This window comes from Salvelinus fontinalis, chromosome 26 (assembly GCF_029448725.1).
Source record: "Salvelinus fontinalis isolate EN_2023a chromosome 26, ASM2944872v1, whole genome shotgun sequence".
NCBI lineage: Eukaryota > Metazoa > Chordata > Actinopteri > Salmoniformes > Salmonidae > Salvelinus > Salvelinus fontinalis.
Window position 1 is genome coordinate 29,775,869 of NC_074690.1, and position 68,530 is coordinate 29,844,398.

The following is a 68,530-nucleotide window of genomic DNA, read 5'->3' on the forward strand; positions in this document are numbered from 1 at the left end:
GAGGGCAAGTCAATTAAAGGAAGCTTTTTTACATTTCACTGGATCCGCTGTGACTCAGGCATACCAGTATCATTGACTGTAACAAAGGCACTTCTCCCTATTGTGTTCTTATGGTCAAACTGTCAACCAGTTTGTCTAAATGTGGAAATGTCCAGCCACTTGTAACCGAACTAGACATACTCTTACATTTTTTAAATCTTGTTTTCACTGGTTCTCCCAGTTGAGGCTCAGATGCTTTGTGTGTTATAATTATCTTAGGTAGGGCAAAGATGTACGTTCCCTTCATAATAGCCCTTACAGCAGTTGTGACGTCATACAGTACATTGTGAGTGGGAGTGATATTGGATGTGCTTTCTATTAAAAATACCAAGTTGTCAGTAGTAATCCCCAGAAAAGGATTTTCTGGATGTTTCTGACCAGTAGGGATTGGCTGGAAGTGCGTGACCACAAGAGGAGTTGTTGGCACGATTTTCAAAAGCTTGATTGCTTCTACTACTGTTTCAGTTTTTTTTCATACCACCCCCAGAGGTCTTTTACCACAGCTATGCATTCATTGTGTGTGCCTGCCACCGTGCGTGTGTGTGTGCTCATGTCTGTGTGTGCTTGCGTGTGTGTTTGTGGGTCTCTCCATGAACTCGCTCCTAAAAGTGGAAATAATCAAATTGATGGAGTGCATTTCCATGTTATCCATGCTGTTACCAATGCATTTGTCATGGCATTCAGTAAAGACGGTTGATGCAATAAGGTATATCAACGTAAGGACATCATTTTTATACAATTCTATTGGGAATAGTGCCCTGGATATCACACAGTCATAGTTATTACCTTGACAATCTATGTTTGTATGTAATACTATGCAGATGTACTCTATATATATTGTTTCAATTGCATTGTGGGCCTAATGTTCAGGGAGAGAATTCTGTGTTGGCCAGCAGTCATCAATATGTAACAGCTGTTATTATGAAATTCTTTACAGGCTAATGTAGCTTGCCATCCTGCACGCAATGGATTGAACAGACGCCAGGCCACTGTTAGGGATATGGAGGAGATTGACAGATGGTTTAGTTGCGTGACAGTGTCGCCTCAGCCAGCCAACTCTTACTCCCTCTCTCTCCTTCTCCATCCCTGCTTCCCTCTGGTAATCCTGACATGGATTTCCTTGTTTAGTCATGTAGGGGGTGGCCAGGAAGCCGCTGGTGAATATAATTTGTGCTGTGAACACGCAAAGGCTGTCAGACATCAGGGACCGGGCACAGTCCCTTCTGCTCTGTGCTCTCGCTCCCTGGCCAACCAGGTGATACCACAACACAGGGAAGCAGTGGGGTAGGAGCAGCCTAGTACTGTACTGTCTCTCTTTCGTCTGTGGTTCCCAGGGAGACGAGTGTAAACACGGCCTCTCTCCAGACACAGAATGTAGGGTCTATACCATTTAATAATAGCTTGAAGAAAAAGGTAGATTGGAAATACTGTAAAAAAATTGGAAATGCTTAATAAACTGAAAATATGAGCCCTTTAGGAACATGTCACCACAGTGTCTACACAGGCTGGTCTCATAGACTAGACGTAACAGTAAATAAAAAATATGGGAAACTCCAATGAGTATGATATGTTATGTTTGGTATAGTTACATTAGACAGAAGGTTATTTAAGGCAAAAGGAGGGTGGATGGGTGTGCGTATAACGGGAACGTCTAACAACCCAAAGGTGTCGTGTTCAAATCTCATCACGGAAAATGTAGCATTTTAGTTCATTAGCAACTTTGCAACTACTTACTACTTTTTAGATACTTTGCAACTACTTTCCATTTTAGCTAACCCTTCCCCTAACCCTAACATTAATGAACCCTTTAACCTAACTCTTAACCCTAACCTTAACTCTAACCGTAACCCCTAGTCTAGCTAACGTTAGCCACCTAGCCACCTAGCTAACGTTAGCCACAACAAAAAGGAATTCCTATTGTTAGTGTCATATTGTATCATATTGTATTGTATTGTATTGTATGAATTGCAGTTCGTAACATACCATACGAAATAGATGACATGTACAAATGAATACATACCATATGTAACATATCATACTAATTTGAGTGTCCCAGATTTACTATGTAACGTCTACCTGTGAGTCCAGGTTGGTGTACAACACTGTTTGTCTCTCTCTCTATCCCTCTCGCTCTCTGTGTGTGAGAGAAAGAGAGAGCGCTCCAGGACATGTTGTGGCATGTAATGAGAAATGAGTTCATGTTAGTGTGCATAGTATGAGACAACTGTGAGAATTTGTATTATTATTGTGCACCCTAATCGACTGATTACTCATCATACATCTAATAAACCTGTTAGTCCCCTCACTGAGAAAGTTTTGTCATTTTTCCTCTTATCCAGCCATCCAGGAGAAGCCATGCAGAAGGCACATCATGAAGCCGCCTTTGAACCACCAGGATACCAGGAAAGAGAGCCTGCCCATTGGAACCCAGAGGACCAGCATCAGCGTGGTAGAGAGTGACCTCTTACTGGAGGTGAGACAGACTGGAGCAGAAGGGTCAGGCTGTGGTTTGTCCTCCCAAGAGAGCACTGATGAGCGATGACTGGGTCATCAGTCTACCATGCCGTGATTGTGTTATTTCTTTCAAATTAAGGAGTGCAAAAATGGCAAATAAAAGCTTGAATTAAATAAATCCACAAAGTTGAACTTAGCCGCATTTAGTATTTGAGGTTTAGAATATGTATTGATGATATCGTGGCACAGCGGAGCTGCTGGGAGGATGGGTGTAGGAACAGAACATTGCGTCCCCTAAACCCCACCTTCTCCATCCCAGAACCCTGCCCTCCCCTCGCCACAAACGGCTAGAAAATCTCCCTCCCTCAGTAGCGTGAGACTAAACAACCGATCATGATGCTGCTCAATGAAGATCGTGACACTGTTAAGTCAGTATTACACCAGAGAGTGGGAAAAGGGGGCCCAGCTGACCTGGGCTGACTCGAATTAGACCAGAGGTGACAAGGCCTAGCAAGGAGCATGCCAGAGTCACGCAAATGTCAAGCACAACAGCTCCAGCCAACACAGGAAGTTAATGAGGAACCCTGCATGGTGTTTCCTCCACTTTTCTCCCTGTTTTACTCTTCATATCAGGAGGCACGAAAACACAATTTTTTGTAATGTTTTGTTCTAACGTCCACTCATTATCAGAAATAGAGATGTTGTATGAAAAGCATTTACCTGTGAATTACTCATCAATCAAGTGCAATTGAAGATGGTCCCCTGTGCTCTTAGCACATTCAGGTCCAAAATGATTGTAACCCTTGATAAAGAAATGCAAAAAAGACTGAATAAATGGAAAAAGTATTTGAAAATTACAATACAATTGCTCAGAGAAAGTTTTATTTAACAAGTAATAAAATACAATTTAGTAATAAAATACATTCTTAAACAATAGGTGTAAAATATTATTGGCACCCCTTTTTTCAAAACCTTTCAATACCTCACCTTGCGAGGATAACAACACTGAGTCTTTTTCTAAAATGTTTTATGAGATTGGGGAACACTCTGGGAGGGATCTTAAACCATTCCTCCATACATAATCTTTCCAGATCCTTGATATCGTTCATCTGCGCTTATCGACTGCCCTTTTTTTTAACGTGTTTTTAGATAATGGCATAATTTATGATATTTTTTTGTAAGAAATTATAAAATGGTTTGGTAACCCTGTTTGTAAGCTTTTAAATTATATCAAACTTAATCGTTAATTTTTTCCAGTGATTAAGACGGGATGTCTCATAGTAGGGTGGGGTATGCAAAATTGATCAAATTTGATTACCTCTATCTCCTAAATGTTTTGGAATTCCGGTCAAAAAAGTTACTTTCTGATCAATTCTACCATGGGCAAATATGTTTAGACATTTTAGTTCAAATCAAAAGGGGTGCGGTCAAAAAGTTATTAAAATCAAATGGAACGACCCTATGCTGTTTCCGTGTATAACAATGTATCCATGTCTCTTGTCTCCTAGTCCTTGACTGGTTTAGCCTTGGTGGTGAGCACAGATGGGTTGATATTCTACGTCTCCACCTCCATTGTTGACTACCTGGGCTTTCATCAGGTATGTTATAATCACAACACCTTGTATTCTCAAATTGTGTATTATTACTCATAAAATGGTCCTAGTTATTGAGGGTAAAAGATAAATAATTAAAGTAAATTAGTTGAAATACAGTGCCATTGTACAAGCCTTTAATAAAAAATTACATTCTGAGGAAAAATTGTACAGCATTGTAAAACGGGTTTAAAGTAAAACCACCAACGATAGAAACGTAACAAAATGTATTCATTGTTTTTAGTGCAAAACCAAACCCTTTTAGTCATTAAACTAAACAAAACAGAAATCTAAATATGGTTATATAAAACAGATGACCAACCATGTCAATAGTTGAAAATAGCCAGTTGTGTAATTCACAGGATTTTAATGATAGTATGAGTTGTAAGTAAACAGAGCTTACTTTGTTACCTTCACACATTTGTAACTGTCCTTTTTGAGTGAATAGCTTTGTATTGGGCCTCATTAAACTTTGGGTTTTAACATGGGAAGGAGACAAAAGAGACTGTTGATCGCTTCTCTGATGGGGATTGAGATGGTGTTGCTGTGTGTTCAACAATAGTGGCGTTTCAGAAGGCAAGCGTTGCGTGCAACAGAAGCAGATATATTTGGGACGGTTGAATACTTTAGTTGGGAGTCTGTCGTTTTATGAACAGTGGGTATAGCTGGAGATGAAAGAAAACAAGAGGAGTTACGAGTGTGGGCTGGGATTTCATCGGGGTAGCGTTGCATCTGTCCTCATGCAAGCAGCTCTGGTGTCACGCAAAGCACAAACAAGGCAGCGAGGAGGGCTTCCCACTATCCCACCGACCGAGGAGACTGCATGTTATAAATGCAAACTGTATGGAGTCATAACTCATTACTCACTGTTTCAACTGTTGTCACCAATTACCCATCTGTGTTACAAATTGTAGAGAAGTCATTAGTAATTACTCAACAGTTTCACTATCTACTTCTCAGTTTTACTGATTTAAGTTACTATTTATAGATCTTTGACTGGCAAACAGTCAAACAAAGCAGTTTGATATTACTGGATGCACTCAGTAATGATCCAACAGTTAAACTCTTCATACATTCAGACTTTTTTCCCCCAGTTGTAAGCTTTTCTGTTACAAAAAAAATATCTTAATAAGATGGAAAACGTGTACAGAACCCAGATCTCCCGTGTAGATCTAACTGGTGGGGAGGAATGGCGAGTGAACTCCGTCAGTCACAGAAGGCCCTCCAGAGGCTTCCTCCTGGTCAGTGGGGGGGAAACAGAAAAACAGAAGCGTTAAGTTCTCAGTGGGCTCACGGCAGGCTGACACTTACGGTGTCTGTCCAGATACCACCATGGCGTGTAACCATAGACTCGCTTCACTCGACCGTGACACAGGTTAAGTGGGGAGGTCACTGTGTTGGCCAAACACAATCAACAGTCCTAATGTGGGGGTTAATTGGTTGTTTGGTGACTTGTTCCCTCTTCTCCTCCCCTCCCATAGACGGATGTGATGCACCAGAATGTATTTGATTATGTACATGTGGAGGAGCGGCAGGAGTTCAGAAGACAGCTCCACTGGGCCATGAACCCCGGGCCACAGGGGGCATCCCTGAACCAGCACTCGGCCACAGTAACTGGTGTGTAGATAATTACCTCTGTCACTCTGTGGAGCCGATAAACACTGCAGGAAAGCCCCTCATCTTCACATGCAACTTGTCATTTAGATTAGTTTCCATGTATTACCCTTTTGAAGAGGAACACAAGGGTTAGTACATTAGTTATTGTATACAAGACACAGACAGAAAGAAAAGATACTGTATGTAATTTGTACTTTGTAATACTATCCTAAAACCTCTCACAGTAATATTGGTGGTTAGAAGACCAAAACAAATATAATGGATTGTATTTGTTACATGGGTTGTACTAACAGAAATGCTGTGGCTGTCCTGTAGATGATGATTTTGTGATGAGCAATCTCTTTAACGCCCTGGAGCCTGACGGTGTTCCTCTAGAGCTCACCTCTTTCCTGACTCGCTGTTTCATCGCCCGGGTCCGCTGCCTATTGGACAGCACCTCAGGCTTTCTGGTGAGTGAGTACCGCGGCTCACACAAGTATCTGGCAATATCAACTCTTACTATCGTCATTTACCATTGTGCTCAACACAGTATAAAGTCAGTTCTGTTTTGTGGGAGATATCTTGAATGTGTCGGTGCTTTACAGTAACACTAACCTTGCCTCAACACCCAAAGAGCAGGTGCACATACATAACTGAATATATTGTCATTTACCATTGTGCACAACACAGTATGAAGTCAGTTCTGTTTTGTGGGAGTTCTATTCAGTTATGTACGAGCACCTGCTCTTTGAGTGTCGAGGGAAGGTTACAGTTACTGTAAAGCACCGACACATTCAAGATATCTATTCATGTAAAAAGTGTTTTATAGATAACTTTGATTGATTGATTGATGGATGTTTTGGCAGAGCATGCAGTTCCAGGGCAGCCTGAAGTTCCTGCAGGGCCAGAAGAAGAAGACAGAGTCCGGGGCACTGCTGCCCCCCCAGCTGGCCCTGTTCTGTGTGGCCGTGCCCCTCATGATACCCTCCATCACAGAGCTGAAGATGAAGAACATGACGGCCAGGAGCAAGAACAAGGGCCCCGCCATCACCACACCGGATAAGCACAGGTAAGCACTGTGGGAGTGGTGTGCATGGGGAGAGCTGAGTAGTGAGCACTTTTCCTCAAATAATGTGTGTCTATATCAGGGTTTCCCAAACTCGGTCCTCGGGACCCCAACGGGTGCACGTTTTGGTTTTTGCCCTAGCACTACACAGCTGAATTCAAATAATCAACTAATCATCAAGCATTGCTCATTTGAATCAGCTGTGTAGTGTTAGAGCGAAACCCAAAACGTGCACCCGTTGGGGTCCCAAGGACTAAGTTTGGGAAACGCTGGTCTATATCATGTTTTAACTAAACTTGATAAAGGAGCCAGGCATGGACACCATTTCGTTTACTATCAATTTACAATTCAAGACATGTTTATTACACCATCAATTTCAGAATCAAATCACTGGGTATGCTGAATTTGGTCAAATGAGTACTTCATACTGTACACAACTAGCAGATTATATAATGCATACATGACCATTTATACATTTTGTCCCGGTTCCCAGTGACAAGAGGCATTGCTCCTCCAGAGGCTCATATGACAGCAGTGACTTACTGTTTCTGAATGGGTCCAGCAGCACTACCAGAGAACCCTGCCACTACACCTCATGGACACCCCTCTCCAAAGACGGCACCAGGTACAAGAACGACAGCTACTACACCCAGGAGGAGCCCCTGAACTTCTGCCTATCCTCCATGAATGGTGGTCCCAAAGCTCAGAGCATGGATCATCCATGGGACATTCGCACAGGGTCCGCCATGCGAAAGGGCCCAAGCGGCACCTACACACCAGGCAGACAAAGCAAGTACAATCCCCTGGGGAAGATTAGATCCTACAGGATGTCTCCAGGATATCACGCTAACAGACAGGACGCATCTCAGAACAAGCTGTACGGAGGCCTCCACAGCCCTGAGGTGGAGAGCTACAGCGAAGATGGCATGAAGACAGACAACAGGTACATGGGCAACCATCTTGACTGTTACAATGGCATGGTGTTGCCTGAGACGGCCATAAAAACAGAGCAGGACTCTGACTCAGAAAACGGTTGCAATATCTACGGCATGACCCAAAATAGAGCCTGGGTGGGGAACGAAAAGCGCTACATGGGCTACTCAGAAGAACCACAGGTGAAGTCAGAGGCTGACTACTATGAACAATACACCACCTGCCAAAAGAACAAGACCAACATGAGCCCAACGCTCAATGGACACCATAAATACTTATATACAGCGGGGAACAGGGCTCAGAAGGATCATAGGATACCACACTCAGACACTCTGTGTAGCAGTCAGGGAGAAAACTGTACGGACATCAGTGTATATGGCTACATGCAGCAAGACAACAAACTGAACTACGAGTTCAGGAATCACCTGGTCCACGCTATAAAGAGGGAACCCATGGACTCACCTCCATGGTCTGACAATGGCCATGACATTAGCCAAATACCCTTGCAGAGAAGTATGATTCCCAACTCATCAATGAATGCTATTGTATACAAACCAAACCCATATATCTACATGCCATGAGCTCAAGGGACAATCTTAAAAACCATCTGGACTCCACCTTGCTTCTTTATTGTATTGATTCTTAAAATAGCAGGGTGGGTGGTTATTTATACTCAACTCAGGTAATCAACAGTGTTACAAAGCAGAAAGATATGGAAGCAATGGAGAGATGTTTTTATATGACATGAATATGACATGCAGAACCTACTGCAATTCACATGAGTTCTACATTTGTTTTTAAACACATTTCATAACTTCTCGTTTTTAAACCAAGCCATGTCACCTGTCATGTCAAATTAACTGTATTTCTATTCAATGCATTTTACCGCAAATGGAACAGAAAATACATGCATTGATTAATTAAATTGTGGGCTCCTGAGTTGCGCAGCGGTCTATGGCACTGCATCGCAGTTCTAGAGGCATCACTACAGACCCTGGTTCGATCCCGGGCTGTATCACAACCGGCTGAGATTGAGAGTCCCATAGGGCGGCGCACAATTGGCACAGGGTCGTCCGGGTTAGGGGAGGGTTTGGCCAGGGTAGGCTGTCATTGTAAATAAGAATTTGTTCTTAACTGACTTGCCTAGTTAAATAAAGGATTAAAAATAAAACATGTAATGTAGTTTATTTTTCATTGATTATTCAGATGAACATATTGATTATATGATTTATAATGTGATTGATTGTTCAATGTCCATTGAGTCATGAACCTTTATGAATGAGATACTGTATCTTCATTGTTTTTATTCATGACAGGTTGAATTAATGTATTATTTTAACAGTGAGTTTGGCAGTTTTGTCTTATAAAACAGTGTTACAAATGTAAATTAAACAAAGCTTCACCTAACAGCCATTTACAAACATTAATGTCTAAGATGGTCTCTGAGCATAATAATGTAAAAATGTATTACACAGAAATACTGTTAATTTAAGTTTGTGGTCCAATGTAATATTATTTGCCAATGTTTGTAAAATTGTAGTACATTCAAAAGAAATGTTAGAAACTGTAACTCTGTTTTATGAAGCCAATTTGTTATTATATTTTGAAAAGGAAAAAATATTTGAAACTATGACATGTCCCCTTATGCATTCCATAGCTGCATGCAGCAGTCTCTACGGCATTCTTTTATGGCGTTCGTTTTTTAAAACAAAGCTTTCCGAGCTCTTTCGCTTGCATTTGTCTTTATTTAAAACTATTATGCAAATGTAAATAATGGAATTCCAGCTCTTTTTTTTAACAACTGTTGGTAATGCTTTTTATTGTGTATTTATTGTAAGTACTTTACACTGAACAAGAGAGAAACATAAGGTTTATCGTAATATATTGAAACAATAAATAAATAGAACAACCTGCGTGTTGCACTATAGCACATTTTACAGGAAGGACTACAGGCATACTAGTTTGAATTGAATTGAATTCAATAGGCATCTAACATGTTTTGTTATTTAGCACAATAAAATCATAAAACAAGTGCAGATTATTATCTTATTTATTTGAACACTGAAAATAGTAATAAAATGCTGGATACAGACCTCCAAACAAAAAGAAAGCTATGATATTTATGAGGATTTATTCTCAAATAAACACTACATTTAGTGCTCAGTACATTTAGGGAATTAAAACCAAATTGTTACGTTCCTACACATTTTAGCCAAAGACGTTACAGTATGAAGATAGGCTAAAACTGCTTCTCCAATAGAAATCCCTGATCACGCGATGTCATGGCTATGCTCATGCGTAGGACTAGGTCGTCGTTTGGTCGCCCAAACTGCGCATATGCAGACCGTAAAATCAAAGCCACTCCTTCGATATAAAGTTGTTTTGGACGAAAATTAAAATGTATCAGTTTCTCACTCTCACGAGTTTGTAGTTATAACAAGGTCAACTACTTAAGACATTGTCTCGAATCTAGATTGGGCATTCAGATTTTGAGAAAATTAACAACTAAGGTCTCATTGACTTCTTATACCCCAAACCCCGACCCGGTCTCTTTCCCCAGCGTTCCCGGAAGTCTTGCGATGTTATGCCTCTGGATTTAGAAACTGTGTTGTAGCTAATGACTTGTATTTATAGAAATCAACGGTAACATAAAATACAGTTGTGAGAAATTGCATACTCTTTCAAAAGTCGCGCACACATGATCATCTAAAGCGCGCTGTGCTGTCAGCTGCTACTGGGGCGGCGCATGAGAAAGGTCAACCAGGAACTGAACCAGGAGAAGTAGTGTTGGATTTGAAATTAGATAATTTGAACGACAGTTTACCTATTCAAACGTATTATTAGAGTTGGTAAGATATTGGATTTGTTCATATTACATTTCAAATGAGTCTTGTACACGGGCTAGCGTTGTGTTCACTGATTGGGCTGTGTGTGTGTCCTTCCTCTCGCCAACCTAGGCTGCTAGCTGTCTAGCTTACCATTAACACGGGCTGCTTTCTAGTTAGTCAATATGGGAGAGACTTTAAGCACACAGATGACACTTAAACCGACTAGCAAAAACCTAAAACTGACTCTAACCAAATGTTTATAGATTATGAAATAAATTAAAGATCGGTTTGGGCATCAGGCTTGTCCTTATAAGGTTAGTCTTTTCCAGTCCATATAGCTAGCTACTGTACTCCAGTAAAATGCATTTGAGAGACATTTGAGTTTGCTTGCCAGATAGTAGTAGTAGTAGCAGCAAGCTAGCTAGCTAACGTTATGCCAGCAAGTAGCATTAGCCAAGGCAGCTAAACGTTAACGTTACCCAATGCAGTGGGCACTCACCTCACACAGGCACTGTCAGTATTAATGGTTTAATAACGCAATCGACCTGATATAGTGCCTTGCAACATTTTCGTCGTAATCACGTGTAACGTTCAGTTTCGTGAGCATCTTGATCTTTGACAGACCCAGCTTGGCGTTATTGTCATGGAGGAGACGAACAGGGAGGCTGTTGCTACCGCCGTGCAGAGGGTGGCAGGGATGCTGCAGCGCTCGGACCAGTTGGACAAAGTAGAGCAGTACCGCCGGCGAGAGGCTCGCAAGAAAGCTTCAGTAGAAGCCCGACTGAAGGTAGAAAATGATGACGCTAAGAAGACATGAGATGCATTCTGTACTTCCCTATTGTTCATAGAGCTTTCGTCTGAACGAGAGCTGTAACGTTATATATATTGTAAATACATGGCCCAGGCCTGAAACACCTTACCTGGTCTCTTTCCCTCTCCCCAGGCTGCCATCCAGTCCCAGTTGGACGGTGTCCGCACAGGGCTCAGTCAGCTGCATAATGCCCTGCGCGATGTCAAGGACATCCAGAGCTCCCTGGCAGACGTCAGTAAGGACTGGAGGCAGAGTATCAACACTATTGAGAACCTCAAAGATGTGAAAGACGCCGTTGTCCAACACAGTCAGCTTGCCTCAGCCGTCGAGAATTTAAAGAATATCTTCTCAGGTACACTGCACAACTACTACATGTGCCTCAGAGATCAATTGGGAACTGTTATTGTTGTCTCTCTTTGCATTTGTGTACATGGAATGTACTGTTAAAAAGTATTAATGCGTTAATATACAGTCAGGTACATAATTATTGGCACTGTGATAAAGATGAGCAAAACATACTGTATAAAATAAAGAATATAAATTCTGAGCTATATTGTGTGCTAAAAACAAAAGGGAAATTATATTATTTAGTATAGTAATAGTAATACAATTGCTTAGAGAAAGAACATTTGTTTAACAAGTAATAAAAAACTATCTCAAAGATGGAGGCCAAATTTATTTGCACCCCTGTTTTCAATACTCTAGCATCCTCCCTTTGAACATGAACACATTGGGAGGACCATTCTTCCATAGAGAATCTTTCCAGATCCTTGATATCCTTCGTCTGCCCTTATGGACTGCCCTCTTCAATTCAAACCACAGGTTTTCAATGGGGTTCAAGTTCTGAGACTGAGATGGCAATTTCTTTGTGGATTTTGATTAGCGCTCTGGGTTATTGTCTTGCTGGAAGATCCAGTTGCGGCCAAGAGGCAACCAGGTTTGGTACTTGGTAAAGTTCATGATGGCGTTGACCCCAGGACCAGTGGAAGTAAAATAGACCAATAACATAAAAGATGTGCCACCATAATTTACCGTAGGTATGAGGTACGTTACTGCATATGCTTCTGTTTTTCATGGCCAAACCATGACCATCTGACCATAGCACCAGATTCAATCCAAGTGCCAATGCTGTTTTACAAACTCTAGGCAGTGCTATGGTCAGATGACATGAAAATAGATAGAGCTCTTTTGCCCTGCACACAATTGGTGGGTTTGGCGTAGAAAAGTACCTCATACTTAACATTAACATTTGGTGGTGCATCATTAACAATATCAAATACCATGACATTTTAGCCCAAAACCTGATTGGCTCTGCCAGAAGGCTGACACTTGGCCGCAAGTGGATCTTTCAGCAAGACAACCCCAAGCACGCATCAAAATCCACAAAGAAATGGTTAATTGGCCACAAAATCTGTCTCCGGACTTGAACCACTCCAATCTCATAAAATATTTTAGAAAAAGGCTGTGTCGTCATCTTCACGAAGGAGCTGGAGTACTGAAAATAGAAGCCAATCATTTTGACCCCTGTCTTTTTAGATGTTTTTAATTATTTGTTAAACTAACTCTCCTTCTCTGAGCAATTTTATTAGTATAATATCATTAGCACATTCTTTAGAGCATGCAATATAGCTCAGTACTTGTACTATCTATTTTATACAGTTTTTTTTGCTCATTTTTATCAAGGGTGCCAATAATGATCTACTTTGCTGTATACCATTCCCCTTCTGTGCAGTGCCTGAGATAGTGGCAGACACCCAGGTGCTGATTGAGCAGGCTGAGCTGCTGGAGGCCCACCGTAAACTCATGGATCTGGAATGCTCGCGGGACGACCTCATGTATGAGCAGTACCGAATGGACAGCAAAAACACTCACGACATGAACCTGATCCGCAACTACTTTGGCGCGGTGCAGGGCCTGTCTGACGATCTGGCCAAGCAGCTGTGGATGGTGCTGCAGCGCGCCATGGGAACGGTGCGCCGCGACCCCACCATGCTGGTCTCAGTGGTGCGCATCATTGAGCGCGAGGAGAAGATTGACCGGCGCATGCTGGACCGCAAGAAGCAGACGGGCTTTATCCCCCCAAGTCGGCCCAAGCGCTGGAAAGAGAAGATGTTTGAGGTGCTGGAGGGCACGGTCACCACGCGCATCGAGGGCAGCCAGTCAGTGACGCGCGAGGCAGACAAGATGTGGATGGTGAGGCTCCTGGAGATCACCAGGAAGTACGTGCTGGACGACCTGATTGTGGTGAAGAACCTGATGGTGCAGTGCTTCCCGCCACACTACAACACCTTTGACAGGTTTTTTAAGCTGTACCACAACGCCACGTCCATGCGGGTGCAGGAGCTGGCTGCAGAAGACCTGGAGGCCAACGAGATTGTGTCCCTCCTCACCTGGGTTCTCAACACATACAAAAGGTATCTTTTCTCAGCCCGTATTCACAAAAGAGGCTCAAAGTAGGAGGGCTGATATAGGATCAGTTTTGTCTTTAGATAATATTGATTATGATTAGGCTATGGACATGGAGGACCTGAGCCTAGATTGTCTCTCCTACTTTGAGACACTTTTTGAATACCAGGTCAGGCTCTGATCTGCTCTCTCTGTGGCTCATGTAGCATCAGTGATAACTGGGCACCAGTTCAATCAAAGCTCAGTGGAATATGCAGGAGTTTCCTTACCCTGCAAGCAGTTATTGACAAGGTATGACAGAAATCCATGCTTTGGTGTGTAGTTTCCCTGACACTATTTCCAAATACTAACGTTTTAGCATTTGTGGCACAAATCCCATTAAAGTCATGAATCCAATATATTCATATTTTAGTGACTTTGCTGAGCTTAGCATTTAATGTTAGATATTTTCAGATGAATAATGCTAATATCGGTACCATGACTTGAATGGGATTTGTGCCGCAAATGCTAAAACATTAGCATTTGGAAACATTTCCAGGGAAATAAAACCAATGCATGGATTGCTGTCATGCCTTGTCCATAGACTGCTTACAGGGTTTGGAGACCAATGTAATTTGGGTGAACTATCCCTTTAACCTCTCCTCATTTGTGTGTGGAGTGTTTCTCAATATCATTAAATTGATGTAGGAAGAACATAGGCACGGAAATACTTTTGTACTCTCCATATATGGGACGGACTTGTAAGTGCTGCAAAGAGCAATTAACTCAATATTTAAAGCTAAACAGTCCCTAGGCACGAGAGGGAGGGCATAGCATGCAATCTAAGCAAAATTGGTGTGGATAATCCAATGACAGGATTGAACGGAGAAAGATGAATTTACTAATGCATTCAAAACACAAAGAACTTTATATCCAATTCAGACACAAGCATCAGCCAACAGCTACCGTGGAAACCACAACCACTGATTGGATGAGGCTGTGTAATTATAGAATTATAGATCACTTATATTCACAATGATTTTCTGAGTGTTTGTGTGTTTACGTGCGACTGCTTGTGAGAAGCCTGTGTTTATAGGTATCTGTGTGTATAATATGGATTCAGGCATTGCTGTGTGGGCAGGTGGGTGAGCATGCCATATTGTGTGTCTCTCTGTAGCTGTCTGTTTGTTACGTTCAAATACATGAAATATATAAATTCCCACAGACAGTATAGTACAGGCTGGGCTGTGTTGCCATGTTCTCACGCCCTACTGTGTTTACGTGTTCCAGTGTGGAGATGATGGGTCACCAAGAGCTGGTGACAGAGTATGACATCCACCTGATGGATCCTCTGCTGCCTCAGAAGGTGGTGGATGAGCTTCTCAGCAAATACGTCCAGACCTTCACGGTGAGTCCAGCCAACACACACTCTGTGATAGCAGCGACATACTCTATGGCGTCTCTTGTCAGATATACAACTCTCTCTCTGCATCAGTAGACAAAGATGAAGCCCCCACTAATTAAATGTTTCATGAATTATTAAAGACAAAGGTCACATGGCTCTGGCTGACTCTCTCTCTCACCCTTCCACAGTCTAACATCACTGGCTGGCTTCGCAAGGCTCTGGAGACAGACAAGAAGGACTGGGTTAAAGAGACTGAACCAGAGGCGGATCAAGACGGATATTACCAGACCACCCTCCCCGCCATCGTCTTCCAGGTATAACCAGTCACCTCTGGCATCAGTCAGAATCTCTTTAACCCACTGGACTAAGTGGACTAGTTGCTACTACAGTAGCGTTACTATACTAGACAATGTGTATGTGATAAAATTAGGATCTGAGAATTACAATGAGTCACTAGTGTGTACTGTAAGTCTATTGGAAGGGGGACCATCATCTGACATGTTTGTTTTTCTCTCATCAGATGTTTGAGCAGAATCTCCAAGTGGCAGCTCAGATCGACGAGATCTTCAAAGAGGAGGTCCTGAAGCTCTGTTTAAAACAGATGAATTCATTCCTCATCAGGTAACATGAATTTCATTATGTTGTGTTAATAATTGTGTAGTGATTAGTCGTTTACATTGATGGCAGTAAAGGTGTGTTACAGAATATCAGGGATGGATTGCTATGTATATGACATCTACAATTGTCTTCTATTGCTGTTCAGGTACAGGGAAGAGGCGATCGCCTACAAGGAGGACCACTTGAGAGACCGGCAGCTCCCTCAGTGCTACGTCCAATACATGATCGCCATTATAAACAACTGTCATACATTCAAGTGATTCCCATTTGACAATTCCCTGTAAATAAGAATGTCTTCTCTAACCTAATGCGGCTAATGTATATCTAACCGTACCTCTACTCCTAGGGAGTCTATTAACAGTCTAAAGAAGAAATACTTAAAATCTACGCAGCCCACCCAGAATGATGCTGCCATTGAGAGGACCCTGAACGACGTGGCCAAAGATGGATGCCAGTTTCTACTGGATGAAGTATTCCTGGATTTGGAGGTTAGAACAAAGTGTTTGTGGACATATATTTTAAGCTCATTCGTTACTGTTCTAGTGTAATATTTGACAGAATGTTGCCATGAACACGGTTCTGTTGTATTTGATTGGTGATTTTGCTCTCCACAGCATCATCTCAGTGAGTTGCTGACCAGGAAGTGGTTGACGGGGACCCATGCAGTGGACACTATCTGTGTGACCGTCGAGGATTACTTCAATGACTTCGCCAAGATCAAGAAGCCTTTCAATACGGTACATGGAGAAATCAATCAATTGATATAATCATATCAAATGAAAGGCTTTGATTGATTGATCTGGAGAAATCCACACATTTTGCATGTACAAATTGATAGTGGTCATCCTGTGTGTGTGACTGAGTATGTTGTATGTGATGTGTTTAGGAGATGACCAGCGAGGCCCATCGCAGGGTGGTGGTGGAGTATATCAAGGCAGTGATGCAGAAACGGATCACCTTCAAGAATGCAGATGAGAGGAGGGAGGGAGCGGACAGGATGATTAAAGAGGCTGAGCAGTTCAAGTTCCTCTTCAGGAAACTCACTGCTGTGAGTGTTTATTTCCTGTTACAGGAGTGGTCTCTTTTCCAAGGAGATGCTCAGTAGAAACTTCATGCATCTTGATCTAGTCTTTCAGCAAATAGTTAGTCACGATTCATCATTTTTGATGTAAGGAAGACTGCCTTTCTCTGATAAGTCCATACGCTGATACTGTTGCTGATTTTTACAGTTTGTTCTGTCTCTGTTCTGCTCCAGGGTGAGGAGACTGACCGGCTGTGTGATGCCATCGCTGCTATAGCTGAGGTGTTTAAACTTACAGACCCCACCCTGCTGTACCTGGAGGTCTCCACGCTGGTGTCCAAATACCCTGACATCAGGTCAGATCATACACCACTTAACACATAGGCTACACAGAGAATGAATGTTAGTGGGGTGTCATGGTTTTCAATAGAATAACCTTGGCTGTAGGAGAAGTTACTTCAGATGTACTGTATAAGACACTACATAACCAAAAGTATATGTGGACACCTGCTCGTTGAACATCTCATTCCAAAATCATGGGCATTAATATGGAGTTGGTCCCCCCTTTGCTGTTATAACAGCCTCTCCACTCTTCTGGGAAGGCTTTCTACTAGATGTTGGAACATTGCTGCGGGGACTTGCTTCCATTCAGCCACAAGAGCATTAGTGAGATCGGGCGCTGATGTTGGGTTGTTAGGCCTGGCTCGCAGTCGGTGTTCTAATTCACCGATCTCAACAAACCATTTCTGTGTAGACCTAGCTTTGCACGGGGGAGTTGTCATGCTGAAACAGGAAAGGACCTTCCACAAACTGTTGTCACAAAGATGGAAGCACAGAATCATCTAGAATGTCATTGTATGCTGTAGCGTTTAGGATTTCCTTTTACTGAAACTAAGGGGCCTCGCCCGAACCATGAAAAATAGCCCCAGACCATTATTCCTCCTCCACCAAACTTGACAGTTGGCACTATGCATTGGGGCAGGTCGCTTTCTCCTTGCATCCGCCTGCGAGCCCAGATTCGTCCGTCTGACTACCAGATGGAGAAGCATGATTCAACACTCCAGAGAACTTGTTTCCATGGCTCCAGAGTCCAATGGTAGCAAGCATTACAACCACTCCAGCTAATGCTTGGCATTACGCATGGTGATCTTAGGCTTGTGTGCGGCTGCTTGACCATGGAAACCTATTTCATGAAGCTCCCGATGAACAGTTCTTGTGCTGACGTTGCTTCCAGAGGCAGTTTGCAACTTGGTAGTGAGTGTTGCAACCGAGGACTGATGATTTTTATGCGCATACAGCACTCGGCGGTCCCGATCTGTGTGCTTGTGTGGCCTACCACTTCACGGCTGAGCCGTTGTTGCTCCTACACATTTCCACTTCACAATAACAGCACTTACAGTTGACCAGGGCAGCTCTAGCAGGGCAGACATTTGACAAACTGACTTGTTGGAAAGGTGGCATCCTATGACAATTCCATGTTGAAAGTCACTGAGCTCTTCAGTACGGGCCATTCTACTGCCAATGTTTGTCTATTGAGGTTGCATGGCTGTGTGCTCTATTTTATACACCTGTCAGCAACAGGTGTGGCTGAAATAGCCAAATCCACTAATTTGAAGGGGTGTCCACATACTTGTGTGTGTATATATAGTGTATGTGCTATCTACTCAAATTATTATGTGATGGCCATTGAATTTACCATTGTAGGCTTGATTGATTGTCCTTCAGTAAAAAGGTGTCTGTCCTCTGTCCCCATAGGGAAGAGCACATCGTGGCCTTACTAGCGGTGAGAGGGGACGCTAGCCGAGAAATGAAGCAGATGATCATTGAGACGCTGAACCAGAACAAGCCTTCCTACGCCGGCAACACCCAGCCCATCTTCAAGGACATCACCGTCCCCACCGTGACCATGTCCTCCTCTATGGCCGCCACTGCCAACAAACTGCTAAAATAACTAGATTCTGGAGAGAGATGGAGACACCTGGGTCGTATTCATTAATGCATAAGGTAGCAAATCAATTCAATGGAAAATAAAAAACAAGCGTTCATTATTGCAGGGTTTCCCAAGCACTATCCAAACGTTCCCAAACTCGGTCCTGGGAAACCCTGCCTTATTGGACAAGTTTGGATAGTCCCTCCCTGTCTTAGTGCCTAGTGATTACGACCCTGTCACAAAAAAAAACCTATTGCCAAAAATCATCACGAATCATGATTTTTCTTTTCTTTTGCACTTTTGAAACATATTCCACGACCTCCGATGAAAGGCTTGGACTGTAGTCCTTGAGGATCTGAAGGCGTATGATACTTGATGAATGAACCGTCGAACACTACCAAGTGGTTTTGTTACTGAAATGAGACCTTGCTCACACCACCCACCCCTCTATGCTTGCCTTATACAATTAACAGTTTGAAATTGTTTCAGTAAAACTTTTTCAGTGTGTGATGCTGAATGTCTGTCAGAAAATCCATTAAAGAAATCCTTTCCCCTGTCAGTGTACATCTGTTTTCCTAATTTACTCTGCTGTCAGGGAGAGGTGTTGACACGCTGAAACATGCCAAACTACTGCAAAGTGGTACCCACACTCGCATGGAATCATTTCATTGGTTGGCTCATTTGGTGGTTGCTGCGAAAGTTGACATTAATTTGCAGAAGCCGTCCGCTTACTGCATCTTTCCTCAACAATACCATCAAGATCTCTCCATGATCTCCCTCTGTCTGTGACTCCACTGCAGCATGCTGCCTTTTGACTTAAAGCAATGGGTACTATGCTCTCCTACTGCTCTGTGTAATACCTCTAAATGTTTAATCTGGCTGCACGCTATTTGTTATGTGATTACCCGAGCAGCTGAAGGGGTAGGAAGGCACAAACAGCCAGAGGGGACAGTTATCACCCTGGGTAGGGTAGCACAGCCTAGTGGAAGGAGAGGAACCAATGATGCAGTGACAGCTGCAGGGGAGGTGTGGGGCCAGCATTCCCATGGTGAAAGTAATCCCTTTTCCAGGAAGTTGTGTGACCATAATTGTTATGGGGCATTTTACCATTGGCTCTCTGCGACCTTAGAAACACCCACTCCAAGCTGTGATTGGTGTCCGTTTTGAAACGGGGTAGTTCTGTGATATTGATATTTAATTGCAATTTGTATACTTTCATCAAAGCTATGAAATTAGGTATGATGGGGGTACTAAACATGTCTTTCCAAGTTTTCCACATGCTTCAGTGTGGTCCAATGAGAGGGCTGCATTTGCCATGCTGTGACTGAAAACAAGGCCATGCAGGGCTGTAGCGGACTAGAGCACACAAGCCTGTGCTCTTGCATGGCACACACACGTCAGCAGCTCAAAACCCTGGATTACACACACGCCACGGGGCGGGGCCTAGGTATTAGACTCAAATGAGACTTCTGGCAGCTCCATCACAGAATTATCAGTCACTCAACAACTGATCCTCCACTCCTCCTGGTCTTACACACAGCTCTAATGGCTGGCTACTAAAAACTTGCTTTGACTGGAGTATTCCAAGAAAACCTAGTGTTAACAGTGACATACTGTCTGTGTTCAACATGATTTCACTGGCTTCAGTGGCCACTAAAATGTACAGTTTTGTCACACAACAGAATGCCACAGATGTCTCAGGTTTTGAGGGAGTGTGCAATTGGCATGCTGACTGCAGGTATGTCCACAAGAGCTGTTGCCAGAGGATTAAATGTTCATTTCTCTACCATAAGCCGCCTCCTTTTTAGGGAATTTGGCACACAGCCATTGGAGAGTGGGACAACATTCCACAGGTCACAATGAACAGCCTGATCAACTCTATGCAAAGGAGATGTGTCGAGCTTTGAGGCAAATAGTGGTCACATTTCAATTGACTGATTTTATTTTAAGCTATAGCATGCTTCCTCTGTGGCTTGAGTTAATCTACACTGAATAAAAATATAAACGCAACGTCAACAATTAAAAAAATGTACTCAGTAAAAAAAAAAAAAAAAATGTACTCAGTAAAAAAGTTAAATGTTGAAGGTTGCATTTATATTTTTATTCAGTGTAGATGAACTCAAGCCACAGAGGAAGTATGCTCAATGCATTTGGTATGTACATTTTCAATGGGTGGCAGGTTGATTCCCTTTTCTGATATCTTATTGTTGCAAATGAAGTGAAAGAGGTAATAGGCCTACATTTAGAGGTCTCTGGCATACACATTTTACTATGCTTCATAAACCTGCACAGAATACTGAACATATAAGATCGTGGATAACACTTTACTTGACACCCAGCGTCATAACATTATGGACACATAACAGCTGACATAACTTGTCATAATATGGCCATAACACTGTCAGGACAAGTATATTTAGACGTAACATATATTACACTATTTTATGGCTGTTATGACACCTACATAAGAATGTCAAAACCCACAAAACCTACCACACAAGGCAAAACATTCCATTACACTATAAACAAACTGTTGACAATTTGGCTATGTTTAATAACATTTTCTGAAATAACTCATTCAATTATCATTGTAATTGTACCCAAATTTGCATCAGACATTCAGCTACCCCAATGTTCTGTTGCTGATGACTGGGATGAATGCAGGAGCAGATTTAAGGAGCAGGACAAGACACCCTCTTTTTGACTGATGTTTGACATAAGGGCATGCACGTGACATCTAATCTGGCTTATATTATTATGATTGTCATAATGCTTCTTGAGTGTCAAAGTGCATTTTCTTAGTCCAAGTTAAGTAGCACAGGATGGTTATAATGCTTCATAACAGTGTCATAGCGTACTTTCTGCAAGTTATTTAAAATATGAAAAAAACATGACTAAAGAATTCATTAGAACAACAAAGGACTTAAACTTTAAAATGAAAGGAAATTTCTTGGCTGGGAAAAAAACATTTGAATAAATGTGAGTTTTGACACCTATGGTGTCATAACCAGCCATAAAATAACACAATATATGTCACAACAGGTGTAAATATCGGTCATGACAGTGTTATGACAAGTTGTGTCAGCTGTTATGACATGGTTATGTATGTGTCATAACGTGTTGACGCTGGATGTGAAGTAAAGTGTTACCGGATTGTGTTCCAAGACTAAACCAGATTTCTTCCTCTAGACATTGACTATTTTATATACTGTAATTATATTCAGTGTCAACCTTAATACCGTAATATAATACCGTCAACCTATTTGTTAAAAAAAAAATATATTTTTAAAAAACTTATTCTAAGACAACTCTGTCTGATCATCCACAGAGAACAGTAGTATTTTATTCTTTTCAACTTGGACTCAATACCCCAAACACTTCCTGTATGAGTCTTCTCATCAACTACAGGTTCTTTCACGTACAACATTGAGAACTACACTTGACATACACTGCCACCTTCTGGCCGGTGAATGTACAGTTAGGAATTCATCTGATCCTGAACAGTGAAAAACAATAATAGTACAATATTGTACTATAGTAAATAGTAATTTAATGCTGAGATCCGCAAAAAGGTGAAACAGTGACACTTGTCGCCCCAGGTGCATTTGTTATTGTTTTTCCTAATACATACTATGTTGTTCTATCGCGCAGGCAATGACGTCAAAGGGGAAAAAAACAGTGTTCGTTGTTTGAATTAACGTCGTTGTTGTAATATCGCAAACGGACTTGGCAGTTTACCTGCTACGGATTTAAACTTTAATAATGGTGAAAACATTGTTCAATGGAAATAAAAGATAAGACCTTAGATATTCAATGTCTATTGTATATTTTTTTTATGGAAGAATAAACCATTTAGAATGCATTTCGCATTCTGATATAGCATGGGAATCTCCATATTAAAACTTGCGTTGGTTGTTTTTTCATTGATTGCTACCAACTTCCCTGAAAAAAAGTATCTTTGCTTAATTTTGCACAGGAAGGAACTATTGTATAATTACATATTTCAGTTGATACATTAACATTAATCAATAGATTAATTGCACCAGAGGTAACACTACCTCAACCTACAGCACTGCATCTTTAACATAAAAGTTCAACAAATACATCAAACAGGCTTGATAGTTCATGTTTTTTTTCTCTTTCAATTTTAATTTGAAACATCAAAATAAAGATATTAATCAAAATAAAGTCAACAACTAGGCCTCTTAAATCCAATACAAAACGTTTAAAACTTTAAAAAACGAATTCTGAAAGGCTGCTTACAGATACATTCCACTTTATAAAACGTTCCACTTTACCTGCGTGTCAATTTCAGATAGCTTACATGTTGTGTGCCTGTGTGTTGGGATGCTGGAAAACACAAAACAATCCACCTCAACAGCAGACAGTGAAAGAGAAGGGTGGGTTTCAATCCCACAAACAGGCGATTGTCTTTAACAACAGTGAGTGTTTTACCTTTTTTCTAATACAGAAGTTCTCATCTGAGTACAGTAAGTGTGTGTAGTTAGCCTCTTACAGATGTGCACAAATATACACCTACATGCATAATACAATCTCATTGCTGCATGAGAAAGGAGGAATAGGGCACATAAAGTTCTGGCAACAAAGAGCTTGACACAAGCCTACACAAACAGGCAGGAGCCAAACGTTCAATATCTTCACCAGGTACAGTACATGCATGGCGGTAGGATAAGGGACATTGATTCTGTAGCCCAATCCAAAGATCGACCACTAGCCCCTAACCTTTGCACTTGTGCAGATCAGAAAGGATTGTATAGATGAGAGCAATATGGCAAGAATTCCAGCAATCTTATCAGAAGGCAAGCTCAAGCGAAGATTTTACCATTGATTACATCTATCTAATTCTTTCAGATCTACTGAAGTGCCGAGGGGTTGACTTTGGATCGACCCAAGTGCCTAGGGGGTAGGGATGGGGGGGTTGATTTGGGTCTCAGTAAATCACCTCCTAGAGGAGAGGCTTAGGGGATACATTAACCACAAGAGTCCTCTCATTGCCTGAGAGCATTTGGGACATGACCCACAAAGAACCAAACATAGATATACACACACACCCCCGCACAGACCTGCAAGGATTAGTGCGATTTTGCCCCCAGGTGACAGTTACAAACAAAACAGCAGCATTAGGGTTATAATGTTACTTCAGGATTTTGGCAATGAGGCTCTTTATCTACTTCCCCAGTCAGATGAACTCCTGGATACCATTGTTATGTTAAGAGGTGGTTTCATGAGCCAATGCTAACTAGCATTAGCGCAATGACTGGAAGTCTAGCATGCTAGCAGATACCGTAGACTTCTAGTCATTGCTCTAACGCTAGTTAGCAATTTCACTAGCGCTTGTAAGCAGCTTCCTTCAAACTGCACGCAGAGACATAAAAATGGTATCCACAAATGAATATGTCTCTGCGGAAGTAGATTGACAAAAATCCCGAAGTATCCCTTTAACATCATGAATGACAGACATGATTAAGTTAATACATGCTTCACATTAAATCAAGTTGCAACAAATGACAATATAACGTTCCTTTTTCGCACAAAGATTTTCCTTAAATGGAATCCGTTAGCTTGTAAAACAAATGAAATACAGGGTATTTATGGTACATTCAGAATATTCTGTCAAAAAACTAATTACATAAATATTTTATCTCATAAACCATACATCTTTCCTCCCCTTTATGACAATCCAAAAAATAAAAGACCATGTGAAGTTTTTGAATATTCATCCCCCCATTTTTTACAATTCACAAATTTTGTTTTTTTAAATAGATTTTAAAAAAATGAAATGAGCTGGTAGGCTTAACTACTAGCTGCTTTTTAACTGTATTTTTCTTTTGAACACCTATGCGATAATACAACCCTCTCCATCTTTTCTCTGTGAGGCACTAAGGCATTGTACTACTCACTACCTTCCCTCCCATTACAAGTGCTAGCATATGAAAGAACTGACAGGGAGAACAGAGACTTGAAGTCATGACATGCTTTAGTTGATATAGGCTACTTAGTCTAACATATAACGACTTGAACCAAAGGCAGATTCTGGACGGATTTAAATGTTCTAAAAAGACCCACATTAAAATCAGAATAGAACAATCTATCTCTCCAAATCTATCAATCCTTACTGAATGCAAGTTTACCACCACACCATGTAAATATGTGGTTTTCACTCTTTAAAGTAAGAGACTAGTCTGTAAATGTGAGCTTGTCTCATGCCGGTCTCCAGTGCAAAATACCATCCTCTGAAAAGTCTGGATTCCATTCTTTGCTGAGAAACTAGTCAGGATATTTGCGCGGGTTCTCAAACCCCTAAAGGACATTTGGAAGGTATTACAAATTGGTGAAAAACTCAACCCTTTGGATTTCTGGAATCTTTACTGTAGTGAGATAAACAAAGCATTGTCTTGGTCCTCTCTCTGTCATGTCAGTCAGTTTTGTCTGCTTCAGAGGAGTGGGGGGCTGCGTACTTCAGCCGAAAGCCACCTGAAACACACACACAGGAGTGCGTCAGTGTCGCATGCCAAACTAGCCAACAAGTAACCTAAAGAAATGTGATGTCCATAGTCATTTTGCTAGCCTTCCAGATTCAGTGTCCTATCAAAAGATGATTTAACACTTGGTTGGGTGTTTAATAGAGCTCTGTAGCGCGTTCAGACAATCCAGGATTTTCTACAGAGAGCGTCAGACATAAAAATGGTGGACAGTGCAAAACACGTGGGGGAAAAAATGTTACAAAAGAAACCTCTGCCTTCCTATACAACATTTTATTTTGCTGAAACAAATAAGGAATCCTTATTTTCTCTGCTCTATCACTATGAGAGTCTTCACCTCCTCTCTCTGCCACTAGCCTGGCCAGTATTACCTTGCTGCCCGGCGTCCATTGAGGGCTGCTTGCAGTCCTGGGCATAGTGCCCGCTGAGCCCACAGTTATAGCAGGAGACGTTGGCACTACTCTTCTTCATGCCCGTGCCCAGTCCCACCGAGGAGAACATGGGTGTGTAGAAACGGTTGAAGGAAGCAGCTGCCATCTGCTGCAGGTTGTATCCAGCCTGGGTGGCCAGCATGTGGTCTGAGTGGGAGGTGTGGAGCAGGGGTCCACTGACGTATTGCGTTGGCGTGGCTGTGTGAGGAGGAGGGGGATAGAAGGGTAGCTGTGTGGTGCCGTTGCTCTGGTGTTGGACCTGACTGTGGTGGCTGGGGTATCCAGTGCTGCACATGGACGAGAGGTGGAAGAGAGGGAGGTGGGTGGCGCTGAAGACCTGGCGCCCCAGCTGGGGGGGGAAGTAGAAGTTGGCGTTGGGGGAGTGGCTACTACCACAGCTGCCACGGCAACCGCAGGTGTTGCAGCTCATCTGCTGTTGCTGTGGAGGTTGGGCCTGCTGCTGGGGTTGCAGCTTTTGCTGGGTCTGCCCTGCTGCCACCCCCGAGCTGCTGCAAGAAGAGGTGCCGTCTCCCTGGGCCGTGCTGTGGGTGAGGGTCAGGGCTTGGCTGGACACGGGGCCGGGGGTGTGAGTGGGGACGGCTGGGAGCAGAGTGGCCTGAACCTGACTGATGGCAGCTGGGGTCACAGTTGCCCCTGAGGAGGGTGTCACGTAGTTAGGGGTGGGTAGGCTGGTGGGTACAGCCAGGGCTTGAGGCCTGGTGTTAGGGTCAGGGAGAGAGGATGCTCGGGGTAGGGTGGCAGTGGAGGCTGAGTCAGTGGTGATGTATGTTTGCTGCAGGGGGGACATGTGGGAGGTCGGGGGGATGACACCGATTGCACCCATGTGGGGCTGGTGCTGGAGGTTAGTGCTTCTACTGTCTGGGCTAGTGTGGGTTTTATAACACTGGAGTATGGGGTGACTGCTGGAGCCTGGGGTGGCTGGCTGTGAGTTCAGGGGTGCAGACACAGACACATGCCTCTGTCTCTCAGGGTATCCCAGGGAAGCTTGGCTTGGGATGGACTCCTGAGGAACCATGGGGGTGGTCCCAGTCAGTACCCCCTCTGCTGGTGAACCGTCCCCCGTCTGTGAAGTGACAAAGGCCATAACGTCTGGCATGGTGGGCCCATTCTGGACCGTCAGTGGTAGAGGATGTACACTTCGGGGACTGTCAGTGTAGGATGGCTCTTCCTTGTGGGGTACAGGGACCATAGGGTGTACAGTAGCCACAACTTTCCCCCTGCTGTGACCACTCGCCCTCTTCTGCTGGACAGAACAGTAACTCTCAGTAGTGTCTGGGAGAGAGAGAAGCGATCATTAAAGACATCTTGAGGTTCAACATCACTATTTCACATTAGGACTAAAGACATCATGGGCCGGTTTCCAGACCCAGATAAAGCTTTGTCCTGGACTAAATGGAGACTCCACTGAAAGTGCTCTTTAGTCCAGGATTAATCTGGTCCCGGGAAATCTACCCCATTCGTTCCCCACAGGGGTAGAGGAGCCACTCACCTCTCTCTTCCTCCAGGTCTTCAAGGTCCTCACTCTCCAGACTCTCACGGGCCTCATGCTGGGGGCTGGAGGGGGTACTGGAGCTCTCAGACCACGTGTCTCCATACCTGTCCTGGACTGGCTCTACAGGGGTGAAGGAATGCACTTAGAAATCCACCAATCACAAACATGCATGTTGTTAAAATGTTAACCGTTAAATTGGGGGGGGGGGAATAGGCTATTGCCAGACATGGTTACTTACTCTCACTGATACCCTGTCTAATCACGTTTGTTGACAGCGGTCTGATGATGCCGTTGGGGATGTAGGCTTTGGCCCCCTCACTTCTCCTAACTTCATCAGGTCTTCTTCTACTCTTTAGTTCTGGAGTGAAAGCCCATTTCTCATCTACCTTCTGAAGAGAGAGCAGAACATTTAACACGCTAAACAAATGTAAATGATCATGATCTAATCAAACAAAAAAGTCAAAAATACAAAAGACATGCTTTTACTGTTAGAACAGATGCCAGTCAGCGTTACACAGCAGCATATTGACAGTCCTGCTGTTTCTACCAGTTTCTCTAGTGGCCAGGTCAGGAGAGATGTGTGACTGACCTGCTGTGGTTCTGGCCAACAGGACATAACGTCTGCTTTTCCCCTCCCCTCCACCACTCCGTTGTGCTCTAAGTGGAGAGCAGGCCTCTGGCTTTCACTCCGGCTGCTCTTTGTAATCTGTATGCTGTAAAGAGAAGGAAAGGATCCTCTTAGTACATTTACATTTACATTTACGTCATTTAGCAGACGCTCTTATCCAGAGCGACTTACAAATTGGAAAGTTCATACATATTCATCCTGGTCCCCCCGTGGGGAATGAACCCACAACCCTGACGTTGCAAGCGCCATGCTCTACCAACTGAGCCACACGGGACCATAGTACAACCCATCAGCCACAAGGTCACATGTGTTGGACTGAACAGATAGAGCTCTTACCTCTGGCCTAAGCTGCTGCACTCCGTCTGATGCCCAAGGTGGTGAGACTCTAAGTCTGGGTGAGGGAGAGCAGAATGATGATCGAGAAAGAGAGAGAAGTACGAGTGAACATCAACTATCGATCAATTAAATTCAACTGGCCTTAAATCACATAGGGTGACAGGCAACAAATATCTGTCTGTATGAAATAGCCATTTCCACACACTGTCAGATCAACACCACAAAGAACGACAGACAGGCAGAGTAAATGGTTTATGTGAGACAGCGATAATAGAAACTACACCATACAGCGCACACACACACCTTCGTCCTGACTTGATGGCTCTGTGCAGTCTACTTTAAAGTGCTCGGCTGCCTTGCAGGTCTTTCCCAGAGTTATTGTATTATCTGGGTAGGAGAGACCAGATGGTGAGATATTAGGGAATGGCCGACAAGATCCTTCCAGCCTACCTAACATTACAGCTTTGCAGACCTTGAGGCGGTGGAAGTGAGTTAATATTAAACGCTTTACATTTGTAGCCTAGACATCAAAAATACATTCCTGGTTTATGAATGTCTGTGGTCAATTTGATGCAGCTGTGTGAAACCAATGAGCAATGGATTCCCTTGAATGGTCAGAGGTTTGAGGAAACTTTCCCAAAAATGAATTTAATTTAGTCAATTGATAATGGCTCGGGGTTTAATGTGGTGAAACAGCCACCTGGTCCTGCAGCAATGCTGAGAGCTGTTCACTCTGAAGCTGGGTTTATTTCTCTAAGCTGGCCACCAAGCAGTATGGTGTTATTTCTGGAGGATTTACCGGTCCTCTGGGAGCACTATTGAAACTGGGCTCAGGGCGTTACTTTCAAAGTCCATAAAAATGTTTTGTTTTTAAAGTGGAGTTAAGTTGACTGAGAAGTTGTTTATTGGTACGATTAGTCAACATGGACCGCCCACATCAATCCACATACAAAATCATTCGAGAAGATAAAGGGGTAATTGTGGTCTGTGTTCCAAGGTATCCCTAACCAATCAGGTGGATGGTTTGTGTAGACATGCATTCCTGTACACGTCAGCGGAGCGGGTGATATCTCACCTCCCTGGAGGCTGAGGCATGGGACAAGGAACCTGCAGACCTCTCTTCTCTGCCTGAAGGCTGCTGGGGCTGACAGAAGCATGTCCCTGTCACAGTGAAGAGAGAGAAGAAAGGGAGTTAAAGATAGAAATTACACAGAGGGAGAGAGAAAGTGACTTGGAAATTAGAATTGAATGTGTTCTCCATCACCTGTTCTATACTAGAATATCTAATAGCAAGATACAGTAGGTGCACTGTGTAAGAGATCACAAAGTGCTGGTGTGACCTTGGATGGTAGTGAAAAAGAGAAGGGGGAAAAGTGATCCCATCCATATCTGCAATAGAGAAACCACGTCTCACCGAGTTACGGTCTGCCATTCATGGTTTTAGGGACTGACCGCCCGCCCGCAGGTGGGTGTCTGACTGACAACATTTTTGCCTGTTTCTACAAATTATGTCCGGAACTCTGTTCAGAGGTGTTAACTACTCTTGGGCATGTTAATGCCTTAAGACAGTGTTTCCCAACTCCAGTCCTCAAGACCCCCAACAGTACTCATTTTTAGTGAAGCCCTGGGCAAGCACACCTGATTCAACTTGTCAACTAATCATCAAGCCCTAATTGAGTTGAATGAGCTGTTTGTCCCGGGCTACAACAAACATTTGTTCTGTTGGGAGTACTGGGGAATTGGAGTTGGGAAACACCGCCTTAAGGAATGGCTAGTAATGGTAATGACACAGTTGACCTAGATATCAAAGCCTGGGTTCTGACACATGTAATGCCTGGAGGTTATTCACCATAACCATAACTGACAACACTGGAGCTTATGGCAGTGTTGGTGACAGTAACTAGAGGGTAGTCTACTCTACTCTCCACAATATGATACATTGAGGTTTGTGAATAAAACACAGCTCAAGTAGACAGTTTTAGCCATCTCATACAGCAATGTTATTTTATGCCACAGAAGCAAGTCATAAAAGATAAATATATCTTGAATATCGAGGGAAAAAAAGAACAGCTGGAGTGTAAAACAACAAGAAAGTGTGAACTAGTAGAAAGAGGAGGAAGGAAAGCGCTACTAAGGTACACAATAGTACATTTTGGTAGATAGAAGGTGCTCTTTGGAAAAAGGGGTAAATTGGTCAAAGTGTGAACTTCAAGAAATCAATTTATTTGACTGACAATGTGAAAACCCTTGCGATGTCGCATCATTCTATGTGCTGCAAAAAAGAGCAAAAGTGGGAGACTCACTGTAGCGTCCTCTCCAGGTCCCTGGGTTCATACTGGTCTCTCTGGGCCAGTAACCTCACCAGTCCCTTCTCAAAGGGCTCAGAGGACCTCTCACATGGAAGCTGGAATGCAGGGAATCGTACGAGGGGTTATCATAGACATACAGTGCCATCTGAAAGTATTCAGACCCCTTGACTTTTTCCACATTTTGTTACGTTTCAGCCTTATTCTAAAATGGATTCGCTTTTCACCCTAAACAATCAACACAAAATACCCCACAACGACAAAGAAAAACATTACCAAATTTATATAAATAAAATACAACGGAAATATCACATTTACATAAGTATTCAGACCCTTTACTCAGTACTTTGTTGAAGCACCCCAGTCTGCGGTCCTGAGCGCTCTGGAGCAGGTTTTCATCAAGGATCTCTGTACTTTGCTCCGTTCATCTTTCCCTCGATCCTGACTAGTACATGCCGCTGAAAAACATCCCCACAGCATGATGCTGGCACCACCATGCTTCACCGTAGGGATGGTGCCAGGTTTCCTCCAGACGTGACGCTTGGCATTCAGGCCAAAGAGTTGAATCCTGGTTTCATCAGACCAGAGAATCTTGTTTCTCATGGTCTGAGAGTCTTTAGATGCCTTTTGGCAAACTCAAAGCGGGTTGTCATGTGCCTTTTACTGAAGAGTGGCTTCGTTCTGGCCACTCTACCATAAAGGCCTGATTGGTGGAATGCTGCAGAGATGGTTGTCCTTCTGGATTCTTGGTCACCTCCCTGACCAAAGCCCTTCTCACCCAATTGCTCAGTTTGGCCAGGCGGCCAGCTCTAAGAAGAGTCTTGGTGGTTCCAAACTCCTTCCATTTAAGAATGATGAAGGCCACTGTGTTCTTGGGGACCTTCAATACTGCAGAAATGTTATGGTACCCTTCCCCAGATCTGTGCCTTGACACAATCCTGTCTCGGAGCTCTACTCACAATTTCTTGGACCTAATTTCTTGATCTTTTTGCTCTGACATACACTGTCAACAGTGGGACCTTATATAGACAGGTGTGTGCCTTTCCAAATCATGTCCAATCAATTGAGTTTACCATAGGTGGTCTTCAGTCACAATGATCAATGGAAACAGGATGCACCGGAACTCAACTTCGAGTCTCATAGCAAAGGGTCTAAATACTTACACAAATAAGCTATGTTTTTTAATTTTTTTAATACATTTGCAAAAAATGTCTAACAACCTGTTTTCACTTTGTCATTATGGAGTATTCTGTGTAGATTCCTGAGGATTTCTTTTTATTTAATACATTTTTGAATAAGGCTGTAACGTAACAAAATGTTGAAAAAGTCAAAGGGTCTGAATACTTTCCGAAGGCAATGTACATACAGTATATTCATAAAGTTTATATATAACATTTAGGGGTATAAAAAAATAGCAAGATGTAGAAATACATTTGAATATACAGTACCAGTCAAAAGTTGACACACCTACTCATTCCAGGGTTTTTCTTTATTTTTACTATTTTCTAAAATAATAGAAATAATAATATAATAATATAATTTTCTAATAATAGTGAAGACATTAAAAATATGAAATAACACACATGGAATAATGTAACCAAAAACATGTTAATCAATATATATTTTTTATTTGAGATTCTTCAAAGTAGCCACCCTTCGCCTTGATGACAGCTTTGCACACTCTGGGCATTCTCTCAACCAGCTTCATGAGGTAGTCAGCTGGAATGCCTTTCCAACAGTCTTAAAAGAGTTCCCACATATGCTGAGCACTTTTTGGCTGCATTTCCTTTACTCTGCGGTTCAACTCATTTTAAACCATCTTAATTGGGTTGAGGTCGAGTGATTGTGGAGGCCAGGTCATCTGATGGAGCCCTCCATCACTCTCCTTCTTGGTCAAATAGCCCTTACACAGTCTGGAGGTGTGCTTTTGGTTCAAATCAAATCAAACTTTGTCACATGCGCCGAATACAACAGGTGTAGTAGACCTTACAGTGAAATTCTTACTTACAAGCCCTTAACCAACAATGCAGTTAAGGAAAATACCAAAATAAGAAATAAAAGTTATAAATAATTAAAGAGCAGCAGTAAAATAACAATAGTGAGGCTATATACAGGGGGTACCGGTACAGAGTCAATGTGCGGGGGCACCAGTTAGTCGAGGGTAATTGAGGTAATATGTACATGTAAACTCAGCAAAAAAAGAAACGTCCCTTTTTCAGGCCACTCTCTTTCAAAGATAATTCATAAAAATACAAATAACTTCACAGATCTTCATTGTAAATGGTTTAAACACTGTTTCCCATGCTTGTTCAATGAACCATAAACAATTAATGTACATGCACCTGTGGAACAGTCGTTAAGACACTAACAGCTTACAGACGGTAGGCAATTAAGGTCACAGTTATGAAAGCTTAGGACATTAAAGAGACCTTTCTACTGACTCTGAAAAACACCAAAAGAAAGATGCCCAGGGTCCCTGCTCATCTGCGTGAACGTGCCTTAGGCATGCAGTAAGGCGGCATGAGGACTGCAGATGTGGCCAGTGCAATAAATTGCAATGTCCGTACTGTGAGACGCCTAAGACAGCGCTACAGGGAGACAGGACGGGCAGCTGATCATCCTTGCAGTGGCAGACCACGTGTAACAACACCTGCACAGGACCGGTACATCCGAACATCACACCTGCGTGACAGGATGGCAACAACAACTGTCCTAGTCACACCAGGAATGCACAATCCCTCCATCAGTGCTCAGAGTGTCCGCAATAGGCTGAGAGAGGCTGGACTGAGGGCTTGTAGGCTTGTTGTAAGGCAGGTCCTCACCAGATATCACCGGCAACAACTTCGCCTATGGGTACAAACCGTCGTCGCTGGACCAGACCGGACTTGCAAAAAGTGCTCTTCACTGACGAGTCGCGGTTTTGTCTCACCAGGGGTGATGGTCGGATTCGCGTTAATCGTCGAAGGAATGAGCGTTACACCGAGGCCTGTACTCTGGAGCGGGATCGATTTGGAGGGTCCGTCATGGTCTGGGGCGGTGTGTCACAGCATCATCGGACTGAGTTTGTTGTCATTGCAGGCAATCTCAACGCTGTGCATTACAGGGAAGACATCCTTCTCCCTCATATGGTACCCTTCCTGCCACCAGCCATACTGCTCGTTCTGTGTGTGATTTCCTGCAAGACATGAATGTCAGTGTTCTGCCATGGCCAGCGAAGAGCCCGGATCTCAATCCCATTGAGCACATCTGGGACCTGTTGGATCAGAGGGTGAGGGCTAGGGCCATTCCCCCCAGAAATGTCCGGGAACTTGCAGATGCCTTGGTGGAAGAGTGGGGTAACATGTCACAGCGAGAACTGGCAAATCTGATTTTGAACCCCCCCCCCCCCTTCAATTTCCGTTGGTCACATGTCTGTGGAACTTGTTCAGTTTATGTCTGTTGTTGAATCTTATTATGTTCATTCAAATATTTGCACATGTTAAGTTTGCTGAAAATAAACGCATTTGACGGTGAAAGGACGTTTCTTTTTTTCTGAGTTTAGGTAGAGTTATTAAAGTGACTATGCATAGATAATAAACAGTAGCAGCAGTGTAAAAGAGAGGGGGGGTGCAAATAGTCTGGGTAGCCATTTATTAGATGTTCAGGAGTCTTATGGCTTGAGGGTAGAAGCTGTTTAAAATCCTCTTTGACCTATACGCTCCGGTACCGCTTGCTGTGCTGTAGCAGAGAGGACAGTCTATGAATAGGGTGTTTGGAGTATTTGACCATTTTTAGGGCCTTCCTCTGATACCACCTGGTATAGAGGTCCTGGGTGGCAGGAAGCTTGGCCCCAGTGATGTACTGCGCCGTACGCACTACCCTCTGTAGTGCCTTGCGGTCTGAGGCCGAGCAGTTGCCATACCAGGCAGTGATGCAACAAGTCAGGATGCTCTCGATGGTGTAGCTGTAGAACCTTTTGAAGATCTGAGGACCCATGCCAAATCTTTTCAGTCTCCTGAGAGGGAATAGGTTTTGTTGTGCCCTCTTCACGACTGTCTTGGTGTGCTTGGACCATGATAGTTTGTTGGTGACGTGGACACAAAGGAACTTGAAGCTCTCAACCTGCTCCGCTACAGCCCCGTCGATGAGAATGGGGGCGTGCTTGGTCCTCCTTTTCCTATACTTCACAATCATCTCCTTGGTCTTGATCACGTTGAGGGAGAGGTTGTTGTCCTGGCACCACAACCCTATAGGCTGTCTCGTCGTTGATCAGGCCTACCACTGTTGTGTCATCGGCAAACCTAATGATAGTGTTGGAGTCGTGCCTGGGCATGCAGTCATGAGTGAACAGGAGGGGACTGAGCACACACACCTGAGGGGCCCCCATGTTGAGGATCAGTGTGGTGGATGTGTTGTTACCTACCCTTACCACCTGTATGCAGCCGTCAGGAAGTCCAGGATCCAGTTGCAGAGGGAGGTGTTTAGTACCAGGGTCCTCAGCTTAGTGATGAGCTTTGACGGCACTATAGTGTTGAATGCAGAGCTGTAGTCTAAGGAATAGCATTCTCACATAGGTGTTCCTTTTGTCCAGGTGTGAAAGGGCAGGGAGAGATTGGAGATAGAGATTGGAGTGGGTCTAGGTTTTCTGGGATAATGGTGTTGTGAGCCATGACCAGCCTTTCAAAGCACTTCATGGCTACAGACGTGAGTGCTACGGGTCGGTAGTCATTTAGGCATGTTACCTTGGTGTTCTTGGGCACAGGGTCTATGGTGGTCTGCTTTAAACATGTTGGTATGACAGACTCTGACAGGGAGAGGTTGAAAATGTCAGTGAAGACACTTGCCAGTTGGTCAGCGCATGCTCGGAGTACACATCCTGGTAATCCATCTGGCCCTGCGGCTTTGTGAATGTTGACCTGTTTAAAGGTTGGCTACGGAGAGCGTGATCACACAGTCATCCGGAACAGCTGATTCTCTCATGTATGTTTCAGTGTTACTTGCTTCGAAGCGAGCATAGAAGTTTTTTAGCTCGTCTGATAGGCTTGTGTCACTGGGCAGCTCCCTTTGTAGTCTAATAGTTAGCAAGCCCTGCCATATCTGACGAGCGTCGGAGCCGGTGTAGTATGATTTGATCATAGTCCTGTATTGATGCTTTGCCTGTTTGTTGGAGGGCATAGAGTGATTTCTTATAAACTTCTGGGTTAGAGTCCCGCTCCTTAAAGCAGCAGCTCTACCAATTAGCACAGTGCGGATGTTGCCTGTAATCCATGGCTTCTGGTTGGGGTATGTACGTACAGTCACTCTGTGGACGACGTCATTGATGCACATATTGATGAAGCCAGTAACTGATGTGGTGTACTCAATGTCATCGGAAGAATCCCAGAACATATTCCAGTCTGTGCTAGCAAAACAGTCCTGTAGCTCAGCATCCGCTTCATCTGACCACTATTTTATTGACCGAGTCACTGGTGCTTCCTGCTTTTGTTTTTGCTGGTAAGCAGGAATCAGGAGGATAGAATTATGGTCAGATTTGCCAAATGGAGGGTGAGGGGGAGCTTTGTACACGCCTCTGTGTGTGGAGTAAAGGTGGTCTAGAGTTTTTTCGCCCTGTGATTGCACATTTAACATGCTGGTAGAAGTTATTGTCCTTAAAAAACTAATTATAGTCCCACTATGCACAAACCAGATGGCATGGCATATTGCTGCAGAATGCTGTGGTAGCCATGCTGGTTAAGTGTGCCTTGAATTCTAAATAAATCACTGACAAGTGTCACCAGCAAAGCACCCCCACACCATCACACCTCCATAATTCACGGTGGGAACCACACCTGCGAAGATCATCCCTTCACCTACTCACAAAGATACAGCGGTTGGAACCAAAAATGTCAAATTTGGAATCATCAGACCAAAGGACAGATTTCCACCAGTCTAATGTCCATTGCTCGTGTTTCTTGGCCCAAGCAAGTCTCTTCTTCTTATTGGCGTCCTTTAGTAGCGGTTTCTTTGCAGCAATTCGGCCATGAAGGCCTGATTCACACAGTCTCCTCTGAACAGGTGATGTTGGAAATAAAAGGGTGGCTACTTTGAAGAATCTCAAATACACTGCTCAAAAAAATAAAGGGAACACTTAAACAACACAATGTAACTCCAAGTCAATCACACTTCTGTGAAATCAAACTGTCCACTTAGGAAGCAACACTGATTGACAATAAATTTCACATGCTGTTGTGCTAATGCAATAGACAAAAGGTGGAAATTATAGGCAATTTGCAAGACACCCCCCAAAACAGGAGTGATTCTGCAGGTGGTGACCACAGACCACTTCTCAGTTCCTATGCTTCCTGGCTGATGTTTTGGTCACTTTTGAATGCTGGCGGTGCTCTCACTCTAGTGGTAGCATGAGACGGAGTCTACAACGCACACAAGTTGCTCAGGTAGTGCAGTTCATCCAGGATAGCACATCAATGCGAACTGTGGCAAAAAGGTTTGCTGTGTCTGTCAGCGTAGTGTCCAGAGCATGCAGGCGCTACCAGGAGACAGGCCAGTACATCAGGAGACGTGGAGGAGGACGTAGGAGGGCAACAACCCAGCAGCAGGACCGCTACCTCCGCCTTTGTGCAAGGAGGTGCACTGCCAGAGCCCTGTAAAATGACCTCCAGCAGGCCACAAATGTGCATGTGTCAGCATATGGTCTCACAAGGGGTCTGAGGATCTCATCTCGGTACCTAATGGCAGTCAGGCTACCTCTGGCGAGCACATTGAGGGCTGTGCGGCCCCACAAAGAAATGTCACCCCACACCATGACTGACCCATCGCCAAACCGGTCATGCTGGAGGATGTTGCAGGCAGCAGAACGTTCTCCACGGCGTCTCCAGACTCTGTCACATGTGCTCATGTGCTCAGTGTGAACCTGCTTTCATCTGTGAAGAGCACAGGGCGCCAGTGGCGAATTTGCCAATCTTGGTGTTCTCCGGCAACTGCGAAATGTCCTGCACGGTGTTGGGCTGTAAGCACAACCCCCACCCGTGGACGTCGGGCCCTCATACCACCCTCATGGAGTCTGTTTCTGACCGTTCGAGCAGACACATGCACATTTGTGGCCTGCTGGAGGTCATTTTGCAGGGCTCTGGCAGTGCACCTCCTTGCACAAAGGCGGAGGTAGCGGTCCTGCTGCTGGGTTGTTGCCCTCCTACGGCCTCCTCCACGTCTCCTGATGTACTGGCCTGTCTCCTGGTAGCGCCTGCATGCTCTGGACACTACGCTGACAGACACAGCAAACCTTTTTGCCACAGTTCGCATTGATGTGCTATCCTGGATGAACTGCACTACCTGAGCAACTTGTGTGCGTTGTAGACTCCGTCTCATGCTACCACTAGAGTGAGATCACCGCCAGCATTCAAAAGTGACCAAAACATCAGCCAGGAAGCATAGGAACTGAGAAGTGGTCTGTGGTCACCACCTGCAGAATCACTCCTGTTTTGGGGGGTGTCTTGCAAATTGCCTATAATTTCCACCTTTTGTCTATTCCATTTGCACAACAACATGTGAAATTTATTGTCAATCAGTGTTGCTTCCTAAGTGGACAGTTTGATTTCACAGAAGTGTGATTGACTTGGAGTTACATTGTGTTGTTTAAGTGTTCCCTTTATTTTTTTGAGCAGTGTATAAAACATATATTTAATTTTTTGGTTACTACATTATTCCATATGTGTTATTTCTTAGTGTTGATGTCTTCACTATTATTCTACAATAAAGAAAATAGTAAAAATAAAGAAAAACCCTGGAGTTAGTAGGTGTCCAAACTTTTGACTGGTACTGTATGTTACAATATTAGTATTAGCATGCACATAGAGCATTGAGTGACTAGAAAGCACATGCATACATTTGGAAAGTAAACACTGCATCTGTGTTAGCAGATGGCTGTGGAGCTAGCTAATTAAACAGAAGTTAATCCCCCAAAATCAAAGCCCTAACAGCACTAAAATTAATATGATCTGATGGCATACGACAAGATCTATACAGGAATCCAAAAAACCTCCTGGTCTGTGGAGCAACAATATACTGTGTGCGAAGTGTGCAGACCTCTCATCTATTTATCCGTAAGACAACATCCACATATCATCAGACCTCTTATACAGACGGCAGATAGTGACTTTATTTCGCCAGACATTAAATCCAGTATCTTCTAGGCCTATAATCTATTGATGGGGATATGATTTTCTCTCATACCTTAGACAGAAAGTCATACAGCTCATGGTGAGTCTTGGTCACTGTGCTCCACGTTGAGTCAGACCACTGGACCTGGAAGAGGGGAGGAAGACATCATTCATCAGTATGCTTTACCAAACACACATCATATACATTGCTTTAGACAGCATGTCATTCACCTGAAATATGCAGATGAAACAAAGTATGGTATTATTTGATACTTGGCAGTCAACCACTTAACTACATTCTGGAATCTGGACGACACCACACTCCATTTGGTGATGTAGTTTAGTATTTAGATTGTCTGATGTGTCCTCATAAGTCACTTTGAATTAAACACGCACAGACAAGGTGACGTCAGCTCCACTCTAAACTCCTGCTCAGAATGTTTGAGGTATTTGATTTTGTAGCCAAAGCGGGTCATTGCATACCTTAGTTATGGAAGTAAATAATGATCTTAGAAAGAGCTAGGTTGGAATTTCTCCTTACATGTTTTGAGCAGAAAAACATAACAAGCTCCGTTACGTACCCTGATAGTCGTTGCCTTGAAAGGATGTTTTCCCATTGGGAAGAAGAACAAAAACTCACCCTGGACTACTCTTGACAAGTTTGCATACCAATAGAGGGCCTTTGATAATTTACACTAAGATTGAGTTAGTGTACTAAGAAAAAAACTGATGTTAAACATTTCAACCATCTTGTATCAACACTTATCTAGACCTGCTCTGAAGGGAGTGGTGCCACACTGTCCTTTCAAAACATTACCCCACAAATCATCTGAATCTTTAGAAAAATATACCAAGAGGTGCTTTCTGTTGCCTCTCAAAGCAGACAAAATAATGAATGGTGACAGATTGAGTAGTAGGTTTTAGTCTCAGCCGCTCATCTCACTCAGACGGTTAGAGTGAACTGATGTTCTCTCATGCTTTGGAGGCCAAGAGAATAGGAAGGATTTTATTGGGCTCTGATCTGATTCAGTTAGGCTACTAGCCTCAATTTATTTTTTCCATTTTTTGGGTTGCTCTGATAGTTGTATGTGTATGTAGCCTAGCATTTCAGAAACAATTGTTGACTGTGAGACTTTTAGGCTATAGTGCTCAAACACAGACAAGCACATACTTTTTCTTGGTTTTTTTATCTGCTTATACCGTGTGTGGAAGGCTATATGAAAATATTATACTCTGTAAATAGTACATTTTTTTATGTGACATTCCATCATCACTGCGACCAATAATCAGCTCCGCGGGGGGATCTGAACACAACAAGCTCTTTCACAGCCTGCCAGTCTACTCCATTCTGTCCATCACAGAGTTAACCTGTGGAGTCTGGTAGTTGGTGCTCCCCTACTGAACGCCAATCAGTCCCAAATGGCACCCTATTCCCTTTGTAGTGCACTACTTTTGACCAGGGTCCAGCTCTGGTTAAAGGTAGTGTACAACACAGGGAATAGGGTACTATTTGGGAAACAGATCTTCACCTTGATCCCTGACCTGACAAAGGTGAATGAAAATGCACTCATCAACTTGAAGTGGGATATAAAAAAATTCTGTTGCTCTTTGAATACAATGTACATTTCGCTAATATGTTTATACCCAAATAAATTCAATTTAACTCCCAAACTGTTTCTTTCAACACTTGAGATGCTTCCAATCTTGACTAGTGTAAATACCTCAGACACTGAAGGGACTGATAGGGAGAGTCGTTTTGGCGTTAGCAGCCAGGCTAGGCTCCTTATAAACATCTGAATAATAATGTCTGATTTGTAGGCCCAGTTCAAGCTGGACACAGGAAGTAGTGGTTTGTCTAGTATGTCTGCCCTTCACAAAAGGAGAGACAAAAGGAAAACAGTGAGCTTTGAAAACCAATGATTAATGAGTGTTTTAAACCCCAAGTCCTCTCTGATCAGGGTGACAAGATAACCAACATTTTTGTTATTTAGTTTAGAACAAATAAAGGAGCCAAGGATGTAATTCCCATCGCCTTAGTGGAAAAGTGAATAACGCTGAATGAATGTGAAACAATTCAGCAAGTAATATGCTAGGCCTACTTCTCAAAGCATTGTTTTACACTGAACTCAGCACAGGCCTACCCTAGTATTACAGGCTACTCTTAGTTGTGTTGTTTATAGCCTAGAGTAGACAGGGTGAAATTCCTCCTGTGCTGAAGATGATGGATGTTCTCCCCTATTTAACTCACTAACACCCTCTTTCATATACCATGCCCAGCGGAGCAGATGGCACAGCCCAGCAAGCCACTTTCTCTTCCGTGTGTGTGTGTGTGTGTGTGTGTGTGTGTGTTGGTTCTTCTATCCTTGTGGGGACCTAAAATCCCTAAGTCCCCACAAGGATAGTAAAACAATAAATTCTCCCTCATGGGAACATTTTCCACATCCCCATATGGACAAAGGCTATTTTAAGCTTAGGGGTTAGGTTTAGGGTTACAATTAAGGTTAGAACTAGGGTAAGGGGTTTTTGGTTAGGTTTAGGGTTACGGGTTAAGGTTAGGGAAAATAGGATTTTTAATGGAAATTAACTTTAGGTCCCCATGAGGAAAGAAGAACAAAATGTGTGTGTGTGCACGTCAGTTTCCAGCTCTGGCTAGCAGCAACATTTTATCACGGTCCCCCTCCACATTTCAGCCAAGAGGGTTTCAACTGCCAGTTGATTCCTTACACAGTCTGTATAGTGCCTCTTAACTTAGGCTACATTGGTGCATCCTTTTCAAGTAGGCTATAAGACAGCAGGGTTCAATAACAGATAAACCCTTCTCCAGCACCAAAAAAGCCTGGAGAGCAGGTTTCAGAAACCTGTTGGACTAAACACAATCCTCTCACTGAGATATCTCCCTTAGACCAAGGGAATTCTAGCCTGGTCAAGCAAACTTAACCTGTTAGGCTAATCGAAGACTTCATTCTGCCCAGCCACACAGATGATAAGGATGGGTATTGGGTCAAGGCCAGGACGGCCATTCCTTCCATTCATGAGTGTCACACACACCTCCACGCAGTCACACACTGTCAGTACCCCTGTCTCTGTAGAGCAGACTACGCAGAAACAGGTAACGGTAGAAGTCTCCTCAATGAAGCTCTTCTTGTTATCCATATAATTCTGAGCCGATGTTAACTGTTAAGTGACCAACACAACACTCATCGTTAGCATGTGTTGGCAGTATGTTCTAGTTACTTAGCTAAGTAGCCTTCATGGTTTTGGTCAATTTCAGTAGGTCACAGATAAGGACAGCATTAGTCAAAAATACATCTATTCTACTACTACTTCAGCTATCTGATCAAAAGCATCAGCAATGTTATGCCATGTTATGGTGAGGACATCATCTCATGATCTCAGTGTTGTGAAATCTTGGAGCTACCCTCAAGTCTTTCAACCCTCTAGTCTAAATGGAAAAATTTCCGTTTTTTACAGGCTGATATGATGCCGCCGCAAGCTTGTAAAAACCGTCACGGCAGATGTTATGGGGTCGCGAACAATGAAGGACATATTTCACCCAGATTGTGTTCTCTTGCAAAGGAGGACAGCATGTGAATAGGAGGGAGCAATCCTTCCTGCTGTCCTATTTAACCTGGCTCTCTCCGTCTTGCTCTCCTCCTCCCCCTCAGACTCCTCAGCACATTGCTGCTTGTCACAATGCCTGGCTGATGCCTGGCCATAGAGGACGGACTGTTTAGTCAGGGCCAGGCAAAGTCTTATATCTCTGCCTGTCCAGATGTTGTAAGAGAACATTGCATGATTTACAGAAAAAAATATAAAATATTGCATGGACAATCTGAAGCTCAGGATAAACGTTTTTTTTTTGTGACATAATTTGAATGTGAGGAAGCGCAAATCAATCTGGTGGTCAACAATATATAGGCCTAATAAAAATATGTATACCTACACACTACAGGGGTATGCTTCAAAAATCATGAAAAATTAGAGTCCAAACATGAACATACCTCAATACTGTATTCCCTGTTTCCTCGGTTCCAAAAGATCTTCTTTAGCTCAATCTTGTCAACGTGAACTGCTACAGGAAGAAAGAAGGACAGGGTTATTCTTTTGAGAAATGAATTGCTGTTCACCCAAATGTAATATTGATTACCACAGAATACATTGAACACTGTTAAAGGAATGGCATTGCTCTCCTTACCCAGAGTCAGAAGAACTCATGGGACACCCTTTTTATGTCTCTGCATGCAGTATGAAGGAAGTTAGCAGTAGTTTCACAAGCATTGCTACTGTACCTGTAGACTTCCAGTCATTGCGCTAACACTAGTTAGCATTGGCTTGGGAAACTACCGCAAACCTCCTTCATAGTGCATGAAGAGACATAAAAATGATATCAACGAGTTCATCTGCCTCTGTGTAAGTAGAACATGGGCATCAATGCAAGAATCTCACAGTATCAGTTTTAAAACTACAGATAATTGGAATATATCCCGTCTATTGAGCCATATTTTACCATTTGTTTGGGTCTCTTGTTTTACCTCAAACACACTAGGCTAAAATACATCTTGTTTGAACACTCCTCTCGACATGTGAATGAGAGACCTCAGAGGATGCAATAACAAACAGGATTGAGACTACCTTCTCTCTGAGATAAGGTCCTGTTGGGGAGCTGATTGGGGATACAGCAGACCGACTGACCCATGTCAGTGCTCCTGAGGCTGAGGTCCTCCTTTCGCAGGGTATGTTGCTTCTGCTGCAACCAAGAAAGTGAAGAGATTGGTGCTTTTGTAAAAAAAGAAATGTGCGTTCTCCCCCAATAATAGTCCCACTAAACAATTTCCCCCTTACAACACTTAACTGGAACCAATACTAATTTCCTACTCTCCACATGCTTTGAAAAGTACATTTTTTCTCCTTTTTCAGTTTAATTTATATTCATAAGTCAGCGCCGTTTTGATTAGAAATTTTCTATTTATTTTATTTAACCTTTATTTAACCAGGTAGGCAAATTGAGAACACGTTCTCATTTACAATTGCGACCTGGCCAAGATAAAGCAAAGCAGTTCGACACATACAACAACACATAGTTACACATGGAGTAAAAACAAACATATAGTCAATAATACAGTGAAAAAAATAAGTCTATATACAATGTGAGCAAGTGAGGTGAGATAAGGGAGGTGAAGGCAAACAGATATATGTATAAATAAATAAAATATAAAAAGGCCATGGAGGCGAAGTGAGTACAACAGAGCAAGTAAAATAAAAACTAAAAAAACACTGGAATGGTTGGTTTGCATTGGAAGAAAGTGCAAAGTAGAGACAGAAATAATGGGGTGCAAAGGAGCAAAATAAATTAATAAATAAATACAGTAGGTAAAGAGGTAGTTGTTTGGGCTAAATTGTAGATGGGTTATGTACAGGTGCAGTAATCTATGAGCTGCTCTGACAGCTGGTGCTTAAAGCTAGTGAGGGAGATAGGTGTTTCCAGTTTCAGAGATTTTTGTAGTTCGTTCCAGTCATTGGCAGCAGAGAACTGGAAGGAGAGGCGTCCAAAGGAAGAATTGGTTTTGGGGGTGACTAGAGAGATATACCTGCTGGAGCGCGTGCTACAGGTAGGTGCTGCTATGGTGACCAGCGAGCTGAGATAAGGGGGGACTTTACCTAGCAGGGTCTTGTAGATGACGAAATACCACCTATCCGCAGGAAAGTGTAGGCTAACTGTCTTAATGAGACATATAATTATGCTGAGAGACAGCCAAGAGGGCACGACAGAGTGCTCCTATAAGAGAGCAGTCAGTCAGACAGATGAGAGAGAGAGAGGGTGTTTGTCTCATTCAAACTCCTGGGCTTTTCATTGGATGCCAGAGAGAAAGAGGGGGGAGAGAGAAGGGGAAAGAAAGAGGGGGAGAGAGAAAGTGAAAGACAAAGAGAGAGGGGAGAGAAAAAGGTTTCTCCAACACAATGCAAAGTAAGATCACAATGCAACCATTCACAAGAATGCTGGGTGTTCCCATTCATAATAGCTAGCTACTGTGGAGAAGATGACAGAAGACACAGTAGCCGTGGCCAGCATGTCTGCTGAAACCAGATAAGCGGTCTCTCTCTCTATTCTCCTGATTGGAAAAGTGATCTTCATTCTATGAAGTCTGTCATTTTGTGACAGCACAATGAACTCGGCTTGTAGTCATATGGCCATGCACTCAAGACTGTTCTTGGAAATGAAACTGCTTTAAGCAATACTTGGTATGAAAGGGTTGAACCTCTTTCCTCTCTTTTTAGGCTAACTCCACAAGTCTATTCACATCAGTACATGCTACGGTAATTACAGTCTATCCCTACAGCAATTATTTGGTCCCACTTTACCAGAAATAAAGTGCTACATTGCGTCATCTGAACTAAAATCTTATTCCATATAGATTTTGTATAAAAAGTAATCTGTTCATTCCTATGATCTAGGTGGCCAGTAACATTTTAGAAAAACAGGTTATTCTTGTCTAAGTAGTACCTACCTAATTAATTATTGTCAAAGTAAAAGTCAGGTGAAAGTCTTACTGGGGAACGCCCCCTGTGGACTTGTCAACGTCATATGTACCAGGGCCCCCCAAGGGGATGGGTGCATTTCAATAGTCAACAGTAGCAAAGCCTTCGCTGGCTTTCTTCTCGTTTCCTCACCTGCACTGATCTAACCGCACAGGATAATAAATGTGATGGGAGCCTTTCACCTGCTCAGTGACAATAAGAAGTGAGGTAATGAGTTGAGCTAAGGACACGAGGTAAGGTGAGGAGGCCCCTTTGGATTCACTCTTGAGACGCACTTAAACTGTCAATGTGATGCTTACCTGGACGCTCGGGCGGTTGTGGCAATACCTTCTCTCCTCTATGGCCCGTTCCACATTGTCCAACTGGTGCCTGGCAGTATCCCTCTGGTGAAAAGAGAACGCCGGGTGCAGCGAGGCCATGGTGAAAAGCAGCGCCAAGTGCTCCAGGGAACCCGACTCTGCCTCCAGTGGAGGCCCACTGGGATGCTCCAATCTCCCGGACTTCATTCCACCATCGCGAGGGGAATGTTGATCAGGTACATTCTGAGTGCTCCCACGTGGAGATACTGGAACGCCATGATAAGTATTCAAGTACAGCGCTGGATCCATATGGTTCAAAGCACGATAAAGTGTGCCCGCGCATTCTCTGTTTTCAGATTTCAAAAGTGACAGGCAGACAAGTAGTTTGGCACGAACGACAGGGTCGGCGACGTCCATAAGGAGGCCCAAGTCAGTTTGACTGTTCGCCCTTATCTCAAAGTCTCGGAAGACGTGAAAATCTTTCCGTGCAAGGTCCTCAAGGCAGGATCCGAAAAAGCGAAGCTCAAGTGGTTGACACATATGAAGTATTCCGTACATAAACTCTATCCGCTTTGCTGGGTTGAGGTGCAAGCCGAACCACTCAAACACCGTCTCCTTGTCAATTTGCGACAGGCGACACGATTCCCTCGTTGAATCCTTGAACCGGTGGCTCACACCACGGTACGGAATCGAATCAATAGTGAGACTGTTGTAATCGGTATTTTCCTGCTCGTCTTCGACGGTATGGTATTCTTCCTCCGCAGTTCGCATGGGCAGCTTAATTTTCAGCATGATCAACTCTGACAGGACTTGTTAGCGATTATCAATTGATTCAAATGTATCGGAGCATTACATACTCGCTCCGTTCGCATCTGTACACTACCGCGGAGTTGTATTTATGTGATATTAGAAGGAAATTAAATAGTGAGATTATGTATAGCTGGCTCAGTAACTCATTTTCATGCACTGACTGTACCACTCGAAAATCCCATAGTTGACTCCTCCCATCTTTCATCAAACTGCTGGGTCCTAACTTCATCCGACCCTGGACCGGGTCGTGACAAGGGTGCATTTACCAGAGGTCACCGAAGCCACTTTCTCTCATTAATGTAAAAACATTTTAACTAAACGTGTCACAATGGATTGTTATTCTATAATATTCGATTTCATTCGATATTCGATATATAATTGCATGAAACTGTGAAGTGCAATTCACTGAAACATTTTTACACAATAGAGAGAGTAATGGCGTCGTTTTGTAGATACCAACTCGGTCAAGGCTAGAAGGGATCCAGCTTCTGTTCTGAGATTTAAAAAACATGTTTTTACCTTTATTTAACTAGGCAAGTCAGTGAAGAACAAATTCTTATTTACAATGACGACCTAGGAACAGTGTCTTGTTCAGGGGCAGTACGACAGATTATTATCATGTCAACTCGGGGATTCGTTCTAACAACCTTTTGGTTACTGGCCCAACGCTCTAACCGCTAGTCTACCTGCCGCCCCGATCGTCACTTTTAAAATTTTTAAGCATTTATGAAAAAATACATAAAGGCTTCATCATTTATAATGTTCAGGTTAACTGGCTGATAGATTTTATAGGATTTGTTCTATAAAACAAATAAACCTGTGTTAACCTCAGATGTTATTTTCAGCGTTTATTCCAAACCCCTATTCTTTCCCCATTAATTTTGCCGATAGGATTTTCTGAACGAACCAGAGGTAAATCATTGACGTTTTTTAGGACTACAAGCTGGCTAGCTCTATATTGCACAAGATAAAGTCAAATATTTTTTATAACTAACCCATGATAGATGTTTCCAATGTGATGAAATTAATCATTGTGGGCAGAACAAGTGAGGAGGTAAAGCCAAACAGGAGCTACTAGTGAGATCCTATTGGCGCGTTCTAACATTTATTTACCGTTAGGGAACGCCTACTCTGTGAAGTGCGTGTGTGCAATAACTCCATTCGCGTGTACTCTTTCTAAACAACGTAATTTAAAAAAACTTTGGCAAAGGGTAAGTCTACAAAAAGCCGTCCACTCTGTTACAGATTCTAGTTTTGGAAACAGAACACTGTATGGGGATCAAATGTTTCATTGATGATACAATTAGCAGAATGTCGGCAAAATCCATCTCACTCCATCTTCTCACACTGCCAGCCACTGGGATTCATCTCATCACCATATTTCGTAGTTAGTGGAAACGCCAACCAGATGCTACGTTACATCCGTTTTTAATATCTGTCTCATTGTTCTATCTGTGATATAGTTGCCATATACTGTAGCTAGATTAATTAATGTAAAGAAATTGAGTTGTATTATGCACAAGTTTTCTTATTTTTGTCAACAGATGGCAGTATTTCATTACAATCCACTAGGGGCTTGTACTCTGCTACAGACAGTAGATTACAGAAAACACTGTGAATACCAGGGATGGGCAACTTTGATGAGGATGGGGGACACAAAAAAATCTGAACTCATCATGAGGGGCCACAATGGCTCGCAGGTCTGCATACCCACATACTGTACATACCCACACATGCAGTCAGTGCCATCCCTAGCCTTTTGGGGGCCTGTCATGCCAAATAATGTCCCCTAGCCAAATAGTGTCCCCCTCTACTTCACAATGGGATTCAATAAACTATTAGCGTCTGTTGCTATATTAACGGTGTGATGTCCTAATGATTAGAATTGTGGATATCATTACAGCCTAAATTACGTTCTTTTCATCATCGCTATGCAACAAGTTTTGTTAAGCTAATAAAATGAAAACATAAATTCTAACTACTTTTTGGTACCTTGTTAACATTACAACATGAAATCCATGTCTAAACGTTGCTAAATGGCAAAGAAAATGTGTAATCTGCTTGACACATTAAAGTTACTTACCTTACAGATCACGAAGTCAACTAATTTCCACTCAATTCATATGAAAATCCATTTGATTCATACACTGGCTTGTCTGGCTGTCATGTTTTTATTTTAATCTGCCCTTACCTTGTCTACACTGAAATAATATAATTCCAGTAGTCCTCTATCATGATTCATTGTTTTCTATCTCACATTGCTCATTAGTACCCCCTCGTGGTTGAATATATATGTATCTGTTAGGTCCTAGGATACAACAATGAATAATGTGGAACAAATAAATACCATCAAATGGTATTTACAAATTACAAATTACAATAATGAACACCTTATGAAACAGCTGTGAAAACCACCCTGCCAATATTTAAGATTTTAATACATAAACAATGATAATTTTTTGGTACAGTTGTCATTTAATTTAATTTTTTTAAATTTCACCTTTATTTAACCAGGTAGGCTAGTTGAGAACAAGTTCTCATTTACAACTGCGACCTGGCCAAGATAAAGCAAAGCAGTGCGACACAAACAACAACACAGAGTTACACATGGAATAAACAAGCGTACAGTCAATAACACAATAGAAAAAAATAAAGTCTATATACATTGTGTGCAAATGGCGTGAGGAGGTAAGGCAATAAATAGGCCATAGTAGCGGAGTAATTACAATTTAGCAAATTAACACTGGAGTGATAGATGAGCAGATGATGATGTGCAGGTAGAGATACTGGTGTGCAAAAGAGCAGAAAGTAAATAAAAACAATATTGGGATGAGGTAGGTAGATTGTGTGGGCTATTTACAGATGGGCTATGTACAGCTGCAGTGATCGGTTTGCTGCTCAGATAGCTGATGTTTAAAGTTGGTGAGGGAAATATAAGTCTCCAGCTTCAGTGATTTTTGCAAATCATTCCAGTCATTGGCAACAGAGAACTGGAAGGAAAGGCGGCCAAAGAGGTGTTGGCTTTGGGGATGACCAGTGAGATATACCTGCTGGAGCGCGTGCTACGGGTGGGTGTTGTTATCGTGACCAGTGAGCTGAGATAAGGCGGAGCTTTACCTAGCATAGACTTATAGATGACCTGGAGCCAGTGGGTCTGGCGACGAATATGTAGCGAGGGCCAGCCGACTAGAGCATACAGGTCGCAGTGGTGAATGGTATAAGGGGCTTTGGTGACAAAACGGATGGCACTGTGATAGACTGCATCCAGTTTGCTGAGTAGAGTATTAATTTAATTTCACAGATTTTTTTGGGACACACACATGGCAATCAGACTGCAATACTTAATTCTGGTGTGTGGAATAAAGAGGTCGGTGCTGTGTGATTGGGAGGTTCTGCCTGTCATTTGTTCTCAACAGGCAGTCTCAGAAGGGGGACTTGAAGAGGAAGACTGCGAAGTCCAGGCAGTGCTGCTTTCTTTGTTCTGAGTGTTTGCAGTGCTAGTGTTTTAGTTCATCTGTGTATCTCACATATTATATGCACAGTATGATACGGCTAGCAAACTTTATTAGCAGATAATGACACCATGACAATAATAGCAGCTTTATAGGATGCAATGAGATGGAGGAGGGGATGGGATGAGTGGGCAAATTATTGGGTAATCAGAAGTCACTAGATGCAGAATTTCATCTGGAGGGAGATGAGAGAAAGAGTTAAATGATGAGGAGAGAGGAAAGAGGCAGAATCAAGAAATGCTTGATCAGGTGCTGTGGCTAGTTCTTCCTGTCATTTGTCCTCGACAGGCAGCCAGTCTCAGTCAAGGGTTCAATAACATGGGCCTGGTTTAATTGGAGCCCTCTCACCACGTCAAGGTACAGGCCAAGATTAATTAAGGCATTTAACCCCCTATTCTATCTTTGTAGTGTTTGACCTGATGGGTCTTGGATAGGTGTAGCAATATGGTGATGACTCAACCCTGCTGTGTAATGGACTCCAGGAGACTTCTGCCATATTACAGACACAAATCTAGAACCTTCAGTTATGCAAACACTAACTAGAAACCAATGTCCAATTCCATACCAACCCTGGCCTAAAATTTGATTTAATTCAGATTGGTCAAAAGACAAATTAGTGGGAAAAAAAGACCCAAATCGGGCTGCCTGTCTAAACGCATCCCACTTATCCTGAATAAATAATTGTTATAATAAGACTTATAATGGCTTAAAAAGTGTGTTACAATGAGGACAACTCAAAATGATGTCCCAAGTATGTCAGTTATATGTTTTTATATCACCAGAATAGTGGTAAAAATATGCCAAAAAGCTGTCAGAATTACTGGGTTTTGTAGCTGTTTCAAATATTTTGCATTATAACACTTAGAAAATATTTTAGAAGCATTCATTGATGTCTATTGATTAAGACATTATGCAATATGATTCTAAATATAACATATATGTCTTGAATACTGTCATATACACAGCATTTTAACATAATGTTCTAACAAACCACGTGAAGATGCAGGAATCAATGCTATTTGTGACATTATTGTTTCATTGATGAGTCAGTCTAGGTAAATCATTAGATCTGATAGCAAAAATGTACCGATTAAATGGGTCCACCCAATAGAATGCACCATTGTTGTTTGATAGTAATTTTCCATGAGCATGTGAACATTCCAACTTGTTTCAACATTATTTTATCAGCCTGCATACGCTTTTGTATAGACTCCCTTAATATAACAAGATGTAAAGGTGTGAAAAACATAGAAAGCTACTTTCTTGGAGACATTATCATATAACAATTTGATCAGGGGCTTGTGGGGAACAATTTAATAACATCAAACCTTTGCCACCTCAAAGTGGACACATTTTCCCACAGACTATTATGCCATTTAGCAGATGCTTTTTTTATCCAAAGCAGTTTACAGTCGTGCGTACTTACATTTTATGTATGGCTGGCCCCAGAAGGAATCAAACTATCAACCCTTGGCATTGTAAGCGCCATGCTTTACCAACTGAACCACCTGGCCCATACAGCTCGAAGATGGCCCTGTTGAGTACGCCAGCAGCAGGTGGTGAGGGAAGGAGAAGGTAGCTAATCAATAGGTATCGTTTCAATGTTGTATGAATGATCATTTTCATTTATATATGATCTACTAGGTGAATGCACCAATTTGTAAGTCGCTCTGGATAAGAGCGTCTGCTAAATGACTTAAATGTAAAATGTACTAACTGCAGTAAAGAGGGAGCTTCAGATTCAGCAGCAATGGAAAAAAAAGCTTCCAGACATCCAGGATCTCTGTATCAGGCGGTGTGAAAGGAAGGCCCGGAAAATCGTTAGACTCCAGCCACCCAAGCCATTGACTGCTCTCTCTGCTTCCGCACGGCAAGTGGTACAGGTGCATCAAGTCTGACACCAACAGGCTGTTGAACAGCTTCGATCCCCAAGCCATAAGACAACTAAATAGTTATTTTTGCACTGTCTCTATGCACACTTACAGGATGCTACACATTCAAGCACACTGACACACAGACACACACACACACACACACACACACACACACACACACACAGGCAGACACACTCACTTTATTTGCTTACACACACATATTTATACACACACTCAAATACAATCATCATATACGCTGCTGCTACTCTTTTTATCATATATCCTGATGCCAATTCACCTTACCCCTATACATATCTACCTCTATCACTCCAGTATCCCTGCACATTGTAAATATGATATTGGAACTGACCCTGCATATAGCTTACTTACTTCTCGTGTTCTTCTTATTTTTATTTTGTTTGTTTTTGTTCTATCTTATTTTACTTTTAGTGCTACATTGATATTGATTACTGCATTGTTGGGTTTAGAGTTTGCAAGATAGGCATTTCACTGCACTTGTGCCTGTGAAATTAAAACTTGAAACGTGAAACTACAGTATAGTGTTTTTGATAATGAAATCAATTGTTGCTAATTTCGATTGTGAAGGGGAAGCCAGGTTAACGTGGAGTACCAGGAGAACCAGGGAGGAATGTGACCAAAGTGAGTGAATACATGTCACCATTTAGATGTTTTAACAACCATTTCAGCATATGTTTGATTATTCTCTTTGCCACTTGTGACAGAACAATTATGTATTCACCTTATTTGTTGGATATGTAACAATTATTTACTTAAACAATGAGATATTTCTGTCCTGCTAATGCGGAGTTTTATGGTGTCCACTCTAGCTTCCTGGTGATAAAATCTACAGCTGGCATTCCAGTGACAGGATGTGGGTTGGTTGTAACTGGGATAGAGAGGAGTAGAACAAAGGCCTCAATGGTTCTTAGACATCCTGGCCTGGGAAATTAGGCCAGGGTCGGGGGTTACGATAACGCCAGGGGCAGATAAAGACAGGATGAGCCCAAAGTGGCCTATGGTGCCCCCCAGTCTATATGGGAGGGGTGGAACCAAGCATTCTGGGTGTTAGCTATATAAACTGTGTATTGTCTGTATGATTCAGAGTCTCAGCCTAACAGTCAGAACAAGACTGTTGGGCTGACGGATTAATTATTGCAATAATTAATCGATATTAAATAAGTATGATTGTTTGAAGAAATGACCAAGTCTCTCTAAGTACTGAATTTCCACAACACACTGTCTTAATGCGTTTTAACTCTCCTTCCGTGGCCTCCAACTGTTCTTAAATGCAAGTAAAACTAAATGCATGCTCTTCAACCGATCTCTGCCCGCACCAGCCCGCTCGCCCAGCATCACTACTCTGGACAGTTCTGACTTAGAATATGTGGACAACTACAAATACCTAGGTGTCTGGTTAGACTGTAAACTCTCCTTCCAGACTCACATTAAGCATCTCCAATCCAAAATTAAATCTAGAATCGGCTTCCTAATTCGCAACAAAGCATCCTTCACTCATGCTGCCAAACATACCCTCGTAAAACTGACTATCCTGTCGATCCTTGACTTCGGCAATGTAATTTACAAAATAGCCTCTAACACTCTACTCAGAAAATTGGATGCAGTCTATCACAGTGCCATCCGTTTTGTCACCAAAGCCCCATATACTACCCACCACTGCGACCTGTATGCTCTCGTTGGCTGGCCCTCGCTTCATATTCGTCGCCAAACCCACTGGCTCCAGGTCATCTATAAGTCTCTGCTAGGTAAAGCCCCGCCTTATCTCAGCTCACTGGTCACCATAGCAGCACCCACCCGTAGCACGCGCTCCAGCAGGTATATTTCACTGGTCACCCTCAAAGCCAATCCTCCTTTGGCCGCCTTTCCTTCCAGTTCTCTGCTGCAAATGACTGGAACAAATTGCAAAAATCACTGAAGCTGGAGACCCATATCTCCCTTACTAACTTTAAGCTCCAGCTGTCAGAGCAGCTCACAGATCACGGCACCTGTACATAGCCCATCCAACTACCTCATCCCTGTCACGGTCGTGAGGAGAGACGGACCAAGGCGCAGCGTGATTGGAGTTCCACATCTTTGTTTTTGTGAAACTTAAACAAACCAAGAAACAAACAACGGCCGTGAAGTACCGTAGTGCTACATGCACTCACTCAAAACAATATCCCACAAAGCAGGTGGGAGAAAGGGCTTCCTAAATATGATCCCCAATTAGAGTCAACGATGACCCGCTGCCTCTAATTGGGAACCAAACAAACCAGCCACATAGAAAATAAATGACTAGAACACCCCCTAGTCACGCTCTGATCTAAACACAGGGCGTGACAGTCCCCCCCCCCCCCCCCCCCCCCCCCAAAGGTGCGTACTCTGGCCGCAAAACCTGAAACCAAATGGGGAGGGTAGGGGTGTGACTAGTGTCGGTATCAGCTCCGGTGCGGGTCGTAGCCCCCGCCCTGCCCACGGATCCGGCCATGGAGCTGGGTTGGACGCCGCGCCCGTACTGGGCACCGGCGCTGAGGAAGGCTCCGGCCATGGAGCTGGGTTGGACGCCGTGTCAGGACTGGGCACCGGCACAGAGGAAGGCTCCGGCCATGGAGCTGGGTTGGACGCCGCGCCCGGACTGTGCACCGGCACAGAGGAGAGCTCCGGCCATGGAGCTGGGTTGGACGCCGTGCCTGGACTGGGCACCGGCGCAGAGGAAGGCTCCTGCCAGGGAGCGGGACTAGACACTGTGCCTGGACTGGGCACCGGCACAGAGGAAGGCTCCGGCCTTGGAGCGGGACTGGACGCCGTGCCTGGACTGGGCACCGGCGCAGAGGAAGGCTCCGGCCTAGGAGCTGGACTGGGGAGGCGCACTGGAGGCCTGTTGCGTGGAGCCGGCACAGGTGGCACCGGATTGGTGACACACACTTCAGGGCGGGTGCGGGGAACTGGCACCGGACGTACCGGGCTGGGGAGACGCACTGGAGGCCTGGTGCGTGGAGCCGGCACAGGTGGCACCCGACTGGTGACACGCACTTCAAGGCGAGTGCGGGGAGCTGGCACAGGACGTACCGGACTGGGAAGGCGCACTGGAGGCCAGATGCGTGAAGCCGGCACAGACTTCACCAGACTGCTGACAGGCTCTTCAGGTCGAATGTTGAGCAGAACACACTTGACCAACATCTCTCTCATCTCTCTCTCTCCCAACTTCTCCATCGCCTCCCTGACGGTCTCTGGCTCTTCAGGGTGAGTACGGGGAGCTGGCACAGATGGCACCGGACTGATGACCCGCTCTTCCACTCTCCGCTGCTGCGCCGACCACCCCTCGTGCCCCCTCCCCCAAAAAATCTTGGTGTTTCTGTGGCCACGGTCCCCGGCGTCGTCGCTGTCCTTTCACCTTCCTTGGTGTCTCCTTCCAAGGAAGGGTCTCACATCCGGACATGATTTCCTCCCATGTCCAAAACTCTTTAACCTCCATAACACGCTGCTTGGTCCTGCGTTGGTGGGATATTCTGTCAAGTTTGTTGAAATGGACGGACCAAGGCGCAGCGTGATTAGAGTTCCACATCTTTATTTTAAGTGAAACTACTCAACAAAACAATAAACAAGCAACGAAACGTGACTTACGTAGTGCAACAAGCACAAACACAAACAATATCCCACAACCCAGGTGGGAACAATGGATAACTTAAGTATGGTCCCCAATTAGAGACAACGACAATCAGCTGCCTCTAATTGGGAACCATACAACAAAATAAACATATAAATAGGAAAACTAGAACCCCCCCCCCCTAATCACGCTCTCTATGGTCAAGGCGTGACAATCCCCACACTGTTATTTATTTGTGTAGACATGAATGATAACGTTGTCCCGTATCCAGTTTAATTCAGTGTTTGTTTTTACTAATGTAGTGTTTGAGTGTATTGTACTGTAGTCCCCCAGGGACACAAATGTTCCTTTCAGGTTCCAGTAGTTAGAACAGTATGTGTAACCTGGTGCCCTGCCTGACGTGAGTCTGGTGTGTCATAAGGAAGTGCGAACGCTGCTGAATGGAGGGTGGCTTCTGTTCCTCCAGTCTATTTTCAGAGCTCTGCATCTGCCCCAGCATCTGTTTACCCCCGCGGACTATCTCCCGTACTGTTGGGATTGCTGAAAATTAGTGACACCCTACCATGTACCGGCTTATTAAACTAAGCACACTTGCCCATATAGGAGCTTTGATAAAGGTCTTAGCCCAGTAAGATGTTTGCTCTCGTCTGATAATTGGATAAGGGAATAGTTTGTGAGGGATGTGACATTTGCGAATTGTAAACATGAAACGTACATGTGAAACCTCAAACTGTTTTACTGAAATTTTAAAACACCAGGGATGCCACTATTGATTTAACTTTGCAAATCTCCTGTACACAGACAATACTTCCCTTGGTGGAGTGACAACAATTATTTTAAGTGTACGCTATAAGTGCAGTGAAAGTCACTATGCAGGTGATCCTGGGAAATGGTCATCATCTGACTCAAATTCATTGATGTAAATTTAAAAAATGTAGAGAACAACATAATGCTTTCAATCTAGCAGCTCCAGTCTGCTGGTCTCATGCCTAGGTTGCAGTTTAAATCTACATATTTATTTAATGCAGGCCTGAATTTATTTATAACATCTTATCACATGCAGTTGTAGGAGAAAGGTTGAATGCATAACTCTTGTTCTGATCATTGCAGGGATGCAGTACACTGATTGGAGTAATCGTAGGTAACATGGATAAAGCTGAAGAGCAGTCAATAAATTGTGGATGTGACTGCACAGAGGATGTATCTTAATTTGATCATGTTGTTGCAAGAACTTTCCCGCACGGCAGGAAATGCAAGCTTGTAGTATAGTTTGTAATTTCCACTTGGAAATGTAAAACTTGATTTGCCTTAATGAAAAAAATGATCAACCCCTACAAAAAATATAATTATAATATACATTATAAATACATTATAAATTCACATTTCCTGTTGCTGCAGGATTGTTTTCCTGCTGTGAGAAACTGGGTCAAATTAAGACACATCATCTGTAGGAATATATCACACACTTTGGTGGTTACACATTTTAAAGCCATAATCAACACATCCTCAATATTTACAGTGTTAGGTTCTTATTTTTCAGAGTAAATAACCCACAGACACTAGAGAAGCTTTAACCAAGTTTAATTCTTCAAAGGTTCTGTACAGCTGTAATCAGACAGCAAAACATTTCTCTCCATTGGTTATATACATCCTACTTAAGACACTCCTTCTCTCCAATCCTTAGTTTATGCCCAAGAGAAAGAAGGTAACTAGATACTAACCCTGATTACTCCCTTAAGGGGAACTGACCTCACCACTCACCTCCTGATCCACAGATATCCATCTGTCTTCCCTATATCAACACGGGGCTCTGCTCCTGTCCCCCAACACATTCCAACTCATTCCACAGATATCTGTCCTTCTACAGAGAACCCTTATATTTCTCCTTTAATTCTATGCTTCTTTCTCTATCATTTATTTAATATCTCAATGTTCAAAATGTCGAACCCAACAACAGCCATTACAGTATTACCATGTATTTTTACAAGATCATACAGACCTTATGTTTCTAATGATAGGCTCTGTTTCACACGTGCTAGTTCTTCAGGAAGGCAAAGCATTTCAAAAGCAGTCATCCATGAGTCAAGACTCAAGACCTATAAACACACAGCTTCCCCTGTTTATCTTCTTTATTGGTGAAAACCTGACAGCCTTCTCCCTTGTGAGCTCTGTGTACAGTCGTGGCCAAAAGTTTTGAGAATGACACAAATAATAATTTATTTGGGATCGGGACACCACAAGTACAGACCTTGCTCAAGAATGGCAGCAGGCAGGTGTGAGTGCATCTGCACACACAGTGAGGCAAATACTTTTGGAGGATGGCCTGGTGTCAAGAAGGTAGCAAAGAAGCCACTTCTCTCCAGGAAAAACATCAGGGACTGACTGATATTCTGCAATAGGTACAGGGATTAGATTGCTGAGGACTGGGGTAAAGTTATTTTCTCTGATGAATCCCCTTTCCGATTGTTTGGGGCATCTGGAAAAAAGCCTGTCCGGAGAAGACAAGGTGAGCGCTACCATCAGTCCTGTGTCATGCCAACAGTAAAGCATCCTGAGACCATTCATGTGTGGGGTTTCTTCTCAGCCAAGGGAGTGGGCTCACTCACAATTTTGCCTAAGAACACAGCCATAAATAAAGAATGGTACCAACACATCCTCCGAGAGTAACTTCTCCCAACCATCCAGGAGCAGTTTGGGGACGAACAATGCCTTTTCCAGCATAATGGAGCACCTTGCCATAAGGCAAACTAAGTGGTTCGGGGAACAAAACATTGATATTTTGGGTCCATGGTCAGGAAACTCCCCAGACCTTAATCCCATTGAGAACTTGTGGTCAATCCTCAAGAGGCGGGTGGACAAACAAAACCCCACAAATTCTGACAAACTCCAAGCATTGATTATGCAAGAATGGGCTGTCATCAGTCAGAATGTGGCCCAGAAGTTAATTGACAGCATGCCAGGGCGGATTGCAGAGGTCTTGAAAAAGAAGGGTCAACACTGCAAATATTGACTCTTTGCATTAACTTCATGTAATTGTCAATAAAAGACTTTGACACTTATGAAATGTTTGTAATTATACTTCAGTATTCCATAGTAACATCTGACAAAAATATCTAAAGACACTGAAGCAGCAAACTTTGTGGAACTTAATATTTGTGACATTCTCAGAACTTTTGGCCACGACTGTACTACTACTGCACTCTATACTCACCTTGATGAAATATGATCACCATAATAGTACAGTATGTATGTATGTTGTGTTTGTGAGGAGTTTGAACCAATTTCTTTTTAAGAGGGACTGTTAGAGTGCTGTTGTTTTTACCTTTTACTGCAGTAGGCTAAGTCAGGGTTACACCGAGTAATTCTTGGCTGTCTTAAACAAATCTACTTTGAAACAACAGTATACACCTCACACACATAGTTATGGGCTTAAAAGAAAGAAGACACCTGTACCATGTCAGATATAGAGTTGAAAAGTATTCAATGTTGAGTTTACATCACAATATTACACTTTATATACATCACAGATGACTGACATAGAAACACCGGATTTTCATGGCATTTTTGTTTTGATTTTGTATTAATTATGAAAAATATTAATAACATTCCACCCCTGAGGCCAGAGAAGGCACTTTTGGTAATTGACTGCCCGGAAAGGGCTACCCTCAGTGACTGACTGGGTCTGACAGGTGATCAAACTAAGTCAATCCCCTGTCTCAAACCTTTACACTTCCTGTGGCTTATAAATGAGCTGTTTCTGAGGAAGAAGTCTTGTATCACATTGCAACGATCGTCGTAATCCTCGGACGAGGAGGAGAGGCGAGAAGGATCAGACCAATATGCGGAGTGATTAGTGTCCATGATTATTTATTAAATCGAAACTGAACACGAAACAAAAGAACACCATGAAACAATCGACAAACAGTCCCGTGTGGCACGAATGCAGACACGCGATACAACCACCCACAAAACACACGGACTGAGGGACAGCACCAGACTGAGGGGCGGATCCTGGCTGACCGGCTCTGGCGGATCCTGGCTGGCCGGCTCTGGCGGATCCTGGCTGGCCGGCTCTGGCGGATCCTGGCTGGCCGGCTCTGGCGGATCCTGGCTGGACGGCTCTGGCTGGTCCTGGCTGGACGGCTCTGGCTGGTCCTGGCTGGACGGCTCTGGCTGGTCCTGGCTGGACGGCTCTGGCGGGTCCTGGCTGGACGGGTCTGGCGGGTCCTGGCTGGACGGCTCTGGCGGATCCTGGCTGGACGGCTCTGGCTGGTCCTGGCTGGACGGCTCTGGCTGGTCCTGGCTAGACGGCTCTGGCTGGTCCTGGCTGGACGGCTCTGGCTGGTCCTGGCTGGACGGCTCATAACAGACGGACAGCGCTGGGAAGGCAGGCAGCTCAAACAGCGCTGAGCAGGCAGGCAGTTCAGGCGCCACTGGGCAGACGGCAGACTCTGGCCGGCTGAGACGCACTGTAGACCTGGTGCGTGGTATAGGCACTGGCTGCGCTGGAGAGGAGGAAAGCTCTGACAGCGCTGGACAGGTGGGAGCAGCTGGAGAGAGAACCCGGAGAGACAGCCTGGTGCGGGGGGCTGCCACCGGTGGACTGGTACTTGGAGGTGGCACCGGGTATACCGGACCGTGAAGGAAGACACGTGCTCTTGAGCACCGAGCCTGCCCAACCTTACCAGGTTGAATGGTGCCCGTAGCCCTGCCAGTGCGGCGAGGTGGAATAGCCCGCACTGGGCTATGCTGGCGAACCGGGGACACCATTCGTAAGGCTGGTGCCATGTATGCCGGCCCGAGGAGACGCACTGGAGGCCAGATGCGTTGGGCCGGCTTCATGACATCCGGCTCGATGCCCAACTTAGCCCTACCAGTGCGGCGAGGTGGATTAGCCCGCACTGGGCTAAGCACGCGTACTGGGGACACCGTGCGCTTTACCGCATAACACGGTGTCTTACCAGTATGACGCCCTCTCACTCCACGGTAAACACGGGGAGTTGGCTCAGGTATCCTACCCGGCTTTGCCACACTCCTCGTGTGCCCTCCCCCAAGAAATGTTTGGGTCTGACTCTCGGGCTCCCAACCGCGTTGCCGCGCTGCCTCCTCATACCAGCGCCTCTCTGCCTTCGCTGCTTCCAGCTCCGCCTTGGGACGGCGATATTCCCCTGGCTGAGCCCAGGGTCCTTTGCCGTCCAGGATCTCCTCCCAAGTCCAGGAGTCCTGGGTTTTTTCCCACTGCTGTCGCTGCCCGTTTGCACTCCGCTTGATCCTAGATTGGTGGGTGGTTCTGTAACGATCGTCGTAATCGAGAAGGATCCGACCAATATGCGGAGTGATTAGTGTCCATGATTATTTATTAAATCGAAACTGAACACGAAACAAAAGAACACCATGAAACAATCGACAAACAGTCCCGTGTGGCACGAATGCAGACACGCGATACAACCACCCACAAAACACACGTGAAACCCCGGCTGCCTTAGTATGATTCTCAATCAGGGACAAACGATCTACAGCTGCCTCTGACTGAGAATCATACCAGGCCGAACACAAAACCCCAACATAGAAAAACACACATAGACCAACCCACCCAACTCACGCCCTGACCAACTAAATAAATACAAGAAAAAAGGAAAACAAGTCAGGAACGTGACACACATCCATATCTGCAGGTTGTGAATATCATACTTCTGTTTTAGGGTGAGAAATTAGAAGTTGGGGTTGCAGGTGCTGACGAGCAGATGGGCAGATATGAGTTGCGGCGAGTCATCCTTGTTCAAATCAAACTTTATTTCTAAATATCTTAATGGACAATACACAAATCTGCCGAGCTGGACACATTATTCACTAAGCCAGTCATTTTACCTCTCCTCCTCATTCACTCTTATGCATTCTACTAGCTGCTTCCATCAAACGATCAAATGTTTTTAGCAGCTGTGTTTTTCCACTATAGCGTATACACTAAAACCATGGATAGTTTATAAAAACACCTAAATGTCATTAAGGACTTTTAACTAAAAATAGTCATACTGTTTGCCTTGATGTTTCTCCAAATGTGGTGTTCACCCAACCACAGTGTTTGCTTACTCCAGGATCCACACTAGGTGTATATAAAAACTATTTCCATGATTAAACATAAGAAAATGTCTCTATTCGGCCTCTTATTTGTCTGTTTATTATCATCTAACAGAAAAATGATGATATACACTACTGGTGAAAAGTTTTAGAACACCTACTCATTCAAGGGTTTTTCTTTATTTTTATCTATAGTAAAGACATCAAAACTATGTAATAACACATATGGAATCATGTAGTAACCAAAAAAAGTATAAAATAAATGTAAATATATTTTAGATTTTAGATTCTTCAAATAGCCACCCTTTGCCTTGATGACAGCTTTGCAGACTCAGCCTCAACGTCAACTGTGACGAGGCGACTCCGGGATGCTGGCCTTCTAGGCAGAGTTGCAAAGAAAAAGCCATATCTCAGACTGGCCAATAAAAAGAAAAGAAAGAACACAGAAACTGGACAGAGGAACTCTGCCTAGAAGGCCAGCATCCCGGAGTCGCCTCTTCACTGCTGACTGGTGTTTTGCAAGTACCATTTAATGAAGCAGCCAGTTGAGGACTCTAATGTACTTGTCCTCTTGCTCAGTTGTGCACCGGGGCCTCCCACTCAATTTTCTATTTTGGTTAGAGCCAGTTTGCAGTGTTCTGTGAAGGGAGTAGGACACCGTGTTGCACGAGATCTTCAGTTTCTTGGCAATTTCTCGCATAGAATAGCCTTAATTTCTCAGAACAGGAATAGACTGATGAGTTTCAGAAGAAAGTTCTTTGTTTCTGGACATTTTGAGCCTGTAATCGAACGCACAAATGCTAATGTTCCAGATACTCAACTAGTCTAAAGAAGGCCAGTTGTATTGCTTCTTTTATCAGAACAACAGTTTTCAGCTGTGCTAACATAATTGCAAAAGGGTTTTCTAATGATCTATTATCCTTTTAAATTATAAACTTGGATTAGCTAACACAACGTGCCATTGGAACACAGGAGTGATGGTTGCTGATAACAGGCTTTTGTACACCTATGTAGATATTCCATAACAAAGCAGCCGTTTCCAGCTACAATAGTCATTTACAACATTAAAAATGTCTATGCTGTATTTCTGATCAATTTGATGTTATTTTAATGGACAAAAAATCAGATTTTCTTTCAAAAACAAGGACATTTCTAAGTGACCCCAAACTTTTGAACGATGTATATATATATATATATATATATATATATATATATATATATATATATATATATATTACACAGTACCAGTCAAAGGTTTGCACACCCCTACTCATTCAAAAGTTTTTCTTTATTTTTACTATTTTCTACATTATAGAATAATAGTGAAGACATCAAAACTATGAAATAACACATATGGAATTATGTAGTAACCAAAAAAGTGTTAAACATATCAAAATATAGTTCATATTTTAGATTCTTTAAAGTAGCCACCCACCCACATTCTCTCAACTAGCTTCATGAGGTAGTCAACTGGAATGCATTTAAATCAACAGGTATGCCTTGTTAAAAGTTAATTTGTAGAATTTCTTTCCTTCTTAATGCGTTTGATCCAATCAGTTGTGTCGTGACAAGATAGGGTTGGTATACAGAAGATAGCCCTATTTGGTAGAAGACCAAGTCCATATTATGGCAAGAACAGCTCAAATAAGCAAAGAGAAACGACAGTCCATCATTACTTTAAGACAGTCGTACTCATTGTGCGGCCCTTAGGCCTCGCTGTGATTTTCCTATTTTCCATTCATAATACCTAACAATGATACATTCTCAAGTCAATGTGTTTAATGCAGGCCTGAATCACTTCATTAAATATATCTATTGTTCACTGGATGGCAGATAGATGGCAGTATAGCGTAGCTGTTGAACAGAAAGGCCGAAATAGAACGTTTGCCCGAAATAGAAAGCAACTGCTCAACTACAGCGACCGACACATATCAGTTTTCTACTAGCTAATGTTGCAGTTTGGTCGACATGGATCGATTTATTGTAAAAAATAAACGTACATCTATTGAACATGAAAATGAGGGGGTAGAGCTGGAGAACAACATGACAGCTATGAACGAACAACCACTGGAGAACCAGGAAAATCAGGAAGATGGTTGCAGGGAAATGCTGCTAGCTAACGTAGCTAACGTGCCTAATGTTCCTCCGGTGGTTAAGAAAAATATATGGTCATTTCAAGAAGAACACAGAAAGTTCCAAAAGAAATGGACAAGCAAATTTCCAGTCACACCATGCCCACTTTGACAAAACATATCCGACACAAAGCAACCTCAGAAACAACAAAATAGCTCAACTCAAAGGACAGCTCAATGGACAACAACAAATGATGGACAGATCTAGCATTGTTTCAGAGAAAACAACAGAGGCATCATATGAGATTACTTGGATACTCGCGAGAAACAAGAAAGCCTTTACAGACACGGAGATTGTCAAATAATGTTTTTTGGCCAAAATATTGTATGCTGATTTCACAAACAAGGAAGGGACTACAACTCTCAGACTCGACCATAACAAGACACATAGAAGATATCGGCGAGGACATCGGTAAGAAACTGATTACTGATATATCCGTGGCGCCGCGTTTTAGTATTGTGCTTGACGAAAGTGTGCGTAAGATGGCGCCGGAGCAGAAGGCAGACGTTTTACGTGACCCCAACCGATTGTTTTTTGTTTGTTTATCTGTGTTGTTTGTAACTTGTGTTTTTACAATTTTTTGTTCATAATGTTGCCGCTACCGTCTCTTATGACCGAAAATAACTTCTAGACATCAGGACCACAGACTATGTTGTCCATTATTTAAACTAATGGACAACAACTGTCACGTCTACTCCCACTCCCCCACTCCAGTGCTCGAAGTCACTGGTCTACCAACCACCGGTCCTGGCAACCCATTATTACACACACCTGACAACCATCATTACCCACACCTGCGCCCCATCATTAGGCACACCTGGACTTCATCGCTACCCTGATTATCTAGCATTCCATTGTTTTATCCATCAGGCAGTATTGTTTCTGTTTTCATGTTCAGACGCTACTCCTGTTTTTGTATTCACTCTAAACTCACTGACTCCCCTTCGTCTTCATTACCACAACACTTAGGCTTCTACTTCCAGCTTATACATACTACATACATTTTCGGGACACAATGTATTTTACAATAGTTATCTTTTGTTTGTTTTTAATCCTATCCTTCAGTTACCCTCAACCCCTCCCGTCTATCTCTGAAGAACATCCAGTCTGATTTCTATTTGCCATATATTTTTAACTGTGCTGTTTAACAAAAGTTCTGAACCAATATACATTTTTACGGACACAGTATATTTTACATTAGTTATCTTATTGTTTTTGGTCCCACCCTCCAGCTCCACTCAACCCCTCCTATCTATCACTCGGGACTCCCGAGTGGCGCAGCGGTCTCACATGGAACCCAAACCGGCTGTGCGCGTGCACCATCGTGCATACATTTATTTTGTCCCCCCACACCAAATGCGATCACGACACGCAGGTTAAAATATCAAAACAAACTCTGAACCAATTACATTAATTTGGGGACAGGTCGAAAAGCATTAAACCTTTATGGCAATTTAGCTAGATAGCTTGCTTTTGCTAGCTAATTTGTCCTATTTAGTTAGCTTGCTGTTGCTAGCTAATTTGTCCTGGGATATAAACATTGAGTTGTTATTTTATCCAAAATGCACAAGGTCCTCTACTCTGACAATTAATCCACACATAAAACGGTCAACCGAATCGTTTCTAGTCATCTCTCCTTCTTCTAGGCTTTTTCTTCTCTTGACTTTATATTGCGATTGGCAACTTTCCTAACTTAGGTGCATTACTGCCACCAACCTCATTTGTCTTTCAGTTACCCACGTGGGTGTAACCAATGAGGAGATGGCACATGGGTACCTGCTTCTATAAACCAATGAGGAGATGGGAGAGGCAGGACTTGCAACGCAATATGCGTCAGAAATAGAACTGACTTCTGTTTTAGCCCTTGGCAACGCAGACGCTCGTTGGCGCGCGCGAGCAGTGTAGGTGCAATAATTGAATAATATTAGATTTCAAAATGTATTTTGCAATGCTTGCGCACGTGACACGAGCGGTGTAGTCAGCCTGTAAGGCACTGCATCTCGGTGCTAGAGGTGTCACTACAGACCTTGGTTCGATTCCAGGCTGTATCACAACCGGCCGTGATTGGGAGTCCCATAGGGCGGCACACAATTGGCCCAGCGTCGTCGGGTTAGGGTTTAGCCGTTCTCAGTTCTCAACTGACTTGCCTAGTTAAGGTTAAACTTTTTTTTTGATCTCTTAACTTTTCTTAATTTTTTAATTTCTATTTGCCATATATTTTTCAACTGTGCTGTGATGTTTCACAAAAGTTCTGCACCGTTCTATTCTCTTAGTTTCTACAGATTGTAAATTAAAGATCAAATGTTTTGCTAAAAGTATTATTATATTATTGATCAATTGACCATGACTTTTCAAATCACCCAGCAGTGCTATTTGCAGAGTTAGCTCCAGGTAAATGTTGCAATTCATCAGCCATTCCTGGACCTGCAACCAAAAACAAGCTACATATGGACAGAACCAAAACAAATAATCTAATGATTCTGTCTCTTCGCAGAAAAATCTGCAGAGCTGGGATGGTTGTATCCCCCATAATATATAACATTAAATTGGTTGCATTGAATTTCGTATAATAAGTTTTGAATCCGGTGTAGTTTTGCGTATCACATCACAAGCCATGTGCCATGGAATCGATACACAAATTGAACTTTTTGTATTTATCAGAATTTTCTTTAACCAATTTTGGTCTTTAATGCAGGGCCGAGAGAAAAGTTCCTTACGTTTTCCCCCTTTCACTTGCCTCTTCCATTTGTTTTGCAGAAATTCAACAATTCACATATTTTTGTCAGCTGCATTTGTGACACCTCCCCCAGTCCTATTTTTGATATCGTTTACAAAGATTATACTTTTTTATTTATTGTTCCCCCCCAAATATTTTTTTAATCAGTTAGTATATTTGAGTTTAACCATAATATTTATTGTATTATTTGTTCTCTCTTCTCCGGTAGATTAAACTGAAATTGAAACAAACTTTCTATAGCTTGTTTTAAAAATAGTGATATTTTAGAGATTTTTTTCATTTTCAAATAACCAAAAGTGAGAGGTTGTAATTTGAATAAACGGAAAAAGGTCATTCTTGAACATGAGGTGTGACATTCTTACTAATCTACCAGAGAACCAGTTTGGATGTAATTATAACTTTTGTACGACTGAAGCCTTTAGTGAGAGATCTAATGCTTTAAGGTTTAATAGATTCTGCCCTCCGAATTCATATTCATTAGATAAATAGCCCTGTTCAATTTTGTCTGCCTTGCCGTTCCAAATAAACATTGAAATGTTTTTCTCATATCATTTAAAAAACAGGCCGCTAGCTGTAGGCAAGGCCATAAGCAAATAGGTAAACTGGGATATGACTAAAGAGTTAATCAGGGTGATTTTTCCACAAATAGACAGGTATTTTCCTTTCCAAGGTAGCAAAATCTTATCTATTTTTGCTAATCCAAATTGTGGATTTAAAAGAAAACATGAATCATCAGCGTACAATGGCACCTTTTTTTAAGCCCTGAATTTCTAACCACTTAATATTATTGTTGGATCTGCTTTTAACAGCTAACATTTCAATGGCAATAATTAATGGATATGCCGATAGTGGACAACCTTGTTTTACTCCTTTTGACAGTTTAAAACTTTCTGAGAAGTAGCCATTATTTACTATTTTACACATAGGGTTACTATACATAACTTTAACCCATTTTATAAGAGCTTCTTCCATTTGAAAGTTATCCAGGCATTTATTTACAGTTGAAGTTGGAAGTTTACATACACTTAGGTTGGAGTCATTAAAACTCGTTTTTCAACCACTCCACAAATTTCTTGTTAACAAACTATAGTTTTGGCAAGTCGGTTAGGACATCTACTTTGTGCATGACACAAGTCATTTTTCCAACAATTGTTTACAGACAGATTATTTCACTTATAATTCGCTGTATCACAATTCCAATGGGTCAGAAGTTTACATACATTAAGTTGACTGTGCCTTTAAACAGCTTGGAAAATTCCAGAAAAGGATGTCATGGCTTTAGAAGCTTCTGATAGGCTAATTGACATAATTTGAGTCAATTGGAGGTGTACCTGTGGATGTATTTCAAGGCCTACCTTCAAACGCAGTGCCTCTTTGCTTGACATCATGGGAAAATCAAAAAAAATCAGCCAAGACGTCAGAAACAAATTTGTAAACCTCCACAAGTCTGGTTCATCCTTGGGAGCGATTTCCAAACGCCTGAAGGTACCACGTTCATCTGTAAAAACAATAGTACACAAGTAAAAACACCATGGGACCATGCAGCCATCATACCGCTCAGGAAGGAGACGCGTTCTGTCTCCTAGAGATGAACGTACTTTGGTGCGATAAGTGCAAATCAATCTCAGAACAACAGCAAAGGACCTTGTGAAGATGCTGGAGGAAACGGGTATAAAAGTATCTATATCCACAGCAAAACAGGTCCTATATCGACAAAACCTGAAAGGCCGCTTAGCAAGGAAGGAGCCACTGCTCCAAAACCATCATAAAAAAGCCAGACTACGGTTTGCAACAAAGATTGTACTTTTTGGAGAAATGCACTCTGGTCTGATGAAACAAAAATAGAACTGTTTAGCCATAATGACCATCGTTATGTTTGGAGGAAAAAGGGGGAAGCTTGCAAGCCGAAGAACACCATCCAAACCGGGAAGCACGGGGGTGGCAGCATCATGTTGTGGGGGTGCTTTGTGCAGGAGGGACTGGTGTACGTCACAAAATAGATGGCACATGAGAAAGGAAAATTACGTGGATATATTGAAGCAACATCTCAAGACATTAGTCAGGAAGTTAAAGCTTGGGCGCAAATGGGTCTTCCAAATGGACAATGACCCCAAGCATACTTCCAAAGTTGTGGCAAAATGGCTTAAGGACAACAAAGTCAAGGAGTGACCATCACAAAGCCCTGACCTCAACCCTATAGAAAATTTGTGGGCATAACTGAAAAGCGTGTGCGAGCCAGAATTCACCCAACTTATTGTGGGAAAGTTGTGGAAGGCTACCCAAAATGTTTCACCCAAGTTAAACAATTTAAAGGCACTGCTACTAAATACTAATTGAGTGTATGTAGACTTCTGACCCACTGGGAATGTGATGACAGAAATAAAAGCTGTATAAA

The 68,530-nt window shown here is 43.0% G+C and overlaps 3 protein-coding genes across 5 annotated transcripts; 2 read left to right on the forward strand and 1 right to left on the reverse strand.

Moving 5' to 3' along the window:
* The first annotated feature begins 2,363 nt into the window (after window positions 1-2,363).
* On the forward strand, window positions 2,364-9,657 carry LOC129824607 (uncharacterized). Its single transcript, XM_055884290.1, has 6 exons — window positions 2,364-2,512; window positions 4,002-4,091; window positions 5,567-5,702; window positions 6,018-6,151; window positions 6,548-6,750; window positions 7,241-9,657. The coding sequence occupies exons 1-6, from the start codon at window positions 2,411-2,413 to the stop codon at window positions 8,259-8,261; spliced, it is 1,686 nt and encodes a 561-aa protein (XP_055740265.1). The 5' UTR covers window positions 2,364-2,410; the 3' UTR covers window positions 8,262-9,657.
* Window positions 9,658-10,215: 558 nt separating this feature from the next.
* On the forward strand, window positions 10,216-19,237 carry LOC129824080 (exocyst complex component 3-like). 2 transcript variants are annotated; one of them, XM_055883391.1, is made up of 13 exons: window positions 10,216-10,529; window positions 11,131-11,295; window positions 11,452-11,671; window positions 13,052-13,733; window positions 14,995-15,112; window positions 15,298-15,423; window positions 15,630-15,730; window positions 15,873-15,983; window positions 16,074-16,215; window positions 16,342-16,464; window positions 16,614-16,775; window positions 16,983-17,104; window positions 18,504-19,237. In XM_055883391.1, the coding sequence occupies exons 2-13, from the start codon at window positions 11,152-11,154 to the stop codon at window positions 18,697-18,699; spliced, it is 2,247 nt and encodes a 748-aa protein (XP_055739366.1). In that variant the 5' UTR covers window positions 10,216-10,529; window positions 11,131-11,151; the 3' UTR covers window positions 18,700-19,237. The 2 variants fall into 2 exon arrangements, with proteins under 2 accessions (XP_055739366.1, XP_055739367.1); XM_055883392.1 differs by lacking the exon at window positions 10,216-10,529 and adding an exon at window positions 10,548-10,822.
* A 3,563-nt stretch (window positions 19,238-22,800) lies between these two features.
* LOC129824082 (zinc finger CCHC domain-containing protein 2-like) lies at window positions 22,801-46,372 on the reverse strand. 2 transcript variants are annotated; one of them, XM_055883394.1, is made up of 13 exons: window positions 45,367-46,372; window positions 43,163-43,277; window positions 42,532-42,599; window positions 38,604-38,675; window positions 30,393-30,493; window positions 29,165-29,250; window positions 28,393-28,476; window positions 28,090-28,144; window positions 27,715-27,838; window positions 27,364-27,514; window positions 27,123-27,245; window positions 25,553-26,905; window positions 22,801-25,173 (listed from the first exon to the last, which is right to left on the reverse strand). In XM_055883394.1, exons 1-13 carry the CDS (start codon window positions 46,156-46,158, stop codon window positions 25,115-25,117), a joined length of 3,183 nt encoding a protein of 1,060 aa, XP_055739369.1. In that variant the 5' UTR covers window positions 46,159-46,372; the 3' UTR covers window positions 22,801-25,114. The 2 variants fall into 2 exon arrangements, with proteins under 2 accessions (XP_055739369.1, XP_055739368.1); XM_055883393.1 differs by having other exon boundaries at window positions 42,532-42,602.
* Between the last annotated feature and the right edge of the window lie 22,158 nt (window positions 46,373-68,530).

What these genes read in the sequence shown, in the direction of transcription:
- LOC129824607 (XM_055884290.1), top strand. Translation starts at nt 2,411, where the DNA reads ATGAAGCCGCCTTTGAACCACCAGGATACCAGGAAAGAGAGCCTGCCC. An exon ending in ACTACCTGGGCTTTCATCAG is followed by an intron (nt 4,092 to 5,566) that starts GTATGTTATAAT and finishes CCCCTCCCATAG; the next exon opens with ACGGATGTGATGCACCAGAA. An exon ending in ACAGCACCTCAGGCTTTCTG is followed by an intron (nt 6,152 to 6,547) that starts GTGAGTGAGTAC and finishes ATGTTTTGGCAG; the next exon opens with AGCATGCAGTTCCAGGGCAG.
- LOC129824080 (XM_055883391.1), top strand. Translation starts at nt 11,152, where the DNA reads ATGGAGGAGACGAACAGGGAGGCTGTTGCTACCGCCGTGCAGAGGGTG. An exon ending in GTTCTCAACACATACAAAAG is followed by an intron (nt 13,734 to 14,994) that starts GTATCTTTTCTC and finishes TACGTGTTCCAG; the next exon opens with TGTGGAGATGATGGGTCACC. An exon ending in AATACGTCCAGACCTTCACG is followed by an intron (nt 15,113 to 15,297) that starts GTGAGTCCAGCC and finishes ACCCTTCCACAG; the next exon opens with TCTAACATCACTGGCTGGCT.
- LOC129824082 (XM_055883393.1), bottom strand. Translation starts at nt 46,158, where the DNA reads ATGCTGAAAATTAAGCTGCCCATGCGAACTGCGGAGGAAGAATACCAT. An exon ending in ATGCCTCAGCCTCCAGGGAG is followed by an intron (nt 28,477 to 29,164) that starts GTGAGATATCAC and finishes TCTCCTACCCAG; the next exon opens with ATAATACAATAACTCTGGGA. An exon ending in GTTGGCCAGAACCACAGCAG is followed by an intron (nt 27,515 to 27,714) that starts GTCAGTCACACA and finishes CTCTCTCTTCAG; the next exon opens with AAGGTAGATGAGAAATGGGC.